The 60,948-nt window shown below is 43.8% G+C and overlaps 1 protein-coding gene and 1 long non-coding RNA gene across 2 annotated transcripts in view; one reads left to right on the top strand and one right to left on the bottom strand.

Moving 5' to 3' along the window:
* Positions 1-7,659: 7,659 nt before the first annotated feature.
* PDIA4 (protein disulfide isomerase family A member 4) lies at positions 7,660-31,325 on the bottom strand. The gene is made up of 10 exons (XM_038390779.2): positions 30,739-31,325; positions 20,462-20,624; positions 17,124-17,329; positions 16,101-16,239; positions 14,524-14,729; positions 13,155-13,313; positions 10,254-10,405; positions 9,504-9,660; positions 9,181-9,414; positions 7,660-8,329 (listed from the first exon to the last, which is right to left on the bottom strand). The coding sequence occupies exons 1-10, from the start codon at positions 30,836-30,838 to the stop codon at positions 7,914-7,916; spliced, it is 1,932 nt and encodes a 643-aa protein (XP_038246707.1). The 5' UTR covers positions 30,839-31,325; the 3' UTR covers positions 7,660-7,913.
* A 16,602-nt stretch (positions 31,326-47,927) lies between these two features.
* LOC122458871 overlaps positions 47,928-60,948 on the top strand; it is a 14,662-nt gene continuing 1,641 nt past the window's right edge. Inside the window, exons 1-2 of the long non-coding RNA XR_006279172.1 lie at positions 47,928-47,938; positions 52,664-52,665. This is a non-coding gene — a long non-coding RNA (uncharacterized LOC122458871). The remainder of the gene's footprint in view (positions 47,939-52,663; positions 52,666-60,948) is intronic.

Below are 60,948 nucleotides of genomic sequence, written 5' to 3'. Positions count from 1 at the left end.
ACATTTTATTGTTTTTACTGTACATTTACATGCTGACCATAATTTGACCTTTTTTTTAAAAAAATATTCATTTGAACCATATATGCTTTGATTAAATTAAATTACAGGTGGTTTCAGAATTTACGTTTTTTATTTTATGGGGTTTTTGAAGGAGCCATTTTTCTGTTATAGTGGGCTACATATTAGTAACTTTTACCTAAGCACTCTTTAACCACCCTATTATTCAAATATTTTTAAAATATTTTTTTCTGAGGACCCAGGGCCTTCCAAGTGCAAGGCAAAAGATCCTCCTATTCCCCTCCTGGTGTCACTATCTGTAGTTTTGCCACCCCCAGACTTCCCTGCCCAATGTTCGGGTACAAAAGGGATATTTTTCAGCCTAAAATGAATTGTCTATTCCCCTGGTGCTGTCCACTTGGGGATGCCAGTTCATAAATGAACACAAAAGGATTTACAGGTGGAAAAATAACTCAAATTTAAACTAGAGTTTGTCACCAATTTGCAGTCTCAAAGTCCCATGTCGGTGTTGCTTTTTTCCTTCCAGCAGCAGATACACCTGCAGATGCCACAATGAAGGGCTGTCTTGGGTGGGGTTACTTCTGTCCCATTGATATTTAACCACTTCCAGGATGCCACCAAGTCACCAGGATCAACATCAGTTTCTACTAAGTCATTCACTTTGCACACCACTGTCATCCTCCGGAAGTTTTCCCACACTGTGGGCACAACAGATTTTGGATTCACACCATCAGAGGAGCAGGCCTGCAATCCAAATGCCAGTCAAAACAGCCCACAGGAATGCATCATCTCTAAGGTCTTTCAGCATCCACACAATTAATAATGCTTAAAAAAAAAATGAGCAAAACAAAACTTCTTCCCTCCCTATATAGCAGGAGGTATAGATTAAAGCATAAATTTAAACATTTAACTAAACTTATTAACTTGTACTTAGACCCATTTGGGCCTAAGTCCCTTTTTTCCCCACCCCCTTTTTTCCCTCTGAGGGGGCTCTAACTTTTAACTGTGCTTTGATCGCCCATTTATGCTCAGCAAATTCACCAGCCCTGATTTGCTTAGGGCATATTTCACTAGGGAGTGGGCAGTTTTCAGTAACACAGGGGACAATCGCACCAGAGATTTTCAATGCTGTAAACGCCCAAACTAGTGCCAAAACCTCCTCTTCACAGGGGCAAATTCTCTCTCTAAAGTTTTGGAGACATAAGATCCAGGCAGTGGCACTGGAACGGGGGGGAGGGGCAGGGCCCTCCCACTTTTTGAAAGGGGGGCGGGCTGGCCTGTCAACTTTTCACCAGGGCAGAACCTGCCCCCTTTCCCCTGAGGGCCATCCCCAGGCCAGGCTAGTGTGGAGTCCAGCCAGGGAGCCCAGGCAGCTGTGGGGAGCTGCAGCGGACCCTCCACCTGCCCAGCCTCCAAGTCCTGCCATCAATTTTAAGGATGGGCCAGAGGACAGCTTGATTGTTCTACTAAAAACCCTTTGGCTCAAAAGCCCATCAGCTGTTTCTTTCAGGTTGGCTTCTGCCTCCTTTGGTTACCTATACTGCTTCTGGGGTTGAGGATCAGGGCCGTAACTAGGATTTCTGCATCAATTTTATCGTATCTTAGCTTTATACCATTCTTTGCTGCCATAGCTTTTAAAGTTTCACTGGCAACATGGTTTTGGAATCTTAAACCTTCCATTCTCTTAAGTGATGTGTTTTTATAGCATCACTAAGCTAATTCTTATGCTTTTTGCATTACATTTCTTAAGTGTTGCATTTTGCTGGTAAAGACTCATTCTGCTACCTGTTTAGTAAGGAAGGTGAGCTCCTCAGCTAGCCCCCACCCTTTCTGGTCCCCTTTTTTGATGTCTGCCACTAGGTTTCAAACCTTTGCTGGCAGAAAGGCACAGGTATTCTGTCCAACTATGTGTCTGGTTCTATCAATTCAGTCCAAATAACCTAGATTGCCCGAACAATTTATGGTCATAATTTAGGGCACCGGGCTCTGCCCTCCATGGGCTCAGGACACATGCCCATTCCCGGTGGAAGAACCTTCACACAGTGAATAGAAACATGTACATGTCAATATATTAACAGAATACACACACCAAGCATCTAATGCTCACCACTCCCAATAAAACAGACAGACGTCTCCCAGTAGCCAGTCAGGGTCACGTTGCCTGGGGCTCAAGCTTCTACACAGTTTGATTGTGCAGGGGTTAAATTGTTCTAGCAGGTTTGGTTTCAAGCTGTATCCCAGAATTAAGTTCCAACAGACCCTCTCCAAATTTCCACCTACCACGGATATGGACTCTGCCTTAGCTTTTGTAGGGCTTGTCTCCCTTCTTTTCTCCTCTTTAATCCTTGCCTTCCTTTAAAATCTTAAATGAGAGGGCTCTTGCTTTAAATAAGATTGGTTCATGCAGAGCCACAGATCCTTATGGCTGTGAAATAAATGGCAATCGGCCCAATTCTTCTTTTAATTACTGCTTTTGTCAAAACTGCTTCCAAGCAGTCTTATTGCTTGGCAACCCTATCTTCAAGGACAGTAAAATACTTTCAGCTGTGGCATTAACCCTTTCAAAACAAAAACACACAAAAGAAAAAAACCGCAAAGGCGGTGGGGGTGGGCAGCGAAGTGGGGAGAGAGAAGCAGAAGAGGAAAGAGATGAGAGAGAGAGAGAGAGAAAAGCAGCAGCAGAAGGGGGAAGAGGAGCAGGGGAAAATGGGGTGTGTGTGTGAACAATAATTTAGGAAGAAAAAACCCTAAGTCAAGAAAAAGCACAGACAGCAACAACAAATTTAGAAGTGGGGCTCCGTGGACCAAAGCATCAGTGAACCCGTACCCCGCGGCCCTATCCTGGCTCAGAAAATGGGAGTTGCTGCCACATCCACTGAAGTGAGACAGGGGTTGCCAGCTATCCTTGCCATCCATTCCAAGGCTGTGCTCCATTTTAATGGGCCAATCAATTTCCCTGTGGCTCTAACCCCTACCCATTCGTCCCCTCCCTGGTTACCCCCTTGATGGCCAATCTTTCTGACCGAGGGGGCTACAGGTGTTGGTGTCTGCAGCTCCTCCACTGTTTCGAGCAAGGAACCATACAGGGACTGCCCAGAAGAGTCCAAAGGAAAAGGAAACTCATGGGGACCATCCCTCTCATACTTATGAGGATACAAGTCAAGGTCCTCTGACTTGTCTCCCCCCTCCTAGGCTACAACTCCCTCTGATCCTAGCCACTGTTCCCTTTTGCTCTCCCAACATGGCTCCGAGAGCACAGCTTTGTCTCTTACATTCGCTGTGACCTGCCTGGGTCTTATCCTGGGACTCCTTTGGCAACTCAGCTAAAACTGTTGCTGCCACCCACATTCCCACACTAACCTAGGTTTCCCATTGCTTCCAGAGCTGCAGGAACGTTCTGGGACTGATAAAGGCTCCAGACTTCCAAAAACCATTACCATGCTTCTGTACAAAAAATCAGTCAAGCTGTGTTCCAACACTATGCAACTTTCCAGATGATCTGTCCTTCTGATACATTTTCTCAATCAACCAGGCTCATTAGCCTGAACCCTGAATCAGTAATGGAATGCATCTGTACATCAAGTTGGGACTACAACACAAAGTTACAGGTTTGCAATCCTGCTCTGTGTCCTCCTCCCCTATGCCAAACACAAACTGTTTGTATCAATAATCCCCTTCGTCTCCACCACTCCTGGCTTGCCAAATCTGTTATCCAGGGTTTTCAGAACCCAAAGCAGTAGTAACTTACTTGATTCTCTGAAGGCAGTGCCAGGAATAAATCAGTGGGAACACAGCAATTCCATCAGATTGATAAAAGTATGCTCTCTTATTTAAAACTACTATTTATTAGATATTAAGCACGCACACATGCAATTAAGTTTAGGACATTTCAAATATATAGTCACCCATAGTCTGAGATGATTTCAAGTGATCACCAGCTGGACTTCTAGGAGCCCTCTTTCTGTCCAACTGATGGCAAGTTTAAACGTCAGCTCCTTGTGCTACAAAAAACTCCCTCAGATTACTCCGAGGTATTTACTTTTACCTCATTTTTTATAGCTAACTTAAGCATATAACCTATAGTGACTCCAAGTGGGTCAGTGTAACAACCTTTACTGGGTCACCAATTTTTTAAATTTTAATAAACTACTTATTATTTACTTTTGAACAAAATTCAACCTATTTTGTCTGTTCAGAGGGAGTGTAAAGGCACAAAAGGAAAGAAGCTTTAGGTCTGAATGACAAGTGTTGCAGTTTCACCCTTCCAGTTATAACTGGGGGATTAGTGCCTATTTTCCTTGCTGGCTCTTAACAGATAATTAAAATGGATTTGTTTTGGAATAAAAGCTGAAAGGGCTTTCAACTAGTAAATCTTGCTGGATGGCATAAAAAAACCCCAATAAGCTGACCAATACTATTTGTTCGGCAAGAATAAGAGTGTCATTTCAGACAAGCTGAAATGTATTTAAGAACCAAGCAAAAAAATCTGCGTCCATTTGCGTGTAGAGACTGAACGACTCTAGAGAGCAGGGAAGAGATAGAAGAAAATTAAGTGGGGAACCCTCTATCATTGGCTTGAGTCTAACCCTAATCACACATCCTGCAGCCCAGAAGGGCTTACTTGACCAATCATTATCAGTTTGTACAGCAAGTGCAAGATCACAGTCCTGCTTTGAATGCCCAGGTGCTCACATCACAACTGGCAGCAATCAGGAACACACAGTGGGAACAGAGAATGACCTACCTTTTCACACAGGAGAGAGCGTGTTCCTGCCAGAGTTGCAACAGTGGCAGGGTGGCATCAGGGGACATTAGGACGGCTACAACTAACATGGTTTCTGGTGCGACACCAGAGTTCAAAGGGTTGTATCTTTCACATTTTACAAGCACGGCCTTCTACAAAAACCATCTCCACGCTTGTGTTACGAATCTCTCAGTCTCTTTTCCGCCCAATGACAACCTCCTTCACTTTACAGTATAAGGAAGGGAATAGTCACAGCGGCTTATTAGGAAGTGATCATAGTACCTAAAACCAAAGCAGTGACTCACACCTGACTCTGTGTGGGGTGGCGAGCACCCTTAGTTCTATAATTAGGAATTGAAGGCCACTCAACAGCCCACAATATTTAAACTAGAATATTCTATATAGGTTCTTGTTCTGTGCTCATCACTGCAATATCTGAGCACATTCCAGCAGCACAATCTGTGTTCACTAGCTTCAATTCAATTCTTTAATAAAAGGAAGCCAGGTGGAATACAAAACTCCTGTTACACGAACAATGAGATATTCATTTTTGCCTAGGTATGTTGACAGCTCAGGAATAACATGAGTATAATGAATAGCCCATCACAGGCAGTGGAGTGTCATATTGCTCCAATAAGAGCACAGAGGGAATAAGATAAGAGCACAAATCTGCATGTTACAGCAGATCTTAGTTTTCTTTTGGACATTGTGGAGAATTAACAAATGAGTTATAAAGGAAAAGTTGGGGGGGTATAAGGGTCATTATAGCCAAGGGTAGAGAACAACATTGTTAGGGTCTGAGATCTGCCTGTAAACAGTGTTATATGAGAGTTTTCTGTATGGAAATATCTTAAATGGAGCACGCTGCAATACTAAACCTCCGAGAAGAGAGGAGATACAGTGCTCCTAGAGATTTTATTTTTTAAAACCTACTTCCTATAAAAGGCACTTGTTTCAAGCACATTACAATCCGGGGTTTTTACAATACTTCCTCCAATCTAACAAGGGGGGGGGTAAATCAAAATCAAGCACAGAGTCTGGCACTGGAAACAGGATACAAGAGAGAGAGTCAGAAATTGCATGACAGAAGCGTCTTTGTTCCAAATTACAATGGGCAATTGCCCCTTAATTGGCTTTCATCAGTATCATTTAGGAAAAACTATTAAACCTGAGATTTGGGCAGCTTTCTTTAAAGCAAGCAAGCCAAAAGGTCCCTGTCAACATAGGAACTGACTTCTGCTGGTGCCAGTGGGTGCTCGACCCCCCCTCTGCCCCCACCCCTGCTCCGCCCCATTCCAACCCCTTCCTCCTCCCCTGAGCATGCCACTTTCCCGCTCCTCTACCCTTCCTCCCGGAGCTTGTTACGCCATGAAACAGCTGTTTTGCGGCGGCAAGCACTGGGAGGCAAGTGGAGAAGTGGGGACATGGCACGCTCAGGGGAGGAGGTGGAGGTGAGGCGGGGCAGGGAGCTTGGCTGCTGGTGGGTGCAAAGCACCCACTAATTTTCCCCCATGGGTGCTCCAGCCCCTATACCTCTCAAAGACTCTGTATGGCCAGCCTCCTCTTCCCACCACTCTTTCCCTTTTTCAGCCCAACTTTTGAACAAATCATTAACTAAACTCTGGTCTGTTTTCTGGGTGGATTATATGGATTTTTAAGAGTCTACATGGCACCCAAACATTTGAACCACAAATAAGAAGGGTCACTAGTACAGAAATACTTCTTGAGCTTCAACACACCTGCCCCCTTGCCCTCCCCCACTTTTTTTTGGGGGGGGGGGGGGCTTAATTAGCTCTGTGGTATTCCCAGAAGAGCCACCTTCTAAAAATTACTAAGGCCAGATTTTTAAGTTTTGTTTTTTTAAAATAATTTGGATGTTTAACATTAGACACCTGCAGCCTGGTTTTTCCAAAGAATGCTGAGCACTTTAGATGTGTGTCCTGATTTATTTATTTTTTAAAGCTGCACATGCAAAGTTGAGGAGCACTTTTAGGACTGAGAACCTGAAAAACTGTCCCCAGCAGCTGCAGTTAGTTCTGTGGCAACCCACTGCAGGTAGGCCTATAAGAGTGCATTGTTACATAAAGGGAATCTGTCCATTTTCTTTAAAAGACCACTATGAACAAAAGCCTATAATGCTTAAACCCACCAGTATGTGTCTATTTATATGGTGATGAACACCAATATAAGAAAGAAGAAGATTTTATCAAGGAGATGGATTCACTGTCCACATTCCACTAGCTTGTTGTATTAAAAGTTAACTAGCTAGCCAGCCAATGTTTCAAACAGAGGTAAGATTTTTCAGCTGGTAAAGATCACATCTTCCCTTGTTTGAACTGGTGCAACTACACTCCTTGCTGGCCCCAAAGGTTGAAATTAGGGTTTATTCTCAAAATATTAAATCCTCTCTCTAGACTGCACTACAATACTAAGCAACACACGTCGTCATATATTCCTACTTCAAGCATTACACTTCACTTTTTAAGAGTATATTCAATACAGGAGAAAAGGAGTGAAGGATGGGGGAGGAAGCCACTGATAAACAGATATAGCCTCATGTTTTTGAACTGTAATCCTAGAATAACCCACAAAGCAAAAGCAGACAGGTGTAGAATCATATTGAGTTAGCACCTTTGTCGTTTGAGTCTGATCTTGATAAGACAATTGTCTCCATTTTAAAATTCCCTTCTCATCCTTGAAGACAGAAAGTGATACAGCCACATGAAACACTGCTGTTCAAATTCAAATAGAAAAAGAACATAAAAACCCCAACAAACACGAAGAGACAGATACAAGCCTGTTTGGCAGATTTTTTTTTTTTGATAAATCTTAAAGAGTTAAAAAAAAATACCCAAAAACAAACTGCCCAGTAATCAAAAAAATAATCAAGCTCAAAAGGTAGTCACAAAAAATAAAGACTGTATTTTTCCTCCAAAGATCAAAATTATAACTAGCCTAAAGACGTTCATGTCGGACAGAAGTTCAGTGTCCAGAATGATTTTTTTGTAATACAAAAATCAGATACTGCAATATTTTTTCTGCCCAAGAATCCCCTTTGCTCAAACTGCAGAATTGTTCCCTCAACAAATTTTGTGAGTAAACTTGCTTTACCTACAATGTACAAACAATTCTTTCTCCACCCTCATCTCATCTAAAGCTCTTCTTTTGTCCTGGTTAGTTTTGTTGCATGTTCCTCTACAAATTTACTCAAATGCTCTAAGTCTCTATTCCCGCCTTCAAATTTAATAGGGTTCTTTTTGTTGTTGCTGGGAGCAAAATAGATGGTGGGAAATCCTTCCACTTTGTAGTGATCATCTGTCATGTCATTGGCAGTAGCATCCATCTTGGCAATGACTAGGTTTTTCTGGTTCTTGTATTTTTTACCCAGCTCAGTGTACACAGGTTCCAGCTGCTTGCAGTGTCCACACCAGGGGGCATAGAACTCTATTAGGACATCAGTCTTTGGATCCATTACTATGGTGTCGAATGTTTTACCCACCACAATCTTCACAGGCCCTTTGTTATTTTTTGGTACTGGCTGGGATTTCACAATAGGTTTCAGTTTTCCTAGAAAAGAAACAAAAAAGTGAAGTCAACAAAAAAGAGGCCACCATTAGACTGAACTAAGTCTCCTCCAGAGAGAGGCTTTAATATTCTGAGGATAAATCCTGATTTCAACCATTGGTGGCCAGCAAGGAGTGTAGTTGCACCAGTTCAAACAAGGGAAGATGTGATCTTCACCATCTGAATAAAATTTACTCTGTTTGAAACCTGGGTTAGCTAGTTAATTTTTAATACAAGAAGCTGGTGGAATACGGAAGGTGAAATCCATTTCTTGGATAAAAATCTTCTGCTTTCTTATATTGGTGTCCATCACCATAATAATAGACACATGCTGGTTCATTATACTAGCAATGAATATGAATAAAGGACTGCTGTCATTTGAACATACATATTTCATGAGCAAATAAGAAAATTTGGGGCGTACCAACCCTTTCAAGTGACTGACAGACAGTGTGTTAGTATGTAGCAAGAATTGTCTAGATGCCACTGTGTAGTCTGAGCAACACAAAGTTAACCAAAAAAAGAAAAGGAATACTTGTGGCACCTTTTCTTTTTTTGCGGATACAGACTAACACGGCTGCTACTCTGAAACCTGAAAGTTAACCAAGAGATACAAATGCAATAAGGGGGAAAGAGATAGCTATCACCTGTCTAACACAGCGTTATGTTTTGAGGCCGTGTATAACTTTATGTTGTGGCCACGATCTCAGAAACAGATCCAGGAGGAAGGTTGTGGTGGGGAAGAACAGGACAAAAAATACCCAACCACCAAAACAAAAACACAACCTGCCCCCATGTGTGCAGTCCCTTCACCACCCCCACAGATCACCAACCCTGTGTTTTGGAGGTTTTACCTTTTTTGAAAGCCAAAATGAATTCCTTGAGCACATCAGAGTCAAACTCCTCTGGTTCCATGGCATATTTCTTGCCACCCTCATCCAGGATTGCAGCGTTAACATCTTCCCCACTGTCAATCAGCCCCAGATCCTTCATTTCAGAAGAATAATCCTCCTCATCAGAAATGGCAAAAGTATATTCAGGGAAGTCTTTGGCCACCTCTAAGACTTTGCTTCTCCAGTACTGGGTAGCTGAAATCATCAGAACACAAAAGGATTAGCGATTTCTCTCTTCTCCAAAGGCAATTATTTTGGGGGATGCTCACGAGAGTTAAACTCACCAACACGATAATCAAAACTAAAGTCTACAGTATAATAGACAACCACTAGAGGACGCTTAACATATCTCTTAGCATCATTGGAGGTCTTGCGATGACCAACTAGTGGCAAAGCATGTTTTGCCACGTGATCCTTTATTTCAGACCCATCAGTAGAATCCTGTTTAAAATAAAGAGTGCTGCACTTAGTTAAAAAAAAAAAACAAAAAAAACAAAAACAAGTTCAAGTTTTACATTTCTATTATAATACAGATGTATTTTGTATATAAAACATGCACAATAAATCTCTGAGGTCCTTGAACAGGAGAAGTAGCTTATGCCTTTGGTGTGGCCTCATGAAGTCTTTGGAGGTGGAAAAGGCACAATTAGAGTCATTAGGGGGCAAAAAAAGCTGGTTCCATTCTCACTCGCGTAAGTGAGAGAAGGAGTAACTCCACTGAACTCAATGGAGTCACACCAGCATAAAACCAGAGCAAGGACAAATCAGGCCCACTGTAACTAAAATCAAAATCAAACCAAACAGTTAGGGTCTGATCCAAAGCCCACTTAAGTCCGTGGAAACATTCCCATTGGCTTCAGTGGGGCTTGGATCAGGCCCTTATAATCTTAAGGAAATATCTAAATTTACTGGACTATTAAATTCCAATTTGAGGATATGAACTGCTCATGTATATGAATGAACAGAGTCTTCATACATACTTGTAATCAAGCAAGCAGACTTCATTTTTCCTAATAGCCTGGAAAACTACTCACTTTAAGATCCAAAATATTCATTTTGGGCTCATGTTTTGACTGAAATTTTTCAGGTTGCATGACCACCAGTTTTCCAGGAGTCACTTTCAAGAATTTTGCAATCTCACTGCTGAAGGTGTGGTGAAACTTGTAATCTTCTCTTAAACCATTAGCTGAGAAATTAAGGTGGGGGAAAAAATAATTAGCAACTAAAAGATACTGCACCCAAGGGCTTGTTGACACAGCCTTTCAGTTTGGACTAAGGTGTGTACCAAAGTGCTGCACTGTAACTCCCCCGCGTGGATGCTACAGGCACTAATTTAGAGGTTCCTAGTTTGCATTCACTTGATCCTCTTCAAACAGGATTACATTAATGCAGACTAGGAACCTTTTAATTTAAGCCTGCTGTGGGCATGAAGTAAACTATTGTTGTCAGGGTTCCTTCCCCACTCTGAACTCTAGGGTACAGATGTTGGGGACCCGCATGAAAGACCCCCCCCAAGCTTATTCTTACCAGCTTAGGTTAAAAAACTTTCCCAAGGTACAAGCTTTGCCTTGTCCTTGAACAGTACGCTGCCACCACCAAGCGTTTTAAACAAAGAACAGGGAAAGAAACCACTTGGAGACATCTCCCCCAAAATACGCCCCCAAGCCCTAGACACCCCCTTTCCTGGGGAGGCTTGAGCATAATATCCTAACCAATTGGTTATAAAATCATCAAAGACCCAAACCCCTGGATCTTGGAACAATGGAAAAATCAGTCAGGTTCTTAAAAGAAGGATTTTAATTAAAGTAAAAGGTAAAAGAATCACCTCTGTAAAATCAGGATGGAAAATACTTTACAGGGTATTCAGATTCAAAACAGAGGATCCCGCTCTGGGCAAAACCTTAAAGTTACAGAAAACAGGAATAAATCTCCCTCTTAACACAGGGAAAATTCACATAAAACAAAAGAAACTAATCCGCTTTGCCTGGCTTGCCTATACTGGTTGCAATATTGGAGACTTGGATTAGGATGGGTTGGAGAAGATGGATTTCTGTCTGGCCTCTCTCAGTCCCAAGAGAGAACACACACGCAAACGAAGAGCACAAACAAAAGCCTCCCCCTCCCCCCCCAAGATTTGAAAGTATCTTATCCCCTTATTGGTCCTTTGGGTCAGGTGCCAGCCAGGTTAGCTGAGCTTCTTAACCCTTTACAGGTAACAGGATGTTGCCTCCGGCCAGGAGGGATTTTATAGCACTGTATACAGAAAGGTGGTTACCCTTCCCTTTATATTTATAACACTTTTACTTCATACCCAGAGTAGGTTTAAACTAAACTAGTGTAAATAGTGAATTCTCTGTAACTTGAAGTCTTTAAACCTTGACTGGAGGACTTCAGTAGCTCAACCAGAGATTAGGGACCTATTACAGGAGTGGGTGGGTGAGGTTCTGTGGCCTGCAATGTGCAAGAGGTCAGACTAGATGATCATGATGGTCCCTTCTGACCTCAGAGTTACAACACAGCATTTTGGTTCCCCGCCCTCCACCCCCCACCCGGTAATCCAAACTTCAGGGCAGTGTAGACATAGCCAAATATTAAAATCCTTTAACTCTAGTTTAAAGAAATTCTCCGCTTGCCCCAAGATTTAGAAAGTAGTGGCACCTTAGAGACTAAACTTGTAGAATTTTATACCGCCTCAGGTATTACTGTATTTCCACCAACAGGTGAGAATCTGGAGACAAATTTAGCATGCACCTTTGACTGTGTCTCACCTGAACTCTGCCCACCAATCTATCTCCTCTGAAATTTATTCTAGTATTCCAAAACCCTGAGTAACTTCAAATAGCTGCTTTATAATATTTATGTTAATATATTTTGGAATATGCACCTTTCAAAGTAATGTTTCTGGCTCTCTCCTAAATGTGGGACTGTGCAACAGTTTGCTGTGTTGGAATGGCCAGATTAATCATGAAGCTATACTGCCCTGCAGGTGATCAGAGCAGTAAGAGATAACAAGTATGCTTTGCCATTGGGAGAGGAAAGAGGGAATATCTTGCTGCTCTCTATCCCCCTTCGGTGGATGCCAAGAGGGGCATTGACTGATGCAAATGATCTGTGTCCAGCTTTCCTCCCCCAAAGGGAGGGAGGCAGTAATGCTTGGCCTCTTGTATATTTAAACACTGCACTCCTCCCAGAGTACTGGGCAGGAGTAACTGGATTGTCAATGATCTGCACTGAGGGACTGGAGAGAAGCACACCCATCCTCAATACTCCCCCATTCCCAGCCAACAAGGTAGAGCCTCCTATTCTCCAAGCTTAATTTTCCTCAGGGGACGGAAAAAGAAGATCCTTCCCACCACTCTGGCTTTGAGCTTCCTCTGCGCTCCACTGCTCCCACCCGGTGCTCATACACCCCAACTCATTAACTGCCTCTCAGCTACCAGCCTTGCCTCTCCACACACTTGTATTGCTGGTTCTACATCAGTTCTTCTCCCACACCTGGCCTGACCTCCTGTTGCAGCCATACAGCTGGCTTCTTCCTGTTAGCTCCCTACTCAAGGAAGCATGAGGCTAATGTTATCTGGAACAGTCAGGAGGGAGGCAGCAGGATGTCAGGAGGGTAGGCAGGAGAGCAGAGAGGTCAGGATTGGTCTCTCTCAAGAGTATGAGAATACATAAGCTACCAGCAGACCTAAATCCTCCCTCCTTCCTGGCACAACGCACCCCAGAGTTGTCCCAAAGTATTACAAAATAGCTAGTCCTCAGAGGACCTCTACCTGAGATGTTAGCTAGTTTCCTAAGGATTAAAGGTAAACTGAAAAGGTAAAAAGGTAAAATAAAAATTAAACTCAGCAGAAATAGGTGAACACTCCCAGCTAGGCAGACCATAGGAGAACACAGAAATGCTTTTAGCTTAGTATTTGAAAAATATAGTTTACCAGCATCTTGATACAGCTGGTAGGCTTTGTCCATCTCTCCATTAAAGATGCCAATGATTATGACATCATCACCATCCTTCAGAAATTCTTGTACCTGTTTAGTAGCCTGAATCTGTTTGGATGGAGGGCCAGCCTGGTCAATCATGTAATCAACAATACCTGGGACAAAAACAAAGTTATTCAGAAGATTTACTTGAAAGCAAGGTTCAGGTATTGTGCATCTGTAGCAATTTCAATCTTGTAAAAACCGCATTTTAGTTGGAGATCAAGCTTTCTAAACAGATGTACTACAGCAACACCAACCAACAACAAAAATGCTAAATGATCAAGATTTAGACCCTCTAATTTCAGGTGTTCTATTTAGGACTGCTTCTCAGAAGAGCTGAGCAACTGCTACTTCTACCAAATTAAATTGGTGCTGCGATTATTTGGCTCTTCTGAAAATCCAAGCTCCATTTATTTGAAACTGAGCATCCAAAACACAATGCTGAAAATGCTGACTTTAATTCCTCCTGGGTTTTAATCTGGTTAAGAACAGCACTTAACACTGTCAGCACTTAAGTGAGACACATATCAGTGCAGTGGAATGGTTGCCCATACTGGCATTGCTCTGTCACCTATATTTAACTTCTTGTTTTTGTAAACTGGTTTGAGTTGTCTCCCATATGAAAAGGTGCTATAAGTAGGGCTCTACCAAATTCATGGTCCATTTTGGTCATAGTCCTAGGATTTAAAAAATCGTAAATTTCACGATTTCAGCTATTTCAATCTGAAATTTCAGGGTGTTGTAATTGTAGGGGTCCTGTCCCAAAAAGGAGTTCTGGTAGGAAGGTCGCAAAGTTATTGTAGGGATGTGTGTGGTACTGCTACTTTTACTTCTGCGCTGCTGGTGGTGGGTGCTGCCTTCAGAGCTGGGTGCCCGGCTAACAGCCGCCACTCTCAGGCCGCCCAGAAGCAAGGGTGGCAATACCGCGACCCTCTTAAAAGAACCTTCTGACCCTCAGCCCCGCAACTCCCTTTTGGGTCAGGACCCCCTAATTTGAGAAATGCTGGTCTCCACCATGAAATCTGTACAGTATAGGGTAAAAGCATAGAAAAGAACAGATTTCATGGAGCCAGACCAGATTTCATGGTCCATGACTCGTTTTTCCTGGCCGTGAATTTGGTAGGGCCCTAGAAATAAGACTTAGGGCTCTGCGAGATTCAGTCAATCCTGTTAGCCTAGGCAAAGGAGAGAATGCAGTTTTCCATGCCCTCTCTCTCCAACTACACCAACAGCTGAATGTACACAAGACTTTTTCGAAGTGTTTGTGGTTCATCCTTCCGCCCCACACCCCCAATTCTAACGCAAAATATTAAGACCTGTTACCATATTTTTCTCGTGGGCCATTGTAATCAAAAGGCTTGCCCTTGCGGAAGATTTTCAGAGTTGGATACCCAGAGACGTCAAATTTCTTTGCGAGATCTGTTTCAGCAATGGCATCCACTTTAGCTAGAGGAATTGGGGGTGTGCGTTTGCTGAGCTCCTGGGCAGCTTTCTCATACTCTGGAGCGAGCCTTTTGCAATGTCCACACCTAAAGAAGAAGAAGGGAAAAAAAAAAAAAAAAGCAGGGGGTGTGTGTGTGTATTTTGTAAGTAACAATATTTAATATGTGGCTTCTTATCTTCCAAGCATATGAAGTGGGTAAATTCACATTTCCAGAATGGAAAGTAAGTAGGGATGTAGACATTCTTAATTTTTTCCCTGGTGACTCTTCAAAGAGGTGCTTTCTTAACGAAGGCTGTACCTGACCTGGCTTTAACCACATCACAACATGCCCTCAGCCTATTAAACATGGTGCATCTTTGGGAGGATAAGTTGCACGGAGAGTTACTCCTCTAGCTTTTGACCTGCTGAGAACTAGATCTCAGCAATGGATTAAGTTTTGAGTTTAAAGTGACCCATGATTTTGTCATAGCTTGTGGGGAGGAAAAAACCCCGCAAAACAAACCACAAACCCCAGCAAATAGCAGCTAACTTTATCCTCAACAGAAGCTCAGGACTGGAGTAATGGGGTGATAAAAGTCAGAAATGAATCATGCTATAGTGGAGTCAAACACTATGCAATATACCCAGGTCTATGGGACTATCTCCAATGCTCCCCCCAACTTCAATGAGGAAGAGCTCTTTAAAATATCAAGTTCAGTATAAGGTTTCTAACCATCAGAGGAGTGAAGTTTTGGAATAGCTTTCCAAGGGAAGCAGTGGGGGCAAAAGACCTATCTGGCTTTAAGATTAAACTCGATAAGTTTATGGAGGAGATGGTATGATGGGATAACATGATTTTGGTAATTAATTGATCTTTAAATATTCATGGTAAATAGGCCCAATGGCCTGTGATGGGATGTTAGATGGGGTGGGATCTGAGTTACTACAGAAAATTCTATCCTGGGTATCTGGCTGGTGAATCTTGCCCATATGCTCAGGGTTTAGCTGATCACCATATTTGGGGTCAGGAAGGAATTTTCCTCCAGGGCACATTGGAAGAGGCCCTGAAGGTTTTTCGCCTTCCTCTGTAGCATGGGTCATGGGTCACTTGCTGGAGGATTCTCTGCTCCTTGAAGTCTTTAAACCACGATTTGGGGACTTCAATAGCTCAGATATAGGTGAGAGGTTTTTTGCAATGGGTGAGATTCTGTGGCCTGCATTGCGCAAGAGGTCGTAGTAGATGATCATAATGGTCCCTTCTGACCTTAGTATCTATGAGTATTCCCATTTAAATACACAACTCATTCAAAACAGAATGCCATTCTAAGGATGCAGTCAAGCAAGCAAGCCATTTTAAGAAGGGATAGGTTTATAGGAAAACTAAATTCGACAAGTGGGAATCCCCAGCTGCCTCTCCCTTCCAGTTTTACAGCCATTCCACATCTGTGAAAGAAGAGAAATTTGCATTCTGTCTTACCATGGGGCATAGAACTCCACCAGCATTATGTCAGCATCATTCACTTCTTCATCAAAGTTATCTTTGGTCAACACCAGTGTAGCTTCTGGAGGAGGGGTCCAATTTGGATCTGAAACCTCTCTAACTTTAGCCACAATTTCTGAAAGACAATTGAATACACAAGTTCATAATTTTGCATATCCATGCCATCTATATCTTTCCTAGTGCTATAGCATCCGTCTAAGAGGAAGATTTGAGATCACCAAGAATTTGAGACATCAGTGACAGAGTATTATCTTGGATTGAGCAGATGGCTACGACTAAGGAACTCCTGAATTCTAATCCTAGTTATACCCTTACTTGTTTGGGCTCCTTTTGTACCTTACTTCTTTGTTAATGGACCACGTAGAAATGCAAACAATAAACAAAATATCAGTATTTTAATTCATGCTCCTCCAGGTTTACAGAGTGCAAATACAGTACATTGTAACATGTTATTTCAGTGTCTCCTTTTCTTATTGAAGATTTTGGAATGGCAGCTCTGGAAGAGCCAGCTTTTATCTCAGCGTGGACAGAAGTACAGTAACATCTCCTTAAGTTTCAAATAAGTAGCGGCTTCACAGCCATTGCCAATATACCAATACTGATACTACTGTTAACAGGCCTCTCTCACAGCATGAAAGAGTACCACTTTAACAGCCAAATTGCTGTACATTAGTAAATGGGGGGAGTGGGAAGAGGGGAGAGAGAATCCTTTGGGTATCAGCGACACCCAATACCTGGTGAAGTCATAGTGTAACATGAAGCTGTTCAAAATACCCTTTAAAAAAAACAAAACAAAAACAAAAACAAAACACACACACACACACCTTGGCCTTAACATTCCTCAATTTAAAAGTCAACTGAAAGGAAGGTGCTGTGCCCTCAGGAACAGATCATACAAATGGATCAGGGTGTTTAAAAAGCTCCACTTACAAGTAGTAAGGTGCTACTTCATCCCTCCATTCGCTTCATTACACTGAACTCAGAGAGAACACTGCTTACCATCTTCTGTTCGGGATCCATCATAATCAACTGTCTGCCCCTTCTTCAGAATTTTGATGGTTGGATAGCCGCTAACTTCAAAACGACCTGCCACAGCAGTGGCTGCAGTAGCATCTATTTTGGCAACTGGAATGGGAGGGTCATTTTCCTTCAGAGTTTTGGCTATCTTTTCATATTCTGGAGCAAACTGCTTGCAGTGCCCACACCTGTAAAATCAGAGTCATGAACTTGAAGGTATATTTTGCTACTCTGCATTTCAACAGAGCATTCCACAAGAGGACCTCAGAATTAGTGTGTTATTTTTCCTGCTATGATTTCAGATCTAGAATAGATAAGAGTGTCCAACTGTATTGTTTTAGTAACGTTTGCCCCTCTATACATAATCTCTCCAGTTCTTACAGTCACAATGGTTACCATAAGATAGTTAAACTTAGAACACTGCCCCTCCTCACTATGGAAAAAGGAAAGCTCTACATATATATTTATAATCGTCCATAGTATAGAGGTAGGATTTCCATTAATACCAGCCAGAGGACTAAACCCCTAAAATTTCCCATCAGCATTTTACTCATATCAAGTTCTTTATCCTGGTCACAATCTAGGAATCTTGAGCGGGCTTATCCTCCTTATGATCTGCAGGGTCACTTATGAATGGGTTGAGATGAGGTAAGGAAGAGAAGTGAGAGTTGCCTCTTGGTAAGATGGGAAGGGATCAGGCCACTCCATGAGTTGCTAATCCAAGCCGTTGCTTGTGCAGAAAAGGTGACATTTTTTCAGGTGAAGAAGGATAAGGAGACAAAAAATGAACTATATTGCACACAAAGTAGTTTTAGAATGTTGCAGCAAAGACAGGGGAAAAACCCACACAAAACAAAAACCACAGTCAAAACAGCAAATAGTTCTTAAACTGCTGTGCATGTGTGGGCCCACCAGGAGAGAGAATGCAACAGTCAAGTTCGGTGATCAGGTTGTCTGTGGATGGCTCTTGTATGAAGCAAGAGCAGAAAGGGTGGTGAGCATTAGTTGAATCAATGGTCTGATCAAAATAGGAGTATGAGACCCGTCATACTGGGAGTCCAAAATTATTGCTGTACTTGCCCACCTAGTAACCACATTAATATTATTTAAACTGATATTGTAAAGCACTTTTGAATGGTAAGATTATTAAGAATGGCTGGCTACATGGAAGTACTCTAGACTCTGACCTTCAGCCATAGTCTCCATTATGCCTTCTGTTTTTAATATCAAGAAACACTCATGCTTTGATTTGAAGTTGTTCATGCCTGAAGAGGAGTTTCAGAAAGTTTAAGCAAGATCCATTCAGTTATTTTTGAGTTAAAAGGCAACCAATACCTCCTATCGACCTCCAAACAACTCCATTATAAAAACCGTAACCACTATTTGAATAAGGCTACAGCAGAAACAGACTGCGAATCCTGGCACAGATGTAACCATCATTAAAGACTTTGGGTGAAATCCTGACCCCACCGAAGTCTTTTGCTAAAGTCATTGGTAATGATTGTGGGGGGGAAATAAACACAACTGTGTGAGCACGCGTTTGTGGGGGACCACTATGGAGCACATTCAGTCAGCAGCTAAGAAGAAATAAAAAGGTGCCTAACAGAGTGCCATCCACCTTTGACAACATTGCACACCCTCTCTGTCTGGCCATCCTAGAAATCCATATAGGGGCTGGGGCTGCTGGGACAGCCTGCATGATAGAGAGAGAGTTAGTCTTATTTCCATAGGAAAATCTTAAATCAGTTTTGTTTAGCATCGAGGCCAGGTGAAAAAAGTAAAAAGAAGAAAGCGTTTCCATCTTTGTGCATTACAAAGATATGGCCATCAAAACATACGTAACTATGCCCTACAAAAAAAATATGCAGGCAGATTCCAGCTACAAAGGTGGGAATTCATCTCTTCCTGATTCTATGCAAATATAAAAAGCTAGATAGGTTCATCTAAATGCTAACTGGGACCAAATTTTCAACTTTAACACTAAGAAGAGATCATCTTTCTCACTCAAAATAAAGCGTTTTGCATTTAATTCTCTTGGCTGCTTTTATGTTAATACATTGTTACATTACAGTTTAAAAAATAAAAACCACAGTCAGGCAACACAAAAGATTCCTGCAGCATTGTCCTAACAAACGGTTTCTGTTTCCATGTTTTCCTTTAGCATATATCTGTTTGTGGTGTAAAATGCACTAGATTAAATATACTGGCCTAAATTCTGTTTCCAGTTGTATCAATATAAATCCAAGGTAACTCAGAGGAGTTACACCAATGTAAATTGAGTATCTGCAGAATTAGACTACTGAGATGTACAGCAAAATACTGTTAAAAATGCCAACCTTAAGGGGGCCAATTTTTAGTTATACCATATCCCTATTACACTGTTCCACCAATGTCAAGTCGCCTTAAAGTGGGCAGAAATAGCCTCATGATAATACCCATGAACAAGGAACTCCCCAACCAGAGAATCACTAGTGTCTTAGTCCTGCTCCCAGTCCCCAATGGAGGGAGATGATCAAAGGCTGGCCAGAGTGCACTGTATTATGGCTACTTTCTGCTTCTCAGGGCCATGGAGTACCAAGGGAAGCAAAGTCAGGCTGCACCTACTCACAGTGGGGAACCCCTGCATGTCTTTGGAATATAGGCAACTATATACTAAGGTAATCTGAAGCTCCTTTTGCCTCCCAATTCAGTCCTGAGAACTCCTAGCCCTTTTCTGACGCTGGGCTGAATTCTGCCCAGACCTTACCTGTGTGTGCAGTGGGGAAGATGCAAGGGGCCTTCTCCTTCCTTATTCTCCCACATGACCTGCATAAGAGGCAGGCACAATTGCAACACCTGTGGTCAGAGCAGCTCTGTCTCTACTCCCCCAGGGCCACACACTGCCCCAAGCGGCTAGAACCATGTCTGCCTACAGCGTGACCAGCAGTCAGAAGAAACAGGCTGCAGTTCATACATAGGTGCAGTTGCAGGCATATTCCTAGACTATGCTGGGGAAGAGTTCTACCTCCCAGGGTAGAATGCCTCCCAGTGTTCCCCCTGCAATCATGCTGCTCTACGTCACACCTTATTCTAGGTTCTGTCTAACTGGCACAATCTAGAGCTCTGTGATTTTAGCTATGTAGATCTGCATGCTATTAAACTGCAAGTGACAAATCTGTCCACTGAAAGCCATACATGCATCACACAAACCCAGCTGAAATCTGTACACTAAAAGAAATTTGACTGACTCCTGAGGAAAGTATTCAATGGAAGGTTCGAACCCCATAGACATATCCATTTGGGATAGAAGGTTATAAAAATGCTGCAAGTTTGAAACCTACCATGGTGCATAGAACTCCAACAGCACGGTGTCTTTGTCTGTAATAAAGGTATCGAAGTTTGCATCATTCAGAACTAAAACACCATTTTCTTCTTTAACTTCAGAATCATCATCCTCATCGTCGTCATCTTCATCCTCCTCCTCCTCCTCTTTTGTAACAGATTCTAGAAAAGTGTGTGTGGGGGGGGGGGGGTTTGAAACCAGTGCATGTTAGGTTGTTTCAAGTTTAGTGATAAAGCAACACTGCCAGTTTAAAAATTATATTTTTTTAAAAGTAAAAAACAAAATTAAACACTTTGCAGAATATGATCAGAGTGTAACCGATGCAGCTATGACTGCCAGAGTTTGCAGAGCGCCTGAAAAATAGCTCTGAAGTGTGGTGTCCTAGGCATTTTAATAGATACTAATTCAGATGCCAAGGAGGATGACACTTTAAAATATCAATACAACTTATCTTCTGCTCAAAGCATATAAAATGAGAAAAGAAAGGACATTATGAATATTTACATCAGTATTTCCCAAACTGTGGGGCATGCCTCCTTGGGGAGGGGCAGGGGGGAAGACACAAAGAACTAGCCAGGTAGGGAGAGGCATGGAAGATGTATAAATTAGGATCTAAAGTCTTTAATACCACATAGCGAGGTCGTGGTGGGTGAGTATGCAATTGTTTTCATTTAATTTTTTTCCCAAAGTATGGGAAACTGATTTTATTCTTGCATTTACTCACTGAAATTTTACTAATCTGGTTCTCAGTTCAGGAGATTGTTCAATCCACAATAAGATTTTTATTACATTAAAAAAAAACAAACAAACACCACCTTGCAAATTTTATCTAGATAAAATGGTTTCAAAGACTTTCTATGTGTTGTACCCATTATGGCCTTGCACCTGCATTGGGATCCTCTAGTGCAGGGGTAGGCAACCTATGGCACGTGTGCCAAAGGCAGCACGCGAGCAGATTTTCGGTGGCACTCACACTGCCTGGGTCCTGGCCACTGGTTGAGGGGCTCTGCATTTTAAATTTAATTTTAAATGAAGTTTCTTAAACATTTTAAAAACCTTATTTACTTTACATACAACAATAGTTTAGTTATATATTATAGACTTATAGAAAGAGACCTAAAAATGTTAAAATGTATTACTGGCACACGAAACCTTTAATTAGAGTGAATAAATGAAGACTCGGCACATGACTTCTGAAAGGTTGCCAACCCCTGCTCTAGTGCAAACCCCTGCATCCATGTGGAGTCTCCTTAGACGTCCTAGATGTAGTAAAATTCCATGTGATAATATAGACAAAACTGAATAAACAAAGAGCTTGAATTACCTGACCGTTTAATGATAGAAGACAGCAAGAGACTAACTCAGATCACCGCTCTGGATATATACTGAAATTAAGGTGTTTGCTTGGATTTATACTGAGGTAGAATTTGACCTACTGATTATGCTGTTGCCAGCTTCAGGATAAATGGGCAATATACCAGCTACAACATTATAGCTTTCATCATTTTACTACTCAGTGTTTATTCAGAGTGCTATTTTAAGAGTGAATGTATCTGAAGCATTTCCCCCATGTTTAAATGTTTTGTTTTAGGAGGCAACAATGAGGCTGTAGAACTTAATATCTGTAGATTTTAGGACTATTTAGTGAGTGGAGGGACGAGAGGGAGAGAGAGAAGAAAGCAGCCAGTCAATCCTGGGTGAAGGTTGTCCTAGCTTTCGTTTGTGTATGTTATTTCCACTGCCATGTTCATTCTTGGTTTGGAATTAGGATGCCCCCTCTCTTGTTAAGAAGCCACTTGAGGGATCAAACCACACCAGCAACAGATAACACTGATATCATTCAAAAAAAAAAAAAAAAAAAAAAAAAAAAAAAAAAAAAAAAAAGAGTAAGCCTTATTAAAGAACTTTCGGTGAGTTCATTTAATAGAACAGGCAATAACAAAGCCAAAGCTCTTATTAGCTGCAGGAAAAAGTATTGCCATTGCAGAGCCCCACTATTAAAAGGATTATTAATTTCCTCACCCATGTAGTGGTGAATGTCCAGTCAGTTTGTGAATAAACAGACTGGCACATAGTAAGACAAGAAAGCATGTAAGTGCCTAGCCAAACTTATCTGTTCCAGGCAGGATTCCCAATTGGGAAAATGTTCTGGCTGCATCTAGAGTTTGTGCATCCAGGATTAAAGGAACACATGATGGCTAACGGGCAAGGGAGTGGGAATAATGATGGACTATATTCTTTTCTCAGTTATGCTGGTGTAAGTCCACTGATCTCCAATGAAGTACTCTGGAGTTACTTGGATTTTCAGCCGTGTAACTGAAAGCATAACTGGACCAGAGAGCAGTAGCTTCTAGGGCCACAGGAAGTAAGTTTTCGTGCAGGGAGAGTGGCATCGCTCAGTAAGTTTCTCCTGTTTTTAACTCCCCTTCAGCCCCAGAAACATTTGTATTTTAGGTGTGTGTGTGTGTGTGTTACTTTTAATTAACATTCAGCTTTAAAAGGTATCTGATACCACAGCTTCTGATGAAATGAGTGCTTGAAGGAGCCAGAAGGCTTGCAGAGGTTATCTATCATAGAGTAACAGACATCTGGATACAGATTAAGTTTCTTTAATCAACACTGCTACTGTTTCACCTGCTCTCAAGCGGCAACTGCAAACACTGATTTAAAATTGGTCAATGCATTTGAAAAACGTATGTTATTACTTTGTATTTTCAAAGCATTTCCCCACACAGATCCCAAAGCACTTAAACATGAAAAAAATCTCAAAGCATTCCTGGGAGTTAGAAAGTATTACTATATCCATTTTATAGATAGGGAAACAGAGAGAGAGGCGCAAAAGACTGGATTTTTAGAGCTGCTTAGCACCCAGAGTTTCCAGTAAACTTGTAAACAGAGCTGCAAGTGAGCAACAAGTTTATGAAATCAGGTCTCCATAGGCATTGAGGGTGCTCATCATTTTTGAAGCAAGTCACTCAAGACTTGATTTTCAGGTCACAATGAAATTCTGCGGCAGAAATGGGAAGTCAGTTCAGGACTCCTAGCCTTGTCACTAACCACTGGACCCTGCTGTGTACCATTACTTACTTACACCCACCCACCTATCACCCTTTAGGTTGCAAAGTCAAGCATTCAAAGTTAAATGTCAGAATTAATATTGCCTCCACAAATGTACTCACAAGACCATGGAAGTTTTGCATGAGTAAGAACATAAGGAGTCCAGGCCTAGTTCTACTAGTTTATTAAATGGAGGTCTAATTTTACTGCAGCTTCTGTAATGACCTCAGTATCCTTAAAACACTTCATAGCTTTCTACAGAAGAACTCCTTGATAGGCCACATAGATCATTCTACACTGCTGACAGTAATATTACACTACTTCATTCCCTTGCCCCTTTTACTTCACTGTCAGAAACACAAAAAGCATAATATCCAGGGTGGATAAAAAAAATGACCCTCCCCCCCATCAGATTTTCTTTTGATTTTGATATTTAAATTATAATAAAGTTTCTTTTTAAATAAACCTGTTTAAAATGAAATCTGAATTTAATACAAAATATGTTAAGGTCTAACTTATTATCTCTCTTAAAATATTTAAATAAAAATAAATATGCTGAACCCATGAGCTTCTATAAAAAACGTTGAGTTCAAGACTTCTTTTCTATATAAACATCTAACTTTTGAGGTCAGGCTTTATAAATATGGCACAATAGACCAGCCTATGTAACTTAGGAGACTCATTTTTAAGAGACTTAGGCAAGTAAGAATTTATATACCAGTTACTTTCACTTAGGCAAGGGCATATTTGAAAATTTTCCCAGACTGACCTGAAATAATCAGTTTAATTCACTGACTACAGTTAATTTCTCAGTTTAATAAATCATTTAGTTGTATATGTGAAACATGTTTTGATAAGAGAAGTTTATGTATTCAAAATGTTTAATGTTTTAATAAAAATAAATTGTTTATGCTGTTTTATGTGTTTAATTTAATTCTAGTTACCATCCTACTGCAGCTGGACACAAATCAAGATAAAGTTAATTATCCAATAAATAAGCAATATATCATACACCTTCTTCTAACATACTAAAATGTACAATTAAGAATCTGAAAATATTAAGCTATATAGTTGCTTAAGTCAGTGTACCCTCCTAGGTAGCAAAAAGATGTACTAAATCTAATGTAAAGGCTCTGTTTAGTTGTAATCAACATTTTTAATGGTAATATCAACCAATAAGAATGCACCTTTCTTTATAAAATAGCTGAAGTACAAAAGGAAAAGCTGATTAAAAAGAAATCACTGATTTAAATTAATCCACCTCTTGCACTTTCAAGCACCGATTTATAATTTGCTGGTAGTAGAGTTTATCCACTTTTGACTCTAGTTTCACTGGTGTCATTGCTTTTTAGAGTGACACTGACTGTCTACCTTCAAGTCTGCTGTCAGTTTCAGAAGGGTAAGACCAGCTAAAGATGTGATGCAAAAACAACCCCTGCACACACAACCCAGCAGATGAAACTTTAAGTTAGAGATTTAAATTTTTAAGAGTCAGGTGCCCTGACAGTTACAGAATGAGGCTAGCCTGTTGAGAGACTACAGCTGAAATTGCAGAAGCAGCAATAAATATTTGCATATAAAGACAGAGGTCTGTGTGGAAGGAAAAAGAGAAATAGCTATAATCAAGTTTAAGTCTATGTTCTTCTTTAAGCTTCCTGCAAAAGAAATTGATGAGGCAGTTAAACAACAAATGTTTAAAAATAAAACCTCACATAAACAGTCACACAAAGTGACCAGCAAATTCAACAAGTCATTATTGAGGGTTAAACTCTATCTTCTGATAAATATGAGTAACTTCTGATCACTTCAGTGGGAACTGAGCACACAGAAGACGGAATTTCAAGAAAATAAACTTGTTGCTTCAACCCTACCATAGGTCTTAAGAAATGTATCAGAACATTCATCCCAAGCTCTGGGTGCATCTTGGATGATCTTCATGCATATTTCTGAATCACACAGATGTTTGCATATTATCATTATTAAGCAGTTATCAGAAGAACGGCCTATTTAGGATTTAGTGTTTTGTTTTTTTAACGTTACATATGGTCCCACAACAAAACCCTGGATCCAAATACAGAAGATTTTTGGATGTAGATGCAAATTTCACAGCTGGCTCCATTGCTAAGATCCTGAATCTGAACCAGACTTCATTGAACTCTGAGGCAGTTCAGTCTTGGATTCAAATCTGAACTTTGAGCTTGGGCCCAGCCCCAAAAGAAATATGCATAGGAAAGGGAAGGACACTCAATGTTAGAACAAAGACAAAATATCTCCCAGAAACTTATTCACCTGTGGAGGATTCTTTCGTTTTAATTAACGCTATGATTATGTCACAAAGGTCTCGGAAGCTGACCTCTGTGACATTTTCTGCCACTGCAGCAGGCGGACCCCGTGCAGCTGCCCAGCCGCGGCAGGGGGCCAGCAGACCCCCCACCTCTGCCCAGCTGCTGGGGGACTCTGCAGCTACCAGCTGCCTGGGGCGAGGGGATCCCGCAGCAGCCCAGCCCCAGGGGCAGCATGACCCCGGAGCTCCTACGCACTGCATAGGTGGGGGACCCAGAAGCCTCAGGAGCAGTGTGTACTGAGCCCACCAGCCCTTTTGTCAGGGATATTTTTAGTGAAAGTCAAGGACAGGTCACAGTATGCTGTGATTTTTTGTTTATTTCCTGTGACCTGTCCCTGACTTTTACTAAAAATATCCATGACAAAAATTTAGCCTTAGTTATCATGTAGTATGTTCTAGTTCAGATGCTCGTGCTAGAACAGGGGTGAGCAAACTTTTTGGCCTGAGGGCCACATCTGGGTGGGAAAACTGCATGCAGGGCCATGAATGTATGGCGGGGTTGGTATGCAGGGGGGGAGGGGGGAGGGGAATGCAGGGTGTGGGAGGGGGTGCACTGTGCAGAAAGGGGCTTGGGGCAAGGGGTTGTGGCGGAGGAGGGGTGCAGGGTGTACAACAGGGCTCAGGACAGGGCGTTGGGGTGCAGGAGGGAGTGCGGCGTGCAGGAGGGTGTTCAGGGCACAGATGCAGGAGGGGTGCGGGATGCAGCAGGGGGCTCAGGGCAGGAAGGGTTCAGGGTGTGGGCTCTGGCCTGGTGCCGCTTACCTGGAGCGGTTCCGGGATGGCAGTGGCACCGCGCCACAAAGGCAGGCTCCCTGCCTGTCCTGACCCCGCACCACTCCCGGAAGTGGCCGGCACCACATCCCTGCAGCCCCTGGGGGTAGGGAGGTGTGGGAAGGGGCAGAGGGCTCCGTGCACTACCGTTGCCTGTGGGTTTCACACCCGAAGCTCCCATTGGCCAGGAACGGGGATCCGCGACCAATGGGAGCTTCTGGTGTGGTACCCACAGGTGAGGGCGTGCACAGAACTCTCTGCCCCCACACCCCTCCAGGGGCTGCAGGGACATGGTGCCGGTCGCTTCCAGGAGCAGTGCGGGACCTGTGGCGCCATGGGGGTGGCAATCCTGCCAGCCGGATCCAAAGCCATGAGGGGCCGGATCTGGCCCGTGGGCCGTAGTTTGCCCACCCCTGGGTTAGATGTTCTTCTAATGTGATGCAAAAAATCAAGGACCTGCTAACTTATAATCATTATAGAGCCTATGGCACTTTTAATAAAACCAGTAAGTCATTCACAACCTTTTCTATACCTGTGCTCCCTCTTCCATACTGGATCCACCCTCCCATTTAACAGCTTAGGAAGGACAGGGTGGTTATGACTCCCAGACACTTGGTCACAATACCAAGCTTGATAAATCCACCTGTAAGAATATTAACGAATGTGTTCAAGCAGAAGCTCACGTCAGGAAATGTCATAGCCAAACTACCCCTCTGGTCCCCCGCAACTTAAACTATATTTAGTATTCTTCTTCTTCACTGCCTATACAAACTTAGTTAATGCAGAGTAACATTACTTAACTGCTGTATCCCTAGACAGGTGTCTGCATTTCAGTGGTGAAAGTAGTGGTTTGAAAATATCTCTCTTACTTATCTCACAGGAGTTTTGAGAGAATTAAGAACTGTAAAATACTTTGTGGTCCACAGATGAAGGGTATTATGGATATGCAATGGATTATTATTAAACTAATGCATATCAGAGGAAAATAAACTTCCAGTTTACATATAAAAGTCTTCGATATTGGCAGTGTGGTACTGTACTTTGTGCACCAGTCATCTGCGGATGGAGGGCAAAATTCTGGCCCCATTGAAGATAATGGCAAAGCTCCCACTAACTTCAATGGGACCAGGATATCATCCTGAGATGTTTGTGAGCAAATACTCTGCAGGTAACAGGGAAATAAACTCTAGGACAGCTGTAATCTGAAAGCTAACCAAAGCAAGTGTTCAGGTGAGCAGCCAAGCAGCATGGACAGTGTCATACTAAAGAAGCTTCTTAAGGAAGAGTAAAGGTATCTCCTGATTGCTGATTCAAAAGCAGCAGTAAAACAGAGAGAGTAGAATATACCCTCCCACAGTAAAGTTCTCCTGATCCTCATATAGCAAAGCTGGAGAACCTTAATAGTTGTGTTGCCCCCAAGGCCCATATCCTGTAAATGTTTTTGCAGGTGAGTAATTTTTCACACAAGTACTTTCATTAAGTTCAATGGAACTATTCAGCTGAGCAAGTATTTGCAAGATTGGGATCCAAGTGATTCTCTCAGAATCTCTGCTCCGAGAAAACTACATACAGTGCCTAACATTTTGGAAGACAAACAAGATTATTATTTTAATTTGCGTGTGAATAAGGTTTCTAAAAAATTGAACCCTCACCATTTTATATCATGTCCTCAGTCCAATCTAGACTATAAATTATTTCTAATGCAAAGCAGCTTTGTCTCATCTAATTTTGGAAGTGAGGAAACATGCATGGATGATACAGACACTTAAGATTCAGCAAAACAAAAATGCAACAGAATATTATTTGAAATAAGAGCCACCTCAGATTATAGAGCTTGTAAATATCCTCAGTATTTCTTCAGTGTTCCTTTTAATCCTGAAAGGCTTGCTATTTTTAATGTGAAAGGAGACAGTTAATACTAAAGGACGCTAGCTCTTCATTTTATACTGTGCAGGAGGAGACAGGAAGAATGAACTGCAAGTCAAAGTAATGATTTTCGTAGCCTAGGACAAGTAGAAGCCCCATACAAATAGTAAAACACTGAAGAAAGCAACCACCAGAGTTAGAAAATTGTGATTTTTATTAAATCAAATTAGGCTTTGAGGTCTGTCATTATACAGCCCAAGAGAAGATTTAGGGAGAAAAAGACCCCTAGAGATTGTTTCACACAACTTCATGAAGTTAATTCTTTTCTACCTCCTATAAAAGCTCCCTCTTTTTAAGATGGTAGTTTCTTAACTTGGAAGGTAATAATTTTTAGATAAGTTGCATTAGGCTAACCACCATCACTACTTGGGGGGGGTGGGATAGCTCAGTGGCTTGAGCATTGGCCTGCTAAACACAGGGTTGTGAGTTCAATCCTTGAGGGGGCCATTTAGGGATCCAGGGCAAACATTGGGGATTGGTCCTGCTTTGAGCAGGGGGTTGGACTAGACGACCTCCTGAGGTCCCTTCCAACCCTGATATTCTATATTCTATTCTATGAATTTATTAGAGGTTTAGATTCATTTCAAGTTCACCATTGGAAAATAAATGTGTGCGTTTAGGAGAGTACAATTTAATCACCACCAACAGTAATTTAAGTAGTGATTATGTATTAAGAAGCAAGAAGTTCTTCACATATAAAAACAGTTATTTCATGGCATTATCCAGTTAATGTTAACATTTCAATTTGGAGCTGTTTTCCAGGCCATTTATTTGCTTCATAAGGTCAAGTGCAATAGTTAGTTCTAGTTACAGAAACATAAAAAGACTGAAAAATATATTTTTTCCTCCAGCAAAATAAGATTAAAGATATAGAAGTTATAAGATAACTTCAGGCTTATTTTAAAACCATGTTTACTTTGCATCGCTCCCTCAGGACGCAATCCTGCAAACAGGTTTTACTCACAAACATGTTTGCGGGAATACGTCTTAGAAATGAAATTCATCCTATCACAGAGTATTCACCTAAGGTGTTATCCCTCAAAGCTCTCAGGCCCTGAGCCTACAAGTGACTGTGCACAGACACACCCCTTGTACTGCTATTAAAATCAATGTGCACTGCACCCATGTGCATTCTAATTGTGGGATTGGCTCTTTAGTAAGTGTACAGGCCTCATGCTGACCCTCTGAATTGAGATTAATTTGTCCCTTGGAATTTCTAACCTTATAATAGAGAGTTTTCACTTTCAATGCGAATGACCCAACGCAATGAGTTCCAGAATACCTATCTATAAAGAAAGCAAAACAAAGCATAAAATATTTGCACAAAAAGAGAATAGTCAGTCTTTGGGTTTCTGCAATGCAAATAAGAACAGGACACAAGCTAGCTGGTCAAAAGCAATCCATGAGTTTCATAAATATTGTAAGGGATGTGGCAATTTTATCTACTTAGCAGATCAATAGTCTTTAGAAAAGGATTCAGAGCAGCAGCCGTGTTAGTCTGTATTCGCAAAAAGAAAAGGAGGACTTGTGGCACCTTAGAGACTAACAAATGTATTAGAGCATAAGCTTTCGTGAGCTACAGCTCACTTCATCGGATGCATCTAATAAATTGGTTAGTCTCTAAAGGTGCCACGGGTACTCCTTTTCTTAGAGACTAAGTTAGTCTCTAAGGTGCCACGGGTACTCCTTTTCTTTTTGCAAATACAGACTAACACGGCTGCTACTCTGAAACCTGTCAATAGTCTTTAGATACTCTGGCAAGCATTTTCCTTATTTAACCTCAGGGCTTTAGGATTACAACTGCCACCTCCAATTTCCAGAGATTTTGGCTCTTTTTTTTTTTACACTTTAACCCCTGTGAGCCGCCAACTGCCCTTATTTTCTCATATCATTATTTAACATGTTACGTTTCACACATCCTCGAATTCTTTTAATTGCTTACCGACCAGCCCTCGCTTCCCTCGCCCTCCCCGCGTTTTAATCTTTTCCTTCTCGTTCCGCAGGGAGACCTGGAGCTCCTGCGTACCAGTACCCGCCCAGGGCCCCGCAGATTTTGTAGTCACCCCTTTACAAAGCCCTCCTCCCTTGAGCTGTACAGTCCACAGCCTTCTAGCACAAGCCCGTTTCATTTTCAGACCGGAGACCAACCAGCTCGCCTCGACGACAGCAGGACTCACCTCCACCAGGCTGTTGCTCTTCTGCTTGGCATCGTGCTAAGAGAGCAAGCTGAGCCAGCCCCAGGAGAAGCACCAACAGGCAGACCTGACTCGCATTCATCCTTGCGGGCCCTAGCGATGCCCTGAAAACGACACCTTCCGCCACCGGCCTTGCTCTGCGCCTCGCCCTTTCCTCGCCGCCCCCTTCTTTCTCTTCCTCTCAGGGGGCTGGGCCCACCCTCCGCGCCCGCCCGCTCTGAGGTGCCTCCCTCCCATTGGCTGCCGGGGGCATCACCAATCAGCAGCTGCCACTAGTTCCAGCGGCAACGCTCCTGCAGCGGGAGGGCTGGGGACAAAGGAGAGGAGGGGGCGGGAGGAGGAGGGAGGGAGAGGGAGGGGGCGGGGCCGGGGGGCTTGCCTGCGCCGAGGGGCCACTTCTCGCGTTGGGATTGGCGGGTAGGTCACGGCGGGAGGCAATAAAGGGGGCGGGGCGAGGCGCGCGCTGGCGGCGAGCGGCCCGTGAGGGCGCGCCACGTGGGGCTTGCGAGAGCGGAGCGCGTGGCTGCTGCAGCTGGGCAGGGGGCACCTTGGAGGCCGCTGGGGAGCTGCGTCCTCAGGCGGGAGCTGCTAGGGCCAAGGGCAGGCCCAGGCTCGCAGGGAGCTTGGCTGCTGTACACCTGACTCTGAAACGCGCACGACACAATCTTTGCTCCTCACACGTAGGGGAGGGAGGAACCACAAGCAGCTGGAAAAACCCGGGCGCTTCCCTGGTGCCTGACGCTAAAGCCAGGGGGTCAGGCTGCACCGATTAGCTCTGGGCTGCAGCTTAATCTTGCAATTGTCAAGTGTCTGCTTTCTGGCCCTGGGGCCTGCTTTCAATCTCTCTCTCTACCCCAAAGGCTGTGGGGAAGGGAGAAAAGGTCAGAGCATTAAGATGGCTTCAGAGTAGCAGCCGTGTTAGTCTGTATTCGCAAAAAGAAAAGGAGTACTTGTGGCACCTTAGAGACTAACAAATTTATTAGCGCATAAGCTTTCGTGAGCTACAGCTCACTTCATCGGATGCATTTGGTGGAAAAAACAGAGGAGAGATTTATATACACACACACAGAGAACATGAAACAATGGGTTGAAACCTTTTTTGTTGAGGGGATATCCTCTGTTATCTTTGCGCTCATGCAGGCTCCGGTCTGAACGCACTTTTTTAAAAAAAAAAAAAAAAAGTAAAATATATAGCTGGTGTGACTTCATTTACTTCAGAAAATAAGTAGCTGAGAAGGGAGCATATACTACAAAGGAGGATTCTGGGTTTATGCTTCTCCTCTGCAAATGTTCGATCCAAACTTCAGTTACTAGTGTGACCTAAAACAGCTGTGGGAGTTTAGAGCTCTAAGGCCTCATCCTCTCTATCTGCAGATTGTTTTAACTCCCTCTTCCCAAACTTCTCAGAATTATAGAGAACATCACATAAACAAGGTATTCTAGAAAGGGCTAGAAAGCTGTCACTCCCCCACTAAGTGTTTTGTAATCTGATTTCAAGATGTTAACAAGGGTAATGGTCCAAACACAACTCAAATTTATTTCAAATATTTAATAGCATTAGGGTGTCCACAATCTCCTTTGTTGCTGCTCTGAACAATTTGAGTGAGGATGCATGATTGGAGGATTATGTGTGGACAGCAAATTAGATGCGAGTTTGCAACATACTTAATTGGACAGGGAGGCACTATACTAGCTCCTCTATTGAGAGTAGATGTATAGAATACTGCATTCAATTAGGGTACCTCATTTCCAGAAAGGTGTAGACAAATTTGAATGAATTCCGAGAAAAGCAACAAAAGTTAATGGAGGATTTAGGGACTGACTAATGGCTAAGTAAAAAAAAAACTTTTGACAAGTTATACTTTTAGAGGTAGAAAGAAAAGGAGTACTTGTGGCACCTTAGAGACTAACAAATTTATTAAATACATTTTTAAATAAATGTGTTAGTCTCTAAGGTGCCACAAGGACTCCTTTTCTTTTTGCGAATACAGACTAACACGGCTGCTACTCTGAAACCTGACTTTATTTTAGGGGTAGAGTACCTGAAGGGTATAAAACAAAAAGAATTATTTAGGATTGTACAAGCTTGTAATTAGGAGTAGCTGGATGCAATGAAGAAAGGGAATTTTAAAATCTAATATCAGAGAATTTTCTGATAGGTTTACTTGTGCTGGGGAATTTTTTCCCACTGTAATGGGTTGGAAGCCTTATTTCCTAAGAGATTAAACATGGGATGAAATGGTTAGAAATATACAATGGTGAGAAATCTTACATAGGGTGAGGGTTGGACTATAACTATTTTTAGGCTTTGATATAAATGTTGTATTAAAGTGGTGGATTACAATAATGCAACTGCAATTTCTCCTTCCATCTCCTTTTCTGATATTCCCTGATATCTTGCTCCCATTCTGTCCCTGACGGAGGTTCTTCTTTTCTTAAAATAGCTGAACTTACCTTTTGAAAGCTATGTTGTTAGAGTGGGTTCAAAATGCACTGTAAGAGGCCTTGTTTTTTCCATTTGAGTGTATTAAATGGAAGTTTTCTTGACCTAAAGCAATGGTTACAACTTTCATCAGATAAAGTTTCACATTTAAACATTTAGGACTGTGAACTTGGACGATATTAGAATTCACATTTAAAAAAAACTGGATTTTAAGAACAATTTACAAAACAAAAGGGAAGAGATTGTATTAGGTATTTTGCAGGCGTTCTTATAGATGAAATACATGGACCTGTTTAAAATTTGCCACTAATCTTCCCCTTAAGTTATATTTTTCCTTAGCTCCTACAATGTTTTGTTTATCCTGTTTTAAAATAGAGAGTGGATCAGTGTAGGGGTTCTCCAAATTTGACCAGTTATAAATGGTAAACATTTCACTTAGCTGTGCAGTCTTTTGCACATGTTCACTATTTTTTCCACAAGTTGTATCAGGATTTTTACCATTCCGCCTTAATATGTTTGCACACAATCCACTGATTTATGCAGGACTAACATGGTTGGTGTAGGATGATAACTTTAATTTTCTCTTTTCCCTTTTATATGGCAGCACTGCTCTGGGATTCTATTCAAAACAGAAGCAGGTATCTAGCTCCTACCTATAGCGGTTGTGGGGATGCATTTTTTTGTAACCTTGCCACTGAGAAATATGGCAACATTCAGTGAAAACATAGTATAATTTTAGTCCATAGTTTAAGTACACTACACCCAAACAAAGGACCCACCTGAATGCATAGCATGCTACAAAGTTGTCGCCCAAGAGTACAGCACAAGCTGTGTATCTATTTTTTTCCCTCTACAATTAAAAACACACTAACTTACAGTAACAACTATCAAATTGGGATTATGAACATCAAGTACAGGAAGGGAGATACCTAGCAGTCAGGACTCTTGGGTTCTGTTACCAGCTGGGTCACTGACTTGCTCTTGTTGTTTTGGACAGATCACACAAACTGTGCCTCAGTTTCCCAATCTGTAAAATGAGGACAGTAGCTACCTCATGAGGCTAAGTATTTAGTCTGTGATCCGTGGACAAAAAGGCTGTGTAAGAGCCTCTTTATTTCATTCAGTTCACAATACTTGCACCCTGTTATAAAAAGATGTCATAGTACAAAAAATTTTAATATCATGCAGTGATTAGCAAGAATTTCCAAGTATTAAGAAATATTTTAGTATTGAAAAAAAATTAGCATGGCTTCAGGAACTAGATGTCATATTGAAAGACCATTGATCCATCTAGTCTGGCATTCTGTGTTTATATCAGTGGCCTGTATCTTACTGTCTTGGGGGGTGGGAACACACAAACCTCTGAGTGGTTTTGCGATTTTAGACCATAGCGTAAGGGAGAAATTCCTTCCCTATTTCATCTGCCAATCAATATGCCTTAAAGAAAGGATGCCTGATAGGGCAGAGCTTGCATCACAACTCTTTCTCTTGGTCTTATAACTTTTTAACTTAGTTGCTGAAAGTGCAACTATTAATCCTGCCTGCAGAATTCATTCAGTCCCTTTTAAAATGTTAATGTGTGACTGTTGGTCTGCTGCGTTCATGATGCTTTTGTCACTTTTCACATTAGCCAACCTCTCTCTCTCTTTAGTAAAATGTGATCCTGATGAGAGATGCGAAGCTCTCTAATGAGGGCAAACCACTATCCTGTCCTGTGCCTTCTCCCTTTTTGGAGACTGGGCTGGGACCTTGTTCTGTTGATTAGTTAGCAGTCTGTCTCATTGAGAGAGTTTTTTTCAATAACACATTGACTGTACTTGGAGCAGGATTGGATACTAAAGTGTTCTGAATGGGGAAACCATTTGAAATATATGAAGTCCCTTTACATTCAAGAGGTCAATATGTGCTGTGCTGCCAATTTTTTTGGTAACAGGATAATGCCACTAGTCAATCACTGGTGACTAGAGGCAACCAACATACTTCTAAACACTGTTAGATAAAATGCTGTTACTTTCTTACAGCCCTGTAATCTGATTATATACCTGATCACATTTAGCTTGAAGTGTGTGTAAGTACCTGGTGTTGCCCACAGAGGCTTATTGTTCCCAGATATCAAAGTAGTGTATTAGTATGTGTAGGTGATGAAAGGAGTTCGTGGGTTCAAAACTGGGATAAGTTCTGAAACAGGAGCCATTTCTAAAGTGGTGTGCCCAACACTGCAGAAGAATCAAGATGTTTATTCTTGTATTCTATCCAAAACGAAGGCTACATTTTTAACAGAACATGTTCTCACATCAACCATATCATATTCTATTCCCTATAAATTTCACCTTTGATAGTTCAACATGTTTGAGATGACACATGATGTGGTCAATAGAAAGCTTTTCCAGTCCTTATGTTAGTCATCTTTAGAGTCAAAATCATGCGTGATGCACCCCCCTCTCCCCATCAAAAAAAACATTTGCACAAGTGAAATATCCTAGTTTAATATATGTTGGGTCTGCATTACCAATACTTGTAATGTAATGTACAATGTAATGTATAAATAATTACACAAATCAGCTTATGAAAACAGCAATCATGGGGAAAACAATTGCTATTAAACTTCTGATAAATCACCATAAACAATTTGCGGCGACACATCTTGTCTCTTGAGGGCATAGATGTTGGCAGAGAATCAGTATTGTTTTAGACTCAGGTCAAGGTCATGCCTTGTGTCATAACACCCTTGCTATATGCTGCACCCATTCTTGTATGCAATGCCTGCAAGCTTTAAACAGTGTGGTGCTTGCCTCTCCCTGGGTTCCTGTGTTAGACACTTGACCAAGACTATCATCACATGCATATTCTTTGTCTAGAGATTAGGTAGTCTCACTAAACTAAAGTGTTGAGGGCCCTATACTTATTTTCCATTTCTCCCTGTAGATTCATGGATCCCTGAATGCATCTCTGGTGATAGTAGATCTAGTTATAACTGGGGGGAAAGGCTGGTTGATTGAGATTGCTCTGGAACTGTCTGTCTGCTGGAATTGTACCAACATGGCAGGTGATCCAGGATATTATGAAGAAAAACATGCTGAGAGAGCAATTAGGACTGTGGGTCTTGCATACGAGTACATGGTCTTCAGGGGCATGCAGTATACACTTACAGAACAGAACCCTCATCACGCTTGTGAACATGTGAGACGAAATCAAATACAAGGTTACCTAGTTTATTCATCGGCTTGGATATTGGCCACCCACATTTTTGTCGTCAGCAGAGAGAAAAGGTCAGTATGTCAGACCCACAGTCAGGCAACAGCTCTGGAGGCTAGTACATGCAGGAACTAATTTTCTGTGGAAATGAAAGCACGAATGGAGATGAGTACTCTAGTTATGCAGCATCTGAATCTTTACAGTTGAGGCTACTTCCCTCCAGAAGTTCAAGAATGCTGCCCAGCAGCAGACCACCACCACCAGTGTAGTCCCTTAGGCAGGCTGTCAGTGTTGTCCTTTCTGTGGTTTCAGCCCAAGTCCCTCAGGTCAGCTTGCACCATCTGCTACCTTGAAGCCTTGTCTGTTTCCTGCTGTATACACGTGTACCAAACTCTGTAAAATACCAAAGCAATAGTTACAAATGTGGGCATTTTGGTGGCATTGCTGATTTTTACTTTAGTTGCCTGATATAAAGATACAGGCTCACATTTTAAATCAGAAAAAGAAAAATGTTCTCATTCACCAATAAGGTCCCTGTAGGCATTATTCATAGAGTACTCCAAGAAAAGATCCTCCAACTCATTCTCCTAGTCTTCTGTGCTTGAACTTTATCTGGTTCCTGCTGCTGGTATGCAATGTGTTGAATCTGTGTAGAATCTCCACCGTTAGTAGGAAATCCTTGGAGCACATCTAATCCTCTCATTCCATAGAGCTCTGAAAACCAAGCACATGCCAGTTACTTGCCTCACTTTAATCCACTGTAAGCACCAAAAAAGACATTTATATTCCACCTCCCTGCACACAAACGTAAGGAGGACGTATCCCATTCTACTGCAACCCCTTGGAACAAAATCAATGAAATAAAACTCCCAGACTGACTCCTGGATGGCAGGATGCCTTAAGCATGTTAGTTGTAAGCTGCTCAGTCCTCCAGTTGTTTGGCTACGTGCCTTCAGAAGTCCAAGGGTGATGGCTAGCATTAGCAATCTATCAGTGTTGCCTTTTCTGTGGGTTCAGTGCTCTGGCCCTCAGGTCTGCACCATCTGCCATCTTCAAGCCTTGTTGTCTATGGTTCTCCTATATTCCTCTTGTCTGTTGTGAACTAAACTCTGTTAAATACAGAAAACGAACAATACTTAGAAATGTGTTCATTTTGGTGCCGCTGCTCCTGAATTTTACTTTAGTTGCATCTGACAAAAGGTAAAGCTTACATTTTTAAACCAGAAAAAGAAAAATGTGTTCACCTCACCAAGTATCCCAACTGTAGGCATTAATCCTGATCCAAGAAAAAGTCGTATTCCCTGTCGTCCTGGTCTTCTGTGCTTGAACTTGGTCCTCCTGCTGGTGCTTACACTGAGCCACTGTACACTGATGCATTGAATCACTATAGCATCTCCTGTTAGCTGGAAATCTTTGCAGCAGATTTCTAGTCTTTTTTATCCATAGTAGATGTGCAATATGCTAGTCACTGTGTTTTGTCCAAGTTGATTTCTAAGCTTAGATATTAATGTTCATTTGAGAGAATATCCTCTCCACATCTGCATTGCTTAGTGGCGTTGAAAACCAAGAGTGAACTGTGCAAGTTCCATAAAGCGGCGGTTCTCAGACATTTTTTTTTTAATTTATGGACCCCTAAAAATTTTGAATGGAGGTGCAGACACCTTTGGAAATTTTCGAATGGAGGTGTAGAACCCTTTGGAAATCTGTGTGTGTATCTATAGTTGAATTCTGTTCAATCATTCAGTCTTAGTCTTTTGTTGACCCCTTAGACATAGTCCACAGGTTGAGAAAAACTGCCATAAAGCACTTCTAACCACTTGTATTAGTGTGTTTGTACATCTATACTCAGAACAGTAGAGCATTCTTGTCCTCTTTGTTTTGAGCAAAACTTGAACAAGGTTTGAGGAATGGCTTCAGCTGTCCTTTCCTCCAAGGTAATCAAACCAAAAAAACCTGAAACATCTTTTTATAAATGTTTTGCTGAAATATCAAATTATAACACATAGCTCGCATTGAGCTCCACATCGCAATGTTATCAGGCCGCCGCCTTTGAATCTGGCAGCCTCCAGGAGAAATTTTGTACACCTGAATTGATTTTTAATTCAGAAATTGAAGTTAATTGTTTTGGTGTAATATACTTCTTGGCATTTTTGACATCTGCATCCAGATCGCCAAAATTGGTGCCTGTTGATCCAAAACAATTGGCAATTATTTTTAGTTTCTCATAATGAAGAATTTTTTCACTCTTTGGATCACAGTTAGTGCAGAAAACAAACTGGAGTTGAAGGTGAATCATCTGTTATGTGCAGCAAGAATTCTGTCCAGAATAAGATAGTAAAAATCAGATTTTTATAGATTCTTGAGTGCTCTTTGGAACATCACGTGTAGATGACTGACCCAGCTTACTAGGCGCAAAAAACAAGGCAAGCCTGGATGATATTTTTTGTTCAGTCTTTTTGCCATTTTTGTATCGTTGTGCTCAGCAGTTGTGACTGCTTGACCCGGAATAGCAATTTCAAATTCCTTGGCAGTGGTTTCAACTTCATCAGCTTCAACTTCAATAGCTCCTTCTATTTGCTTTCGATTTTCTCATTTCTTGAAGATCAGCAATATTGCTACCTTAATTGCTATTCATTTTATACCTATTTATACTATAGCTTTAACTTTAAAACATATCCCTATACCTTTTGTTAATGGGAATGTTCTAAACTTACTGTCTTTCCTCTTGCTGATTGTTTATGTGCTTCAGTAATAGATTTTGAATAGTTGCTGCATCCCTTAGTCTCAAGCTTAACACATTATCTACTACCTAATTGAACCCAACCCATTACATACTTATTAGCTAACATTACTAATATTATTTATCTTTATATCCTATACAATTTACTATATAATTATTTACTATACAATGATTTATTCATACTTTATCTAGATGCTCCTCTATTAAATTCCACATATACAGTAGCTCTTCCCCAGTTCTTTGTTTGTAGATCATGCTGATTTACTGGCACTATCTTTTTCTGACATCGGGGAGATAAGGGGTGCTCAGTCTTCTTTATGCCTGATCTTTAAGGCTAGGTAAAGCCGTAGATATGTTCTTTTCATGGTTATCTACTCTTCAGCACAATTCTTCTGTGGGTAAACCACCAATTTGATCTCTAGGCTCATACTGCAATAACTTTTTCCATAGCTAGTTTCGTCCTGCTGTTTTTCCTGTTACGTCCAATCGTGGAACTAATGTTTCTTTAGATCGTAGTTCCTTGCATTTTTCTGTTTGTGCATTGAATTCCAAGTCATATATGACTCTGGGTCGTCTTTTGCCCATTGTTCTCTCTCAAGCAAGCTTCTTACAGAATCAGACTCCCATCCTGGAGAGAAATATTTTACTCTCCCTCCCACCACCTATTAATATTATTTTTGTAGGAGGATCTAGGAAAAGCTTCTGAACCTGTACCAGGACTGAATAAGACTTCTACTGCGGCTTGTTTATCTAATGCTTTTAGTTTCCACTCTGTTGCCTCCTGCATAGCTACAGTCTGCATTTTTCTTATAGTTTCAGCTTTTGTTTCTAGAACATCAATCTTTACTTCTAAATCAGCAGCTCTTGCCTTTATTTAGTTAACGCTTTTAATTCTTTATGTAAGGTAACAATTTGAGCAGTTTGCGCTGGCAGAGTATTTTTTAAAATTTTAACTTTTGTTTCTAAGTTAGCTAATTCCTTCTGTGAGGCTTTTAATATAGTAACTTCAGTTCTTAAATCAGTCAATTCTTTGTCCTTTCTTCCTTTTTCCTCAGTTAACTTTTCTGCTCTTGCCTTCCACTTATTTATTTCTAATTTGAGATTGCTTATCAATTCTTCTTTTTCAAACTCTTGTTTACTTAGCCTTAAATTATTTGAGTTATTTCCCAACATTATTTCTGAAATGTTGTGCCTCAGTTTCCTTTTTGTTATCTTGATGTTGTTTGCACTTACTGTCCTTCCTTTCTATGTCTGGACAGGTAGTGATTTCAACCAGAGTATAATTATTTACATAATCTCAACCCCGTCCACAGCTGAGTAACAAGTTTTACTTACTATTCAAACTTGCATAGCTTGAAGACACCTCTAAATTTTTACTTAAAAAAATAAAAGATTGTCTAGTGTTACTTGGACGACCTTTCATTGCTTCTTATACCACCAATCTTAGCTCATCACTGGGGTCTAGGATTCTATGCTACTGGTCTCAGCAATGAGGTATTATACTTTTAATTTACGAGAGAGAGAGAGAGACCCCACTCTTCCTTTTTAGTTTACAAAATAGAGCTCTCTTCCTTTACCGTAGGTATTTACTGTATTATACTGACCCTTTAAATGAGCTCTTAAATGTTTAGCCCATTTTTTTTAGAATTAAGGCTAGAGTGTCAGTTTAAACAGTAAATAATTCATAAGGTCCCTATTGATTTTATAATAGACATCTTATCAATTATTTTGATGTTCCTTGCCTTTAGAGCTCATCGTTTAAAAGAAACTGGTTTTTCAGAAAGAAGTAGAAAAGAGCAGAAAGAAAAAAGAAACTTATGTTGAATCCAGCCACACCTAAAGGCTGCCAGATATGCATGTGTGTATGTCAAATCCAGCCAGATAGTGAAAATATTCCAAGTATAATTACAACCCCCGTCATACCTGAGTGACGGGTCCTATTCGCATCGGACCCGCACACGTCAGTCCGATGTGCATGTAGGTATATGTAAAGAAAAGGACAAAAATAAGTGCGAGTATTGTTTTCATAAAAGAAAGAGGTAGAAAAGAGAGGAAAGAAGGAAAAAAGAAAGCAGAAAAGAAAAAATTACTACTTGATGTCAATTGTCCTTTTATCCAATAGCGGGTGCTATTGTTAATTTTTGTTCTAAAACCACCCCTTCAAGCCCGGACCTTGAGACGTTAACTTATATTAAAATAGCGCCTTGAGCCCACCAATACAGGGACGCCAATTTGTTACCCTAAAATTTTAGATGCCACTTAAAATTAGCCTACGATAACATTTCCAATTTAATTAAAGAGTAATAAGGTTGTGGCCCACCCTAAAGGTATTGACAGGGTGTTAGCAGGGGGCTTGTCTCCGACCTGCAGAGAGCTCCCCAGAGCTAGTCTTGCTAACCCCTGAAAGGATACTGATACAGCCTTCTGCTCAAGGATTGACACACACAAGCAGAAACTCTTCAAACACAAAATAATTATTTATTTAATAGAAATAGTTACAGCAAAATTAATAAAGCAAGAAAAGATATATAGGATTTAATAAAACACAACAGAATTACATTTAAAATTATATAATAAAGTGATGCACCAAATAAGGCACAGATTGTATGAATATTCCTATATCACATCTAGAGGATATAATAATTACAATGTAATTACATTTAAATGATGTTACAATTTGCAATTAACATTCTCTGAGTGGAGGCCACATAGTCACACAATGGGTTGGGGTAGATTTAATTCAAACAAGCATCCAGCTTTATTGACAGATGCAATCATTCTTTAGTAATAGAGGGTGTATGTCTGATTTTTCTATTTTCTTCAATTCCCTCTGTTACATCTGATGGGCCTTCTGTTCTGTAAATAAGATATTACATAAGCTGAAGATAAAGGTGGTGCGCTGAACTGCAGCTGCTGCTATTACCTCAGAAGCTATGGTAGTGGCGGTAGCTGCTGAAGGCCATTGTCAAGGCAGTCTGAGTTGTGCTGCTGCTTTTCCAGAATCATCTTAAGATACTGCTCCCTGATGCTTCTGAGGGCATGGCTACACTTGCAGATGTAGTGTGCTTTGAGTTAAACCAGCCTTCAGAGAGCGCAGTAGGGAAAGTGCGGCAGTCTGTCCACCATTGACAGCTTCAAGTACACTGGCGTGGCCACATTTGCGGCACTTGCAGTGGCATTGGGAGCAGTGCATTATGGGCAGCTATCCCAGCATGCAAGTGATTGCAACGTGCTTTTCAAATGGGGGGGGTGGAGTGTGACAGGGAGTGTGGTGTGTGTATGTGGGGGGAGAGAGAGTGGGTTTTGGGGGGGCTGAGAGCATGTCCGCATGCTGTCTTGTAAGTTCAGACAGCAGCAGGCCCCCCCTGCCTCTCTCTCTCACACAGCATTCCACACTAATGGTTGGTTTGTCTCGGAGCAGATAAGCAGCCAGCTGTCAGAAATGGAGCTTTCAAAGGGCATATCCGCATTCCTGCAGTGATTCAAAAACAATAAGAAGACTGGCCACTTGACTTAAGAGGATTATGGGATGTTTCCGGAGGCTGATCAAAGTGCAGTAATGCAACACCTCGTTTACACTGATGCCTTGGCGTTTCAGCCAAGACGCAGCAAGCGTTAATCTTCTTACCGAGGTGGAATACAAGGAGCGCTCTAGCCATGGAGTCAGAGCGCTCTACGTGCCTTGCCAGTATGGAAGGGTAGTGAGCTAGGGCAGCTAAGGCTGCTTTAATGCGCTCTAATTCGCAAGTGTAGCCAAGCTCTGATCTTCACAAACCACAAAACCCGACACTTAAATCTGCTGGCTGTTGGCTTTATATACTGTTTGCTCTCTCACGGTCAGCTCTTCTTAGCCAATTAGCTTCTAGCTTTTCTAGCTCCTCCCCTGATGTCATGACTATTTTTAGAGAGGAAAGCTCTTCCCTGATGCCATCTTGGATTCTAGATCTTTCTAAGATCCTAAATTTAGATCTTCACCATTTTGATCCGCCATGTTGGATTTTCTAAATTTAAACTGTCATTAATTTCTACTTAATGAGAGCCTGACTCTTAAAATTAATTATTGTTTTATGCAAATCAAAGTGTCCTGACACTGTCACCACCTTAATTATGTCAATTGGGAAAAGTGAATTTTATGGCGTTTTTAAATCCCTCCCAGGTTTTTCTGCAAGCCTTTATTAAGGTGTTGCAAGGTATTTCAGAACATTGAGAGCAAAAATCTCATTACACTCAGCACAGAAGTGTTGTATCAACCAGGCAAGGTACTAACAAGCTTCAACAGGACTTTATTTTCAAAGTGGAAACCTCTGTACCAAGCTGCTGCTGCACCCTCTAGCTTTCTCCCAGCCTCTCAACTCCTCCCCCGCCTCCTATTTCCTGTCCTTTCAGACTCCCACTAGCCAGTGCTCCCAATTCTAATAATTATAAGCAACATCTAAACACCACAAGAACCTCCATCATAGCACTGTACAACAATGTAATTCATATCAATCTTCAAATGCTGTAGTTTTTCAATAATCCGTTTTTGAAATGGAAAATCTAAATACTGAATCCATATGGAAGCAGCCCAGAGTTCTTTCCCGAATGATTTTTTTCCAGTGGTTGTGTAAAAGGAGATACGGCTGCTCTTTTTTTGATGCATCTTTAGTTTCATCAACAAGGACAGAAAATACTTGGCTTGTCTGATCTCTTCAACAATGTTTTCTCTCAAGACTTCTGCAGCAGAATGTATTAAATCATTTTGGTACTGGTGAGAAGTATAGTGTCCATGCCTGGCTATCTTTAAGATAAGCTGACCATATTTTGTAAACCAAATCCAGGGAGAGACGTGTGGGAGCACATCAAAGTAACTAAGATCAAAAATGTAAGTTGCGGAGCATAGCGAAGCAAAAAATTTTTTTTAGCTTCATTTAACAGTTGCACATACACACTAAAAAATACAAAATACAAACCTATAATCACTGCAGATGTGATGTCACACGAAAGAAGTGCATTCAGACACTGGTTACAATCAATACAAAAACCCTGTTCAGGAATGGCAGTTTTCCATACCCACTGTCCATACAGCTTATTTAAAGAATCTTTTTTCACACTGCTGTCAGCGCCACGTATTTTTCACAGATTTATCAGTCTGTTACCTCTGCTTTTCAAGAAAACCAGCATGATTATTGGTGACCAGATTTCTACTGCATCAGTAGCCCAAAGTTCTTTTCAACTTTCCCTTACGGTACTTGTTGACTATCGGTCTCGTGCCAGTATTTAGCCTTAGATGGAGTTTACCACCAGCTTTGGGCTGCATTCCCAAGCAACCCGACTCCAAGAAGACCCGGTCCTGGCACGCCGGGGGCCGCTACCGGCCTCACACCGTCCACAGGCGCGCGGACCCCACCCGTTAAGAGGGATCTTCTTTGAAGAGAGCGTTCAAGAGGGCGTGAAACCGTTATGAGGTAAACGGGTGGGGTCCGCGCACCTGTGGACGGTGTGAGGCCGGTAGCGGCCCCTGGTGTGCCGGGACCGGGTCTTCTTGGAGTCGGGTTGCTTGGGAATGCAGCCCAAAGCTGGTGGTAAACTCCATCTAAGGCTAAATACTGGCAGTAGCCCAAAGTCACTTAAAATATAGCCCAGAACTAGCCCAATCCATTTGCTGAAAGTTTTTTAAATTAACACCGTGATCTATACAGCGCCCAGCCCAGCCATGACATTGTCCCCCATAGCCTCTGTTCCCAGTCCCCATCCATGCCCTGCGGACATCCAGAGAGTAGAGTCTCTGCTCCCTGCCACTGGAATGAGGCTTAGGGCAGAACACTGGGAGAAAGATCTTCTGGTTGATGTGAAACTGCGACACAACCTTTGGGAGGAAAGCAGGATGAGGTCTGAGCTGAATCATGTCCTTATAGAACCCGATGTAAGGGGGCTCTGATGTTAGGGCCTTAAGCTCAGACACCCTCCTTGCCAAGGTTATCGCTATCAGGAATGTGACCTTGTAAGAGAAGAAGAGCAGGGAGCAGGATGCCAAGGGCTCAAAGGGTGGTGCCATGAGTCAAGAAAGGTTGAGGTCCCAAGCTGGGACAGGCTGCTGGACGTGAGGGTATAGTCTGTCAAGTCCTTTGAGAAATCAGCTGACCAATGGGTTAGCAAAGACAGAGCAGCCCTCCTCACCCGGGTGGAAGGCCGAAATGGTGGCCAAGTGAACCCTTATTGATGACAACGAAAGCCCCTGCTGCTTCAGATGGAGGAGGTAGTCCAGAATAAGTGGCACTGGGGGTAGCGTTGGGAGCGATTGGCGCTGCGCCAACCAGACTGAAACTCTCATCCACTTGGCCAGGTAGGTGGCTCTCGTAGATGGCTTCCTGCTGCCCAGGAGGACTTGTCTAACCTGGTCTGAACAGGAAAGCTCCACTGGAAGGTCTGGTACGCCAGGCGCACCACTGTTGGCTCTCGGACGTTGATGTGGAGAGAGATCCTGAAGAGGGATAGGGAAGGGGGGTGGAAAGGTGGCAGGGCACAGAATTGGATGGAGTATTCCCTCTCTACAATGCCATCTGAGGTGATCTGGGACCATGCATGGTAGAAACGGGATAGTTGGGACAAGAAGGGAAGGCAGGGTGGATCCAGTCCTTGGTATGGTACACCATCCTTGACTTTGTTTTGGGTTGTCCTGAGCCCTGGTCAGAGGGTTGACACGGCCTTCTCCTGCCAGTCCTGTTCCTCCTTCTGGAACCATCCTGGCAGTTCTGGTGACTGAACCACTGAGGAGGCTGTGGACGGAAGGGTCTCTGCTGCGTTGACGGTGTGTAGAGGCCTAGGAACCTGAGAGTGGCTCTGGAGTCCTTGAGGCTATTTAGCCTCTTATTCATTTTCTCCGAAAAGAGTCTCTCCCTCAAAAGGCAGGTCTTGTATGGTTTGCTGGACCTCACGGGGAGACCAGAAACCTGGAGCCATGAGCCCCTTCTCATAGCTACTCCTGTGCCTATGATCCTAGTGGCAGCATCTGCCCTGTCAAGTGCAGCTTGCAGGGACGCCCTGGAGATCAGTCTCCTTTCCTCAACCAAAGCCAAAAATTTGCCCTGGGATTCTGAGGGGAGAAACTCTGTGAATTTAGCCATCACCGAGTAGGTATTGTAGGAGTACCTACTGACGATGGCCTGCTGGTTTGATATTCAGAGTTGTCCCCCCATTGAATACACCTTCCACCCAAATAAGTCAAGTTCCCCCGAGAGGCTCCATGATGGTGCCGAGTCTTCTTGGCAGTGTCCTTCTTGGGTGCCATATCTCTCGAATATGGTGCTGGAGCACTCTGTGCCGAAGAAGAGATACTGGGAGTGGGATCCCCGATGCCAGTGTCTGACTGAGATCAGAAAGCTGCCTCCATGAGGAGGATTTTAAGCCGCTGCTTCCTCTTTAAGAGTTCTTGGTCAGAATTCCTGACAAATCTTGCAGTAGTCTTTTTGGTGACCCTTGCCCAGACACCGTAAACAGGAGGTGTGGGGGGTCACTTTTAGGCATGCACTTCGTGCAGTCTCGGCAAGTCTTGAAGCCCGGGGATCATGGCATGCCCCGATGACAATGAAAAGGGGGGGCAATCCCCCGTAACTGAAACTTATAAATGAACTAACTATGCTATGCTATAGAAGAAGCAGAAAGCATACAGGGAGTGGAAGATGGGAGGGATCAGCAAGGAAAGCTACCTAATTGAGGTCAGAACATGTAGGGATAAAGTGAGACAGGCTAAAAGTCGAGTAGAGTTGGACCTTGCAATGGGAATTAAAAGCAATAGTAAAAGGTTCTATAGCCATATAAATAAGAAGAAAACTAAGAAAGAAAAAGTGAGGCTGCTTAACACTGAGGATGGAGTGGAGGTTAAAGATAATCTAGGCATGGCCCAATATCTAAACAAATACTTTGCCTCAGTCTTTAATAAGGCTAAAGAGGATCTTAGGGATAATGGTAGCATGACAAATGGGAATGAGGTTATGGAGGTAGATATTACCATATTTGAGGTAGAAGCGAAACTCAAACAGCTTAATGGGACTAAATCGGGGGGCCCAGATAATCTTCATCCAAGAACATTAAAGGAATTGGCACCTGAAATTGCAAGCCCATTAGCAAGAATTTTTAATGAATCTGTAAACTCAGGAGTAGTACCGAATGATTGGAGAATTGCTAATATAGTTCCTATTTTTAAGAAAGAAAAAAAAAGTGATCTGGGTAACTACAGGCCAGGTAGTTTGACATCTGTAGTATGCAAGGTCCTGGAAAAAATTTTGAAGGAGAAATTAGTTAAGGACATTGAAGTCAATGGTAAATGGGACAAAATACAACATGGTTTTACAAAAGGTAGATTGTGCCAAACCAACCTAATCTCCTTTTTTGAGAAAGTAACAGATTTTTTAGATAAAGGAAATGCAGTGGATCTAATTTACCTAGATTTCAGTAAGGTGTTTGATACCGTGCCACATGGGGAATTATTAGTTAAATTGGAGAAGATGGGGATCAATATGAACATCAAAAGGTGGATAAGGAATTGGTTAAAGGGGAGACTGCAACAGGTCCTACTGAAAGGCGAACTGTCAGGTTGGAGGGAGGTTACCAGTGGAGTTCCTCAGGGATCGGTTTTGGGACCAATCTTATTTCATCTTTTTATTACTGACCTTGGCACAAAAAGTGGGAGTGTGCTAATAAAGTTTGCAGATGATACAAAGCTGGGAGGTATTGCCAATTCAGAGAAGGATCGAGATATTATACAGGAGTACCTACTGACGAGATAGGAGATATTATACTGGATGACCTTGTAAATTGGAGTAATAGTAATAGGATGAAATTTAATAGTGAGAAGTGTAAGGTTATGCATTTAGGGATTAATAACAAGAATTTTAGTTATAAATTGGGGACGCATCAATTAGAAGTAATGGAAGAGGAGAAGGGCCTTGGAGTATTGGTTGATCATAGGATGACTATGAGCTGCCAATGTGATATGGCTGTGAAAAAAGCTAATGCGGTTTTGGGATGCATCAGGAGAGGCATTTCCAGTAAGGATAAGGAGGTTTTAGTACCATTATACAAGGCACTGGTGAGACTTCATCTGGAATACTGTGTGCAGTTCTGGTCTCCCATGTTTAAAAAGGATGAATTCAAACTGGAGCAGAGAAGGGCTACTAGGATGATCCGAGGAATGGAAAACTTGTCTTATGAAAGGAGACTTAAGGAGCTTGGCTTGTTTAGCCTAACTAAAAGAACGTTGAGGGGAGATATGATTGCTCTCTATAAATATATCAGAGGGATAAATACAGGAGAGGAATTATTTCAGCTCAGCACCAATGTGGACACAAGAACAAATGGGTATAAACTGGCCACCAGGAAGTTTAGACTTGAAATTAGATGAAGGTTTCTAACCATCAGAGGAGTGAAGTTTTGGAATAGCCTTCCAAGGGAAGCAGTGGGGGCAAAAGATCTATCTGGTTTTAAGATTCTACTTGATAAGTTTATGGAGGAGATGGTATGATGGGATAATGGGATTTTGGTAAGTAATTGATCTTTAAATATTCAGGGTAAATAGGACTAATTCTCTGAGATGGGATATTAGATGGATGGGATCTGAATTACCCAGGAAAGAATTTTCTGTAGTATCTGGCTGGTGAATCTTGCCCATATGCTCAGGGTTTAGCTGATTGCCATATTTGGGGTCGAGAAGGAATTTTCCTCCAGGGCAGATTGGAGAGGCCCTGGAGGTTTTTCGCCTTCCTCTGTAGCATGGGGCATGGTTGACTTGAGGGAGGCTTCTCTGCTCCTTGAAGTCTTTAAACCATGATTTAAGGACTTCAATAGCTCAGACATAGGTGAGAGGTTTATTGCAGGAGCGGGTGGGTGAGATTCTGTGGCCTGCATTGTGCAGGAGGTCGGAGTAGATGATCATAATGGTCCCTTCTGACCTTAGTATCTATGAATCTTTGTCGTCAGTGTCCCCTCCCTCCTTGAAAGCAATGGCAAATAATCATTTTGGGCCTTTTTTCCTGGATTATCCGTGCAGACGCCATAGCATGCCAAGCATGGATCCTGCTCAGCTGCACACTGCTTTTGTGAGCATTGTAAATCGCGCATTATCCTGAAGTATGTGCAGAGCCTAGCTAGGAGCTGCCAGTATGAGGAAGATTGCGAGGATGACATGGACACAGACATTCTTGAAAGCACAGGATGTGGCAAATGGGATATCATGGCAGCATTGGGGCATGTTGATACAGTGGAACACTGATTCTGGGCCTGGCAAACAAGCACGGACTGGTGGGACCGCATACTGTTGTTGCAGATATGGGATGATTCCCAATGGCTGCAAAACTTTTGCATGCGTAAGGCCACTTTCATGGAACTGTGTGAGTTGCTTTCCCCTGCCCTGAAGCGCAGGAATACCAAGATGAGACCTGCCCTTACAGTTGAGAAGCGAATGGCGATAGCCCTGTGGAAGCTTGCAATGCCTGACTGCTACTGGTCAGTCGGGAATCAATTTGGAGTGGGCAAATCTACTGTGGGGGCTGCTGTGATTCAAGTAGCCAAGGCAATCAATAACCTTCTGCAAATAAGGGGAGTGACTCTGGGAAATGTGCAGGTCATAGTGGATGGCTTTGCTGCAATGGGGTTCCCTAACTGTGGTGGGGCGATAGACAGAACGCATGTTCCTATCTTGGCACCGGACCACCTTGCCAAGCAGTACATAAACCACAACGGGTACTTCTCAATAGTGTTGCAAGCACTGGTGGATCACAAGGGCCGTTTCACCAAGATCAGTGTGGGATGGTGCATGACGCTTGCATCTTTCGGAACTTTGGGCTGTTCGGAAAGCTGCAAGAAGGGACTTTCTTCCCAGACCAGAAAATTACTGTTGGGGATGTTGAAATGCCAATAGTTATCCTTGGGGACCTAGCCTACCCCTTGCTCCCATGGCTCATGAAGCCATACACAGGCAGCCTGGACAGCAGTAAGGAGCAGTTCAACTACAGGCTGAGCAAGTGCAGAATGGTGGTAGAATGTGCCTTTATATGTTTAAAAGGGCGCTGGCGCTGTTTGCTGAGTAGGTTAGACGTCAGCAAAAGCAATATTCCCATTGTTATTTCTGCTTGCTGTGTGTTCTATAATATCTGTGAGAGTGAGAGGGAAAATGTTTATGGCGGGGTGGGAGGTTGAGGCAAATTGCCTGGCTGCCAATTTTGAACAGCCAGACACCAGGATCAATTAGAAGATCACACCAAGGCACGCTGCGCATCAGAGAGCCTTTGAAAAACAGTTTCATGACTGACCAGGCTATGGTGTGACAGTTGTCTGTTTGCCCTTAATGCAAAGCCGCCCTCTTTGGTGAAATGTACTTCCCTGTAAGCTAATCCCCCTCCCCCCCACAGTTGGCACAGGAAATAAAATCCCTGTTCAGAATCCAATCATTCATTCTTTATTAAAAAAAAGACACAGACTTTGAGATCACTTTACTAGTCAGCATTGTCAAGATAGCCCAGGTATACAAAGGGTTTGATGATGGGGTGGGGTGAGGGAGGAGGGAAGGACCAGGCCACATTGCTTTTGTGGCCACACTACAAATCAAAGCTGTTTGAATGACAGCCTTCTGGTGCTTGGGCCATCCCCTAGAGTTGAGTGGCAGGGTACCTGGAGCCTTTCTCCCCCATGTTCTTCGGCATCTGGGTGAGGAGGATATGGAACTTGGCGAGGAGGGCAGGCGGTTACACAATGGATGTAGGGAGTGGGGTCTGTACTCTAGTTGCCTTTCTTGCAGCTCCACCAGATGCTTCAGCATCTCTTTCTGTGTATTCCAATCACACTCATTGTATGATTTCCGGGCCTCTGCCCCAGAATGCCTCCATGCATTCAGCTGTGCCCTATCAGTGCAGGAGGAGTGTATGAGCTCTGAAAACCTGTCATCGCAAGTGTGTTTTTCAGCTTCCAATCTGTGATAACCTCAGGGATGGCGTTGATGTGGGGATCATAGAAACACTTGCAGCTCCAGGGTGGGAAAATGGGAGAGTAGATTTTAAGAAGATACATATCTGAGAACAAAAAGGGAGACCCTTTCACAGTGAATCAAGCAATTCACAGCAGACAGCACATGTGTTTTAGATATAAGGTCACATTTTGACTTTTTATATTGAGTGCCTGCTGGTATGGTGACACATCACACATGGCTGGGCAACAGAATTCGGTTTCCAGGCAGCCATGGTAAGCCAAAGGGTACAGGGGGTTGGCTTCTTCCGCGTGGGAATGATTTCAAACTGCAGTGCCCTCCTTTCCCATAGCAACCAATGCTGGTGGGTTTGCGTTTAAAAGGAGGGGCTGCGGTTTTTGGGTGGATGTGCAGCACAACCCTCCCTGCCACGTGGCTATTTTCCAGAATGATCCCTTTTAGCCAAGTGCAAACAGCCCAGGGGGACCGGGGTCTAATGTGTTGGGGATCATCAAACAGAGGGGATTACTGTTCCCTTACAAAAATTCCCCTATTTCAATCAGGTGACCATGAAAGATATCACTCTCCTGAGGCTGACTGTCACAGCGTGGCACAAGTTTCCTTCCCCTTGTCCCTGTGCCCTGTGCTTGGGCCGGCAAAAGAAAGGGTCTCAGATGCCTCTTGCAAGTGCTTCACCCGTGTTCTTTTATTTACAGTGGCTGTACAGTCCCAACTCCCCCAACACCAGTCCCTGCTCCGACCCATCACTGGGTCCCCTGGCCTTTTGAGACTTGTGTCAGCCAGCACAGACAGAGCCACAACCCTCCTATCCTCTTGCCTGGCTAGCCTCCCCCTTGAGCTCTTCCCTGGGTTTATATTTCTTCCCAGTCAGCAACCCAGCTGGTTCCACTTGACTCAGCAGATTACACTGAGCGTACTCTCGTTAGGGCCTGCAGCTGGGCTCCTGGCTAAGGGTCTTGGCCCATGTACCTGGCCACCTTACAGGGAAGCCGGGAAAAGCCAGCTCTTTAGCAAAGGTTTTATACCTCTGCCCTGCAACACTGACACAGAAAGATAAAGACTGAGTGTTGCATGAATGTGACCAAAACCCAAGACCATTCGGTGCCATGCTTTGTGCTGCAAAGATTCCAGACCACTTGCTACTGGCTTAGTGTCCTACCATGGAGGATGAAGTAAGGCAGACCTCCCCAGAAGGTTTTCAGAGTACCTCCAGGAGAGCTTCATGGAGATGTCCTGGAGGATTCCCGCTCCATCCCCAGACACATTAATAGACTGTTCCAGCAGCTGTACTGGTTGCGAATGCATCCCAATTGTTCAGGGCAAATCAAACATTAAACGCAATTGCTTTTAACCCCTGTAGTGTCATTACAAATGTGCACTCACCAGAGGTGTCTGCTCCGCTTTCAGGGTCCGGGAACAATATACCCTGGGAGGGTATTGGCTCCAGGGTAAGGAAAAGGCCCTGGCTGCCAGGGAGAACGGATTCTCTGCTTGCCTGCTGCGCATTCTCCTCCTCCACAAAATCCTCATCCATGTTGCGTGAGGCTGCCACCTTGCAGGTGTCCATGGAGAGTGGTGGGGTACTGGTAGGGTCCCCCCTAGAATCACATGCCGCTTCTATGATCAGCTGCATGTCTAGGGCTCTGACCCGGAGTTACCGTTTGCCTCCTTTGTCTTTTTGTAGGCTTGTCTGAGCTCCTTAATTTTTACATGGTACTGTTGTGTGTCCCTGCTGTAGTCTCTTTCCACCATGCCCTGTGTGATCATTGGCTTATATCTAGATATATCAGCATTTCTTCTGCTGGAACGGAGTTCTGCCTGGACAGATTCTTCTCCCCATACAGCAGTCGGATCTAGTGTCTCCTGTTTGCTCCATGCTGGAGCTTGTTTGCGATTCTGGGACTGCATGGTCATCTGTTCTGCTAAGCTCACTACGCTGGTCAAACAGGAAGTGAAATTCAAAAGTTCCTGGTGCTTTTCCTGTGTACCTGGCTAGTTCATCAGAGTTGAAAGTGCTGTCCAGAGCGGTCACATTGGAGCACTCTGGGATAGCTCCCGGAGGCCAATATTATCAGATTGCACAACACTGCATCTACAGTACCCCCAAATTAGACCCAGGAAAGTTGATTTTAGCACTACTCCCCTTGTCGGGGAGGAGGAGTACAGCAGTCAATTTTAAGAGCCTTTTGGGTCGGCAGAACGGGGTTGGTTGTGTAGACTGTGACAAACTCAGACCAGAATATAAGAGAGTAGTCCTATTGGGTACTGGGAGGTGGACGGAAGCCCATCCACAGCTAAAGGCCCCTCCCCCAGCCTGGGAAGGAGCTACTGAGCACAGACCTCAACTAAAGTCATGGGACAAGAAAGGAAAAAAACTGGACAGGTGTGGGGGTCAAAGGGCCATAACTAGGGAACCGGAAGGGGTCACTGAGCAGAGAACCCTGGACAGTGCCTACTGCTCCTGAAAAGTATCCAAGGAACCAGCGGACACCGCCCAAAGGAACTCTGTCTGGATGCGTGAATGGATGAAAGAACGAAAACAGTCGTTCTGTCGCAACCCCCCCCCACCAATCTCCTCTCCTTGATGTTGTAAATGTCAACTTCCTCCTAGCTGTGGCTGAGTGGTCCCGCGACTTTGTGGGGCCCTGGATGGGCTGAGCATATAGAAAAAGGTGCAGGGAAAAATGCAGCCAGAACCTCAACAAGAGGTTCTGGAGGAGCCGGAAGCGGGCCTGCAACCTGGTGCGCTGCAGATAGACATGCGCCAGGGTCTCCCTCACACGCAAAAAGGGCAGGTGTCAGGAAGAGGGGTGAACTGTGCCAGATACATGCCCGTGTTCTTGGCTCCATGAAGGAGCTGCCAACTAATGTCCCCGGCGGGCCATGGAACCAGGATGGAATACAGGCTGGCCCACCAGGGTCCTGCACCCTCTGCCGCAGGTAAAAGGTCCTGCCACTTAGTATTGGGGCGGGATGTGAGGGTGGGGAAATGAAGAGTGTGGAGCATGAGCATGTAGAGATGGTCCCGTGGCACAATTTGGAAATGAACTGGCTGCAAATCGCGCAGCTGGCTCGGAGTACAAAGGGGTGGGGATCTTGAAGGCTCACGGGACAGGGGCCTGAAGAAGAGATCTGGAGGGCCTGGGATAAGACCCAGTGCAGGACCCGCTCAAGGAAAAACCGAGAAGTGGGCAATAAGGCTGTCTCCACCTCCCGAAGTACGTGCCGGGGGGCGCCAAAGGCGGAGAGCCCCATGTGCCTACCGAGCACACGGATCCAGCCAGTCCCCCTGGTTGTAGTACAGGAGGTCTCCAATTTTGGTAGCTTCTGCCTGGACCAACCTCTGGCGCACCGAGGGGGACTCTGCCCCTACACACGAAGATGGGGATTGTGTAGCAGGGGCTCCATGAGAAGATCTGCCCCCCCGTGGCTGTCATGGACCTGGTTGCCAAGACCAGCTTCCAGGTCCGGAGGAGGTCCTGATAGAAGACCGGCAGCTCGGAGAGGTCTTGCGGAAGACTTCTCGGGTGGAGATAAAAGAGCTGCCGTCATATCGGAGCCCTCGGAGGTGGCGGAGGAAGGAGTGTGCCAAGGTACTCCATGCCAAGCTACCTGCACCATAAAGGAGTCTCTGCAGAACCTGGAGGCGAAAGACATGGAACTGCATGCGCAAACACATCAGGCCCTCTCCTCTCTCCTCCAGAGGAAGATGCAAAATGCCCGCAGAGACCCAGTGCAGTCCTGGCCAAAAGAACTCCAGAACCAACTTCTGGATCTGGGCCAGGAACCACGGGGCCAGGCACAGGGCATTGAGCTGGTGCCAGAGCATGGACAGGACTAGCTTATTAAGCACCAGTGCCCTTCCCCGAAGGGAGAGGCACTGGAGCAGTCCTGCCCACCTCCGCAGCCACTCAACCACCCTGCCCTCCAAATTGTGCCAGTTCTCCAGCGGAGAAGGATGTGTGGCAGAAAGATAAATGCCAAGATAGAGCAGTGGACCCATGCCCCACTGAAGGGCCTGAAGCATGGGTGGGAGGGAGCTCGCCTGCCACTTGTCCCCAACCATCAGGCCAGAGCTCTTGACCCAGTTGACCTGGGTGGAGGAGGCTGCTGAGTATGCAGCATGGCAGGCCTCCAGCCACACCAGGTCATCCGGGTTGAGGAGCACGTCATCGGCATATGCAGGACTAGCCGCATCCCTGGCTCATGGAGCACCATTCCTGTGAACCTCTTCCGGAAGAGACAGAGGAAAGGCTCAGTGGCCAGAGTGTACAACTGTCCTGACAGCGGACAGCCTTGACGCACTCCTCGCCCAAAGCTGACAGGGGCAGTCAGGGTACAGTTGAGCCTGACCAAGCACTCCACGTAAGCATACAGCATCTGGAGAAAGCCCACGAAATGGGGACTGAAGCCAAATGCCCACAGAGTGCCCAGGAGATACCCGTGGTCCATGCAGTCGAACGCCTTCTCCTGATCCAGGGAAAGGAGGGTGAAAGACAGACCATCTCTACACCCAAGCTGAAGGAGATCCCGGACCAAATAAAGATTGTTGAAGATGGTACGACCCGGGACGGTGTAGGTCTGGTCAGGATGGACCACGTCCGCCAGCACTGACCCCAGTCGCAGTGAGATGGCCTTCATCATGACCTTATAGTCCGTGCTGAGGCGCAAGATGGGATGCCAATTCCTAAGGTCGCGGAGGTCCCCCTTCTTCGGAAGCAAGGCAAGCACTGCTCGCCTGCATGACAGAATGAGGACCTCGCTCCCCAAGGATGTGGCCCAGATGATGGCAAGGTCTGGCCGAGGACATCCCAGAACACATAGTAGAACTCCATGGTCAGCCCGTCCATGCCTGGAGATTTATTGATGGGCATGCGGTGAAGGGCTTCCGAGAACTTGGCCAGAGAGTGAGAGGCAGCTCTAGCCGGTCCTGGTTGCCCACGCTGACTGCTGGGAGTTCATCCCAAAGCAGCCCACAGGCATTGGCTAGGACCAGGGTGTTAAGCCAGTGCCAGAGCATGAACAGTACATGACTAGCTGACTGAGCACCAGTGCCCTCCATCGGAAGGAGAGGCACCGGCGTAGTCCTGACCATCTCTGGAGCTGCTCTGCCATCCTGTCCTCTAAATCTTGCCAGTTCTCCAGCGGAGACAGATGTGTGGCAGAAAGGTAAACACCAAGGAGCAGCGGACCCACGCTCCACGGGATGGCCTGAAGCACAGGTGGGAGGGAGCTCGCCTTCCACCTGTCCCCGACCACCAGGCCAGAGCTCTTGACCCAGTTGACCCGGGCTGAAGAGGCTGCTGAGTAGACTGACAAGCCTCCACCCACACCAAGTCGTCCAGGTCCTGGACTACATCGTCGGTGTACACAGACAGGACCAGCCGCAGCTCCAGCTCTCGCAGCGCTAACCCTGTCAACCTCCGGTGGAGGAGACAGAGGAAGGGCTCGATCGCCAGAGCATACAGCTGGCCCGAGAGGGGCACCCCGCCATACTCCCAGCCCAAAGTTGACCAGCTTGGTCAGGGTCCAATTGAGTCTTACCAGATACTCTGCGGAGGCGTACAGCACCTGGAGAAAGTCCACTAACTGGGGTCCGAAGCTGAACGCTCGCAGAGTGCCAAGGAGATACCTATGGTCCACCCTGTCAAATGCCTTCTCCTGAACCAAGGACAGAAGGGCGAACGACAGACCATCCCTACACCCAAGTTCCAAGAGATCCCGGACCAGATACAGATTGTCAAAGATGGTACAGCCTGGGATGGTGGAGGTCTGGTCGAGGTGGATCACATCCGCCAGCACAGACCGTAGCTGCAGCGAGATGGCCTTTGCTACAATTTTGTAGTTTGTGCTGAGGAGTGAGATGGGACACCAAATCCGAAGGTCGCAGGGGTCCCCTTTCTTTGGGAGCAAGCTGAGCACGGCTCACTTGCACGACAGTTGGAGAACCCCGCTTGCCAAGGACTCGGCCCAGACGGTGACGAGGTCCAGGCCGAGGACGTCCCAGAACATGCGGTAGAACTCGATGGTCAGCCCGTCCATGCCCAGGGATTTATTGTTGGGCATGCGACGGAGGGCGTCCGAGAGCCAGAGTGAGAGGCAGCTCCAGCAGGTCCCTATCACCCACGCTGACCAACAGGAGTCGGTCCCAGAGCACTCTGCAAGCGTCGGGATCAATCTGATCTGGGGAGAAAAGGCCTGCGTAGAAGGCCCTGGCCCTCCCACGCATCTCCTCCGCATCTGTGCAGGGGCGGGGGGGCTGTCCTTTGCTAGGAGGCAAGTGATGTGCTTCTTGGCCCCCCCTCTTTCTCAAGGGCGTAGAAGAAGCGGGAGCCATGATCCATCTCCCGAAGGAGGCGGATGCGAGATCGAACAAAGGCACCCTGGGCCCGACGGTCCTCGAGGGCTCGGAGCTCCTCCCACTTCTCCCAATATGCTCTGCAGAGGGATGGATCCTCAGGGCTGGTGGCCAGATGCCACTCCAGCTCTAAGACCTTTCATTCCAACTGCTCTATCACTGCATTCCTTTGTCGGCTGGCATCCTGGGTATAGTCGCGGCAGAAGAGCTGGGCGTGCACCTTCCCCACGTCCCTCCTCTGCCCTCGCCAGGCCAGCCAGAACTCCTGGAAGGAAGTCACGAAGCCCACATCCTTCAACAAGCTGTTATTAAACTGCCAATAGGCCGGCCCCAGCCTCTCCGCGCAGAGAGAGGCCGTCACGGTCACTAGATGATGATCTGAGAACGGGGCTGGCCGGATGCTGAAGGAGCGGGCCTGTGAAAGGTGACAGCGTGAGAAGTAAATGCAGTCTAACTGGGAGTGGAGCGACACATGGGCTTCCACCCGGACAAAGGTAAATGTCGAGATGTCGTCTGGGTGGTGCTCATGCCAGATGTCCACCAGGGAGTGGTGTTCGACTATTTCCTGGAGGACATCCATGGTGGCCGGGCACTGCTCGATCCCCCAAGCGGTCCTGCTCCTCGAGGGTGGTGTTAAAGTCCCCGCCCAGGACCAGGCACTCGTGAGGATCCAAAGAGCCAATGACGCCTGCTGATAAAAGCGCAACCTCTCCGGGCCCGATGTTGGGACGTAAACGTTGATGAGGTTGACCACTAGCCCCTCCATATGGACCTGGAGGTGCAGCAGGTGGCCCGGCACAGCCTCAGAGACCCCTAGCACCTCCGGCCATAGGGTAGGGGAGAACAGGGTAGCCACTCCAGCCGTACAAACTGTGAGGCGGCTAAAATAGACCCTGTCCCCCCACTCCAGCTGCCAACTTGCTTTGGCTTCGGCGGCTGGATCTGTATGGGTCTCCTGCAGGAAAATCACAGGTTACCCCCCCCCCAAGGAAGGAGAGCACCTCGTACCTGTGGAGACCCATCCTACAGCCCCAGGTGTTTAATGTTGTGAAGACGATAGGTGCCATAAGGAGGGCTGGCGGGGCGTTCCTTACTGGCAAGGACGCTCACGGCCCCCATTGGGCCACGCAGCACTTACCCCGTAGGTGAGCAAAGAGTCACGGAAGCTGAGGGCCCGCTGGTAGGCCGAAGCAGCCTGCCTCCCAGTCCCTTTACCCTCCTGCAAGAGGGCCCTCACGGCCTGGAGAATTTGATGAAAATCCCCCCATTGCTGGAGAGCAAGCTGCACCTTGTTACAGGACCCCCGGACATCTTCAAGAAACTCCCGCAGCTCTTCTCACGATGTATGGGGAGACGGGGTTTCTAGCCCCCAGCTGTTCTCCAATGGGGCCCTCGTTGAAGCCCCATGGCCTACCCCATGGCCTACCCATGGCAGGCAGGCGGCGGACCCCTGGAATGGTGCCCGATGTGCCGGCACCACAGGACCCGCCTCAGGTCTCGGCTTAATAGGGGGTGGTGGAGGGAAAATAGCGGCCCCTAGGGGGTCAGGACAGGGAAACACGAAGGCTGCTCCCTGGGGGTCGTCCTCTGGGAAGGGGAAGGATACTGCTCCAGGGGCAGCAGCAGCAACATTGAAGGTGGAGGGAGGAGGGGTAGGGTTGGCATTAGGGGCAGGGCATGGGTCTGAAGCAGGGTCGGGGAGAGGAGCGGAAGTGGGATCGTGGGCCCCAGCAGCTGAGCCACTGGGGATGGCACCTCTTGGCTGAGCTCAGGGGTCTGTTGAGTGGGAAGGGGCCCCTCGACGATACTGGGCTCACGCTTCAAGGAGTGGTTCTATATTGTGATGCCAATTTTTCCCAACCTAGCGCTAAAAATTTCCCAAATCTGGTGAAAAATTCCCAGATAAAGCTTTTTATTTCAAAATCTCAAAGGAACATAATGTGTGTTTAATAACTATATAATCATATATTATATCCAAATTCTTTTTCTTTCGAGATATTTCACATTATAATTTTTATATGTATAGACATGATTTTCAATTTTAAACTTGTTACTTATACGTTAAATAAAATATTTAACACATGAGGAGGATTGAAATTATAGAAAACAATGTATTTTACACAAATTTCACTATCTTAAAAACAAAAGTATTAAGTACAGCATGTGCCCTGCAGTGTACTGTACATCAGTTACTTTGAAAAAATAAAAAGTAAACATGATTATAAAATAATATAAAGCAAATGGAACAAAAACACTTTTATATAATTTTCCTTATTATAATCTGAGTTTTATCCATTTTCTGACTCATGTTCTGAGTCGTCACTAGGAACATCATTACGGTCAATATTTTTACTAGTTTTATCACTGTCATTTTTACTGTACATATTTTTACAATGTAAATAAAAGTGCTTAATAGTAATTACAAAAATTAGAACATTTCTCTTGCTTTGCTTTCAAAGCTGACCTTATAACTACACTAGAATTGAGTGTTTTGGTTGTCATACAGTTTCTTTTTATGGAAAAAATTCTTTCACATGCTGCATTTGAATGAGGTAATGTGAAAACCTTTTTAGCCAGTTCAGATATATTTGCAAACATGAATTGACCTGAATAATCTTTGATTTGTGAAATCTCTTGCCACATATCAATTAGTTTGCTTTTTAAAATTGCAATTTGATTTAATTCAAGAGATAATGGCAGGGCTCTGAGTTCACTCTGAGCAGCGTTGAAATCAACCTTAAATACAGCACAAAGTTTAGCGATATCTTTTTTCTCTTTGGCAACATTAACGTTAAGGCATATTGCAGGGTCTACAAATTGAACTTCTGTGAAAACAACAGAATCAAGTGGCAGTCTGCGCTGCATTTCTTGACAGCAAGTGATGTAATAGTGCAGGATATTCTTTCTGACATTCAAAGCTAAGTTTGGCTCAATAGATTTTAAGTAGTCTTTGCATTCTGGGCCAGTGTAAATGTCTTAAATTTAAAAAAAAATTGAGGGATGTGCTACATTAATTTTTAATTCTTCATTCAGTAAATTTGGCTTTAAGTAATTTGCTGATATAAGCTTAAAAAGTTTCACAGATTCCAGTTTGATGCCATGAATCAGCGGTCTTGTTCTTTGGAAAAGAACATTGAATTTGTTCATATAATCCAAAAACATTTTTCAAAAAGAACAAATAAGCTCTACATTCTGGATTGCACATTCCTTCATAAATATATTTTGCTTTAGGGGTTTTGCAATAGATATATTCAAGTTGAATATAGTTAAACAGGGCATCCCATAAGATCAAAACTCTATTAACACATGGGTGTAAAGCTAACCATCTAGTTAAACTTGGTTTTAACATTTCCTAATTTGATCTTTAGAAAATATTCCACCATCTCCTGAATTTCTTCTTTCATTGTTACACTATGTGCAGGATAATTAGTCATATCTGATATAAATTGCTCCACAAAATTAGGTAAAACACTTGCAGCAGAACTAGAGATCAGAGCTGA

The sequence above is a fragment of the Dermochelys coriacea genome, chromosome 2, assembly GCF_009764565.3.
Source record: "Dermochelys coriacea isolate rDerCor1 chromosome 2, rDerCor1.pri.v4, whole genome shotgun sequence".
Classification (NCBI taxonomy): Eukaryota; Metazoa; Chordata; order Testudines; family Dermochelyidae; genus Dermochelys; species Dermochelys coriacea.
The sequence above is the reverse complement of the archived record's forward strand: the minus strand, read 5'-3'. Positions and strand labels throughout refer to the sequence as shown.

Coding starts and splice junctions, on each gene's coding strand:
- PDIA4 (XM_038390779.2), bottom strand. CDS start 30,838: ATGAATGCGAGTCAGGTCTGCCTGTTGGTGCTTCTCCTGGGGCTGGCT. Junction 16,240..17,123: donor TGGATCCCGAACAGAAGATG/GTAAGCAGTGTT, acceptor ATTGTCTTTCAG/AAATTGTGGCTAAAGTTAGA. Junction 9,415..9,503: donor TAGTTTTGATTATCGTGTTG/GTGAGTTTAACT, acceptor TGATGATTTCAG/CTACCCAGTACTGGAGAAGC.